Source organism: Chenopodium quinoa, unplaced genomic scaffold, assembly GCF_001683475.1.
Source record: "Chenopodium quinoa cultivar QQ74 unplaced genomic scaffold, ASM168347v1, whole genome shotgun sequence".
Classification (NCBI taxonomy): Eukaryota; Viridiplantae; Streptophyta; class Magnoliopsida; order Caryophyllales; family Amaranthaceae; genus Chenopodium; species Chenopodium quinoa.
In genome coordinates, this window is record NW_018745291.1 from 566938 (window position 1) to 618824 (window position 51887).

Below are 51887 nucleotides of genomic sequence, written 5' to 3' on the forward strand. Positions count from 1 at the left end.
CTTGATTGAAATCACTGAAAACCTAACAATCTAAAGGGACTAATATTTAGAATAGTCAAGTATGTCTAGCGTGAAGGAATTAACAACTAACTTCGTCAAACTCAAGAAATTTGATGGTGTTGAATTTAGGAGGTGGAAGAAGAAAATGTACTTTCTTCTTACATCTCTTAATGTTGCCTATGTTATAAGTACTCCAAGGCCGAATGAACATGAGAATGAAACCTTGGAATCCGTTCGGGAAAGATCGAAATGGGACAACGACGATTTCATTTGTCGTGGTCACATCTTGAATGGGATGGAGGATGACTTGTTTGATGTCTACCAAAATGTGGAATCGGCTAAGGAGCTTTGGGAGTCCTTATTAGAGAGAAAATACATGGCGGAAGACGCTTCAAGTAAGAAATTCTTGGTTAGTAATTTTAATAATTATAAGTTTGTTGATGGTCGATCCATAATGGATCAATTTCATGAGTTGCAACGTATCTATGGTAGCTTAGAACAACATGGTATTGCTATGAATGAGCTGTTTGTTGTTTCTAGCATAATTGATAAATTGCCCCCTAGTTGGAAGAATGTTAAGCATGATCTTAAGCATAAGAAAGAGGACATGACATTGTCCGGTTTGGCCACCCATCTTCAAATTGAAGAGGGGATACGTGCCATGGAAGGAGCTAAGGATGGAAATCCTAGCACATCTACCGTGAATATGGTAGATGAAGGGAGAGCTAGTGCATCTACTAGTGGAAAAAGGAAGAATAAAAATTCTTCCAAAGGAAAGTCCAAAAGGCAAGCAAACAATAACAAGTTTTCTTGTTGGGAATGTGGTAAAGTAGGACACCGCAGGAAAGACTGCTTTTCTTTCAAGAAAAGGATGGAGAAAGCCAAGGAGGGTCATGCTAGCACTAGCAAGGACCAACCCACCAAAGGTAATCCAATTCATGAGGTTGAATTTAATTCCGGTTTGGATTTAAATGCAATGGATCCTAACATTTTCATGGTGCAGGATGATGACTCATGGTGGATTGATTCGGGGGCTTCAAGGCACGTATGCTAGAGTAAGCATTGATTCAAAACCTTTCAAAAGGTTGTTGATGGAGAAGACCTCTACATGGGGAACAAATCTACCATCAAGGTCCTTGGAAGAGGGCAAGTTGAGCTTATGTTTAGTTCGAGGACTGCAATTGTTTTCTTAGGAATGTTTTGTATGCTCCGAAAATTAGTAGAAATCTTGTATCCGGGCCTACCCTGAATAGTCTTGGCTATAAGCTTGTATTTGAAGGTAATAGATGAATTATTACTAGGGGTGTAATATTTATAGGTCGTTGCTGCTTGGATAATGGTTTGTTTAAACTCTCTTTGAGAGATAAATATGTATTGGATGATTTATGTTTGAATGTTGATGTCAATGATAATCATGTTGATTTAAGTTTATTTGACTTGTGGCATTCTAGATTAGGACATGTGAATTACAATAAAATGCTTTTTATGTCCAAACAAGAACTGATACCTTCTTGTGATATTTCTCCTAATAAGTGTTCTACTTGCATGTTGAACAAGATTACTAGAACTCCATTTAAGAGAGTTAAGAGAAGTTCTAACATTTTAGAACTAATCCATAGTGACTTGTGTGATTTTCATAGTACGCCTTCTTTGGGGAACAAAAGATACATGGTCACTTTTATAGATGATTATTCTAGGTTTTGTTACGTGTATCTTTTGCATTCCAAATGAAGCTTTAACCAAGTTTGATATTTATTAAAGAGAAGTAGAATTGCAAGTAGATTCATTTATTAAGAGAATGAGAACTGATAAGGGAGGGAAATACTTTGATCCAGCTTATTTCCAATCTTTGGGTATAATTCATGAGACTACAGCTGGTTATGCACCACAATCAAATGGTATAGCTGAAAGGAAAAACAGAACCCTTGAAGAAATGGTTAATTCCATGTTATCTTACTCTGGTTTGAGTGAAGGGTTTTGGGGTGAAGCAATGTTGACAACATGTCACATTCTTAACCGAGTTCCCACAAAGGGAAAAGAATCTACTCCTTATGAACTTTGGTACAAAAGAAAGCCAAACTTAAAGTATCTCAAGGTTTGGGGTTGTAGGACAGTCGTAAGAGTGCCCGGCAACAAGAAGAGAAAGCTCGGTGAAAGGGGCTTGGAATGCATTTTTATAGGTTATGCTGAGTTTAGCAAAACTTATAGGTTCTATGTAATAGAACAAAATGACTATATTTCCGTTCATTCGGTTATAGTGTCAAGAGATGCTATTTTTGATGAAAATCGATTTTCATCAATGAGTAGACCGAAAGATCTACAAATAAGTGCCAATGATAGGGAGAGAGTTGAGTTGGATGTATAACTTGAACCTCCTCATGAAGATACATTCGATGAAGAGAATGTTGAGCCTCCTCAAGTTAGGAGGAGTACTAGGAATAGGAGACCTAAGAACTATGGTGATGATTTCATTATCTACCTAGTTGAAGGTTCTCGGGATACCCTTAGTTCTACTACTCCATATTGTTTCAATGTGGATAGTGACCCAAAGACTTATAGTGAAGCAATTTCTTCCCAAGATAGTGTATTTTGGAAAGAGGATATAAATGATGAGATGGATTCCATCATGGGAAATAACACTTGGGTCTTAGAGGATTTACCTCCCGGTTGCAAACCTCTTGGTTGCAAGTGGATTTTCACTAGGAAAAGGAGACCGGATGGCTCCATAGTGAAATTTAAAGCCAGATTGGTTATCCAAGGCTTTAGGCAAAAGCATGGTGTTGATTATTTTGACACCTATGCACCAGTTGCAAGAATCACCTCAATAAGGTTATTAATTGCAATGGCTTTGGTATACAATCTAGTGATTCATCAAGTGGATGTCAAAACGACATTCCTTTATGGAGATCTAGAGGAAGAAGTGTATATGAAACAGCCCGAAGGGTTTATTTTGGAAGGACAGGAAAGTAAGGTGTGTAAATTGGTTAAGTCCTTGTATGGACTTAAACAAGCACCAAAACAGTGGCATCGGAAATTTGATGACACAATTTTGTCCTTTGGATTCAAGGTGAATCAAGCTGATAAGTGTATTTATAGCAAATTTGATGACAAAGGTCATGGTGTCATCATTTGTCTATATGTTGATGATATGCTTATTTTTGCTACAAGTCTACAACAAGTAGAATTGACCAAGGAATTCTTATCCTCATCTTTTCAGATGAAGGATTTGAGGGAGGCGGATGTCATTTTGAGCATCAAGATAATTAGGGACAATGGAAGGCTTATATTAAGTCAATCTCATTACGTTGAGAAAATGATCAAACAGTTCAATATGTTTGATAAGTGTCCCGTGAACACCCCCATGGAACCCAATGTAAAATTGGTTAAGAATTCGGGGAAAACAGTTTCCCAATTAGAGTATTCAAGGATAATTGGATCCTTGATGTATGCCATGACTAGTACAAGACCAGATATTGCATTGGCTGTGGGAAAACTAAGTAGATTTACTAGTAACCTGGGTGCACATCATTGGTTTGTAATTAGAAGGGTCTTGAGGTACCTTAAGGGTACGTTAGACTATGGTCTATCTTATAGTGGTTTTCCTTCAGTTTTAGAAGGATTTTCGGATGCTATTTAGATCACTTACAAAGAGGATGACTCTTTTGTAAGCGGTTGGATATTCATGTTTGGGGGAGGTGCCATATCATGGTCTTCCAAGAAACAAACTTGCATCGCTGATTCCACTATGGCAGCAGAGTTCATTGCTCTTGCTTCAGCTAGTAAGGAAGCTGAGTGGTTGAGGAATCTCATGCTATAATTGCCTTTATTGTCAAAGCCAATGCCATCGTGGCGATCCATTGTGATTCCAATTCGGCGTTGATAAAGGCTTATAGTCAAGTGTACAATGGTAAGTCTCGGCATATTTCACTAAGGCATAGCCTAGTAAAAGAGTATATCCATGATGGGGTCATAAGTCTTGACTATGTTCCAACAAAGTTGAATTTGGCGTATTGCTTTACAAAGGCAATGCCAAGACATTCCATCATATTTGCTATGAATGGGTTTATATCCAAAAACACAAATTTGTGAAACCCAATCTAACGCTTGAAGAAACATCAAGTCTTAGATTCAATGTGGTTGAATTGCATTTTTGTTGTTTGTTAGCAATTATTAATGACCCATATTGCTATGGTACTTGTGATGTATTAGGTAGCGTCAATTAAAAGTTCTCAAAGGTTTAGAGTTGAGAAGCTCTAAACGTAAGTGTCTTGTCATAAGGGCACATTTACTTATATGAGAACCTACCTATATAAGTTCGAAGTTTAGCCGCTTCAAGAAGTCTAGATGGACATATAGACTTCGATGAAGTTATGAAAGATACGGACACATGGCTGTTTAAAAGTGTCAAGTGATGAATGATTCGATTTATCTTATGTGTAATCACCTTCGAATGGTGTGATATATCCGTGTGATTTGATCCATATGGAAATCATAGGATATGATCATCGTTAAGTGTGTTGTACTAGGTGTTAATTCAATCTGAAGGGACATTAACGTTGATGCATAAGATGTGGCTAAATAATAGATTTGGAGAATGTTATAGAAGACACTCTAAATGGGGGAGGATTGTTGATAATTTAGAGTGTCGGAGTGGAGCGTTCGCTCTACAGAATCGCGCTCGCGCCAGCTAGGCGCGACCCGCGACAAAACCGCGCATAAACCGCGATGAGTTTCTGGAAAATCTGAAAAGTTTGGAGGCGCGCCCGCGCCTCCGGATGGCGCGACCGCGTCATGGTATGGCGCGACCCGCGCCCAAACCGCACATAAATCGCGCTAACTTTATGGAAAAATCGAAGTTTTTAGGCAAAGAAGGAGGCGCGCCCGCGCTTCTTTCCGTTTTGCGGTTTTATGCGACGGTTGATTCTATTTTATATAGAATTGATTTTTTCGAAAGAAGAGAGATAGAACATTATTCTCTGATATTCTCCCCAAGAATTCTCCATATTTTCTCTAAATTTTCTTGCAAACTATTTTGAGAAAACCTCTTGATTTTAGCCTTCTTTGTGTTTCATCCATCAGTTTTCGATTCTTTGTGCTAAGAACGGAAAGGGCTGTCAATTGTATCTCAAAGGGAATTTTCGGATTAACCCTAGCACCGTGTGGGGGAAATTAATCCCTTTAGGAAAGTATTCGTACGCCTTTGACAGTGTATCAAGGTCGAAGTCTCAAGGGGCAATTTGATTCTCATGTTCATGTGTGGTTCTTCGGCTTGGAGTTTAGGCAAGTGTAATTAATCTTCTCATTAATGTTTTTCTTCAGAAATTTCTGTAATTTCTTAGATTATATTACTTGATTGGAACACCATTGTTGTGTTTGTTTAATTACATTACATTGTAATTGCATTTACATTTTAGGTTTTGTCCCACACATTTTATTAAGTATTTCTTGATTGAAATCACTGAAAACCTAACAAAAGATATTTTAAATACAGGGATGTAAGGGGAACCGTAACCCAAATTCGAAATGCTTGGCATACAACTTTGAGATCACTAGACAATTGTAGATGCTCTTGGTATCAGAGTCATCTACCTCTGAATTATAGCCCTTATCTAGCTTCTCTTCTACAAGTACCTACTCGACAACTACAACATCATTCTCTATTTCTTCATCGGTCTTTTCCTCATCCTCGCTTTAACCGTCTTCCCCTTGATCGTCATCCCCGTCACCGTCATTCCCTACGCTTGCATTCTCTTCTTCCTCTATATCTCGGTACTCCTCATAACTAAATCCACACCAACTTTGACATCAAACGGTGATGATTCTAGATCTGTTACATGCTCCTTGCCAAGGCGCTGAATGACCCTTGGCTCACCTTCTTCGGGCGCAGAACTAGTGCGCTTTGTTCTCGACATTTATGTGGTGTTTACAACAATTTTTCCAAAATTGGTACTGTACCGATCTAAATAAAAATCTGCGAAACTTTAATTTGCAAATGATACCGGTCGAACACCAATCACTTGGTCCTCCAAAAAGCAACGGTCCTTAGCTCTCTCTTCCGCAGAAGAGAATACAGGTCGGTTGCAACCACGACCACTGAGTTACTTTGGGTTCGTAATCTTCTCACTGAAATGGGTGTTATGCTGCCCTGCACTCCGGTTGTTTATTGTGATAACCTCAGTGCAACATATCTCACGACCAACCTTGTCTTTCAATCACGGATGAAGCATATCGTTGTTTCTTATCATTTCATACGGGATCAAGTCCAACATGGTGCTTTGCGTGTTGTTCATGTCACAACAGGAGATCAATTAGCGGATTTTCTGACAAAACCGTTATCCAGACCTCGACTTGATGTCTTATTAACCAAGATCGGTCTTTCGAACCCTCCGTCCGTCTTGTGGGGGCATGATAGAGATACAAGATAATTATCTCTTTGATATTATCTTTATCTCATATTTGTAAAGATAATTAGTTGTCCTTCTTAGCTATATACTTATCTCCTTAATTTGTGCATATTGTTGCTATCTTTTGTAATCTTTCTATAGCTCTTTATTGTATAAATTAGGTTGTACACACTGATTTTAATTAATCAATTCAACACAATTATCTTATAATCATTTCGTGTCCACTTCGTCGATCGAGCTTTTGTGCTATTCTTCGTCGTCCATTTCGTCGTTTGTTAATAATCGAATTTTGTTTATTCAGGTATAATTTCTGCAGAATTATGAGCTTCACTGTTTAGATTTCTTGTGATATTCATTTGTTAATGTCGTATTTCTGCTTATTTTGATTAATTTACGTGTTTTTTTTTTATATTTCAAGCTCTGTTTTCGTATTTAATTTGGAACTCTGTTTTTTTTTTTTTTAAAAGGTGGAACTCTGTTTTTATGATTATTGGTTTTCATGTAATTGATTCTACAATAATTTCTGCATTTTTTTCGATTTCTAGTATGAATTGAAGATGGCAATGTCGATGCGTTTTTTGAGTATTTGTGTACTGGTGGTGTTAGTTTTTGCGACTCTTTCTTTGGGAGTCGCTAATCCAAACGACGGTAATATTTCTCTAAGTTTATTTGCAAATTATTTCATACATTATTATACTTTCAGTGTAAATTTATTCACGTATTAGCAATATTAATTTTCCATTGTCCAAGTTCTTTTGCAATTGTGATTTTAGTTGCTTGTGTTTTTTTTCATGAATCACATTGCATGAAAGCAAGTAAAACTCCTAAATTGGAAACAAAACTTTAAGAAGCAACACAATTGAAAGAAGTAAACTCCTAAATTGAAAACAAACATGATTGATGATTAAAAAAGATAAACAAGCAACACAATCGAAAGCTAAGGTGTAATAGTAACCACCTCCAAAAGAAATAACAAACAACTTCCGTTGTATTAGGCTTATTGTAGTAGTGTTAATTTTGTTTATTTCAATAGAAATAGTGATTTAAAAAACAATTTCATCAAAACTAAAATTGAAAAATTTTGTTTTTTCTTGTTTAGTCGATATTGAGGCACTCACGCGACGACAAGAGACAGACTCTTTTCTCAGTCGTCTGATACGACTGGGTTTCACCTTTTTTAGACTTGGACGGTTGGCCCCGGCAGTGTTCTTGCATGCCCAGCCCCTTCTCGGTTGTCTGTTGCGACCTAGGTTCACTTTGTGGGACCTCGACGGTTAGCCCTATCGCAGTACAGGCAGACATAGGAGGAGACATGCCTGGCCCAACAGAGTCTGATTTAACCCCTACGATAGTTCTATCTTCGGCTCCGACGCCGTCCTGCAAAAATGTTCAGCTCGCATGAATCATTAATTATACACCAAAAATATTTTATATTACCTGAAACAAATTATACAAAATCATTTACGTAAGATAAATTAACAAATTACGTGAAATTATAATATTATAATTTCACGTAATTTGTTAATTTATCTTACATAAATGATTTTGTATAATTTGTTTCATGTAATATAAAATGTTTTTTGTGTATAATGATCCATTCGAGCGGAACATTTTTCAGGATGTAAATTGCGTTTTGGGTGAAAATTATGAAAAGTACAAAAATGTCAAAAAACTAAAATTTGTGAGCGTTATGTGGAGAAATGCGGGCGACGAATAACAACTATTATTATTGTTTGTTTCAGCACAGGAGAGGTAGAGAGGTTGTAGGTGCAGTTTTCACCGTGGTTGCATTCTTGATGTTTCTTCTTGCACGGAAGCTTCCAAACTGAGCATGGATGCCATTTGTTCATATTTGTAAATTTAAGCAAATTTTGTTTTGTTCATATTTTTTGGCTTAAATTGTGATTTGTTCATATTTGTTCAAATGCAAATTGCAATTGAAAAAAAAAAAAAGCAACAACATCAAATATATAAGTATTCAATCCAATCAAACCCAAGTCATAAAATCATTTATTGAAAATTAAGACTAATTAAACAACACTCATCATTCAAAAATCTATAATTTAGAGTATATATAGATTTATAATGGGAAATAAAAAATAAGAAATACCCATTTTTGATCTTGCTTCTTCATTGTTGTTAATCGGAGAGGATTTCCAATTGATAATATAATCCTTTTTCAAATTAAACCCAACCCCCAAATTCGTTGATTAATCACAAACAATTTGAAGAGATGTAAAATTCTGAAACCTTTAATCTTCTTTGATTACCTAAATTTGCATGTTTTTCTATTGTGCTGATCGAAATATAAAAATAAAAAAATAAAAAAAAAACACATTAAAATTGGTTACAATTAGAGCTGCTCAATTCGTCGATTTTCTGAAATTTGGTTTGGTAAAGAATTTGTAGGGAGATTAAGATGAAGGCGAAATAATGGAATGAAATAGAGGAGAGAGACAAAATAAAGTGGGAATTTGGAAATGGAAAATGGAAGTCAAAGAGATGAATGGCTTAAGGGAATTCGGGAAAGGTAGAAGAAAAGAAGCTGACTAATAGATCAAGACAGCACGGGCAATTTTGTAAGAAAAAAATAACAGAGGGATATTTTCGGAATCACACTGTAGATTTTAAGCGATTGTCATTTTGTTATTTTTATAACGCATATTGATGTCATTTTAAAATGTCTCTTAAAAAAACAACAAATATAGAGTAGTAAATTGTAAAAGAGAGACGTTAATGACATTTTAGATATATAAAAAAAAAAGTCAGTTTTTTGTTCTTGTGTGAAATTGCCGCACAATTGTTTCTTGATATGGCTATTATGTACAAATTAGTGGTCCATATACTCTATTTTCTATTTTTTGAATGTTCTTATGTATTACTTATATAGCAAACTTAGCTTCTAGCCATTGGACAATGAGAATTGAAGTTCTTTAGATAAAAACACAAGAAAGTGTAGTGTCGAGCATACCAAATTAACACAAGAAAGAATGATTATTTCAATTATAAAAGAAAGAATTAAAATTCATTGCTAAGTCAAATCCTTAAACAAAATTCATGTCTAGTATCAGCTAAGAGGTGAGGTCCTTGTAGATTATAAGAAAAATTAAATAAAATAAACCAGCTAGTTCTTTATTTGGTTAAAGACTAAAAGTTTATACCCTTTTAAAGTTTCAAGAGGACGTACAGAGGCATCATTGGGAAATTCAGAGCTTTGATAATGACTGAGCATATATATCATGCCTCAAAAAGTATCAAAAGAGATTAAAACAACAAACTATTAATGAGATTGAGCTACTCATTCTAATATATAACAATAGAATACAACATAGACTTTGTAGGATAAAATGGATGAATTAGGGTACTCTAGAGTTTCTAAAAGAGCAACATCCCCACTTTAATGAATCTCCATCCTTTAGTAAGGGCACATGTGAGTATAGGGGAAGAAGTTTGAGTTCAATAGTGGCAAACCAGAGTAAGTAATTCCTTAATAGTTTTCAATAATTTGAGGCCCAAACTAATAAAAATAAATCAATTAATAAATATTGTAGTACTCAAAATTGTAGAGCACCTATTATATACATGAAAATTTATCTAATATCACCGATCAACTAAACCCCACAACAATTCTTAATAGGAAACAAGTACAATAAGGATATATTATGAGTACAATTAAAGGACAAATACAAATTTTTGCTTTAAGTTCAGCAACAAAAGAACAAGATTCCACGCAAACAACAAAATATATATATACATATATATATATATATATAATTTTAAAAAAAAACATGATTGATGATTAAAAAAGATAAACCAGCAACACAATTGAAAGCTAAGGAGTAATAGTAACCACTTCCAAAAGAAATAAGAAGCAGCTTCCGTTGTATTAGGCTTATTATAGTAGTGTTAATTTTGTTTATTTTAATAAAAATAGTGATGTAAAAAACAATTTCATCAAAAATAAAATTGAAAACTTTCGTTTTTTCGTGTTTAGCCGATATTGAGGCTCTTACGCAACGACCAGGGTCTTTTTTTGGTTGTCTGACTTTTGGACCACGTCGGTTAGCCAAACCGAGGTCTAGACAGACACCAACGCAGACTTTTTACTTAGTTTCACCTTTTTAGACCTGGACGGTTGGCCAGGCGGCAGACACAGACACATACATGCCTGCCTGACCTAGCAGCGTTCTTGCATACCCAACCCCTTCTCGGTCGTCTGTTGCGACCTAGGTTCACTTTTTTGGGACCTCGGCGGTTAGCCTTATCGCAGTACAAACAAACACTAGCGGGGACATGCCTGGCCCCAGTAGAACCTAACTTGACCTCTGCGATAGTACCATCCGCGGCTCCGACGCCGTCCTCGGTTCAGACGTCGTCGTCCTCACCTCCGACGTTGTTGTCTCGGGACGTTGTTGTCCCCACCTCCGACGTCGTCGTCCCCGCCTTTGACATCGGCAGAGACATGCCTAGCCCCAGCACAGCCTGACTTGAAACCTGAAGTAGTACCGTCCCCGACTCTAGCGCCGTCCTCGGCTCTGACACTGTTGCCGTCCCCGGCTCCGACACCACAGCTTTCCACCTGTCGTAGGCTACGAGATTGCTTCAGGTAGACTTTTTAATTTTCAGATTTTTACGGCATTAAAAGTCGGCATATATTATATTTTAGTCCCGCGGCATACGAGGTCATCTTTACCGTGGGTTTTGCTACTGCGTTATTTGTCTCAGGGTTGTTTTATGTTCAACCTTTGCTAAGTTTAATAATTATATACCATGTTCTATATTCAACCTTTAAATAATAATAATAATAATAATAATTGTTTGTTTCAGAAGAAATAGAGAGGTTGTAGGTGGAGTTTTCGTTGCGGCTGCGTTCTTCATGTTTATTCTTGCACATATGCTTCCAAAGTGAGCAAGGATGCTACTTCATTTATCCATACATCAACCCATCTCCAATAACATCATCATATATCGAATTTAGCCTAGAAAATGAGCTCTTAGTTTTATTTTGGCTTTTGATCTTTCTCTAATAGTCCATATGACTATGTATAATCTAATTCATTCGGTATAATCTCTCTGATTTTATAATTGATTTCAATAGGAGTAGTATTTTTTTCAGTCCCAAATATCTCTTTTTCAAGCCAAGAAAACCAACCTAGTTCATCCTATACATATAACCCAATTAGTCTCACATTATAACCAAAATTACATGAAAATTAAAAAAAAACAAAAAAATTGTACCTTAATTGAGTGAACGAAGGCTATGATTCTCCATAGCTTTTCCAATCCACCCCTTCAATTTTAGTGCAGTCGACTACACCACCGTCAATGAGGTTGTCGTCAAGTTTCAGGCGATGGAGGAATTTGTTAGAGAGGGAAAAACCGAAAAAATGTATTTGTAATTAATGAAGTACCTGAAGACATATTGTAGGGATCGGAAGAGGTCACTACGACCCTCACAAAATCACCGGCGGCAATCAACCAATATCCAAACCAATCAACCCAAAATATCACACAACAAGAATATGAAATATGGACAGCAATATTTCACTCACAAAGCATCAATAATAAGCGAAATAAAATTCAAGCAAAACACACAAATTATACGTGGAAAACCCCTTCGATGTGAAGGATAAAAACCGTGAAACGCTAAACATCGCCCACAAATTACCATATAAAGCCCACAAATATGTTATGATTTGACCATTATGCCCTTTTGATAAAATTGAGATAATCTCGGTGTAAAAAATGTGGAGCCGTATTGGCTCGTCGGGGGAGACCGGATGGCAGGCCGGAGATGCGGGGGACGCCGGAGGTACGTCGTCGTCGACGGAAAACGAGGTAAGTGACCGCTAAAATTCACGGTTTACCGTCGTAGTGGCTACGGCGCCTAGGGTGGACGCCCAAACCGTAGCCTGGACGTCCAAGCCGGACGCCAGAACCACCAGAGTGGCGTCCAGGCTAGACGCCCAGACCACCAGAGTGGCGTCCAGCCCAGACGCCCAGACCACCAGACTGGCGTCCTGGGCAGACGCCACTCCACTGGGTGAGGCGGCCCTGCCAGGCGCCAGTCCAGTGGGTGTGGCAGCCCTGGCAGACGCCACCTTTAATAATTAAATTTTATTTTTTCCTTTTTGATTTTGTTGTTGTTTTTTATTTAATTTTTTTGTGAAAATAAAAAATCGAAAATGATTTTTTAAAAAAATTCGAAATGGGTTTTTTGTAAATTAAATTTGAAAATTCGAAATAGGTTTTTTTAAAATTAAATTTGAAAATTCGAAATGGTATATTTTTAAATTTAGTTTGAAAATTCGAATTGGGTTTTTATAAAAATTAAGTTTGATTATATATAATTATGTTTTTTTTTTGTGTTAATTATGTGGAAATATAGAAATTAAATGTATTATCCGTTAAATGTATTTATTGTAATATATAATTGATGCAGGAATATGGTGGAGACGGAAATGATTACAGTGAGATATTTGGACATGATGGTCCATTCGAAGAAGCTCAACAGGCGATTGATTGGGCAAAACAGGTTGCAATTGCAGCTGGATTTTGCTTGGTAGTAGCAACTCATAAATCTCAACGGGATGGTAGAATGGATCGCATTTTGAGATGTGACCGTTATCGCAAAAGAGAAGAAAGAGATTTTCGTACAGCCACTCGGTTTGACACAAAGCGGAAAGGTTGTGGGTGTGAGTTCAGAGTAAAGGTTCGACAACTACGGAGTCGTGACGGTTGGGAAGTGATAGGTTACTCTAAATGGGGGTATCACAACCATGAGATGATAGTATATGAAGAGGGTCATCGACAACTGAGCGGCTTAAGTCCTGCTGCAAAACTAGTTGTGAAAGAAATGAGTGATGCTCAAGTGAAGCCTGCTAAAATATTAGCATCTGTGTTAGAGAAATTTCCAGAAGACCATCCAAACCGAAGACACATCTACAACGTCAGACGACAACTCAGGTTTGAACGGTCAGAGGGAAGGAACCCTATACAGCAGCTGCTACACCAGGCACAATCACGTGGTTACCTGTTCTGGTTTGATTCTGATGAAGATACAGCGGAGGTGACTCATCTTTTCCTTGTGCATCCTGATTGTGCTGATATGATCAAGTCTTGGCCATTTGTGATTTTGATCGACTCAACGTACAAGACAAACAAGTACAAGTTCCCTCTGGTTGAGATGGTTGGGATGGCTCCAACGAACCAGAACTTTCTGATTGGTCATGCAATCATCAGGGATGAGACGGCTCCAAGTTATTATTGGGTTTTGGAGAAGCTGAGAAACTACATCGGGCCTAATATTCATCCGGCAGCCATCGTCAGCGACTGTGAGGGAGGTCTCTTTGCCCCCATAGCAGAGCTGTTTCCCGAATCGAACCACTTACTGTGCACATGGCACATCAACAACTGCGTGAAAGTGAAAGCCTACAACCTTTTCAAGAAGAATTTGGAAATGGCAGAGAGATTGGTGAATGGTAAGTGGCGGAAGATCCTACAGGCTACCACAGAGGAAGCGTATGAGCGAGCATTGGCTAACTTCAGGGATTCGTACCAGTGGTGTCCGGCACTGGTGGACTATGTGATGCATCAATGGGTCCCTCATAGGGAAAAGTTTGTCAAATATTGGACAAACCAGGTACTTCATTTTGGGAACACTACAACATGTAGAGTTGAGAGCGCTCATAGAGCTACCAAGGACTGGATTGATTCATCGACCGCTGCTTTGGATACACTGTTCGCTAGACTGAACAAGTCAATTGAAACTCAGAAGAACGACATCAGGAACTCTCTAGAGGACTCCAGACGACGACATGGTACGATGTATAGCCATTTTATATTTAAGATTCTCCATGGTCGTGTGTCGCACTACTGCTTGGGGTTGATTCTCACTGAGCTGAACAGGGTGAGGGACTTGGCTGACGAAGTGTATACTCGGTGTGGGTGTACTATTTCAGTAACTCATGGATTACCTTGCGCATGCACCATTCATCGCGTTATTACAGAAGAAAGGGCGTCGTTACATGTTGATCAGGTCCATTCATTCTGGAGGACGCTTGTTATTGGTGAGCATGCAGACAATCAAACGGCCGACCGTGAACAGGAAGAGTTGGAGCAGTTCCGTTCGATGTACGACCGAGTGTCCTCCAGCCATCCTTCTATTATTCGTGACGCTACTCATGTGCTTCATGACATGTTCCACCCGTCTAACTTAGATTATGAGGAACCCGAAGGAGTTGACCGTCCTCGAGGTCGACAGCGGCGGAACAGGAGTGCGTTTGAGTATATCCGTGGTCTTGGTCGTGGTCGTTCTCGTGGTCGGACATCGTCATCTAGTCGTAGTCAATCTTCATCGTCTGTGAATATGCCCCTGAGAACTGGTACGTTTTGGTTGTTTTTATTGCACATAGTTTTAAAGTGTTACTCCTGTCTTCTTAACTGTCTATAATTAATTATTTGGTGAATAGGAAGAAACGATGTTGATCAGTTTCCGTACAAGGAAAGGATACCTGCGATCATCATGTCGTACGTGGAAGGGTGGAATGATGTAATCGGAGATGGTAACTGCGGATTCCGGGTCGTGGCTGATGTTTTTCAAATGGGCGCTCTCCGGCGTATCCGGTGGGGAGGTGGACCTTGCGGCGAAAATCATTATTTTGACGCGCCCCTAGATCTGTTTGCCGTTGCAAACATTTACAAATGCGCAGTCATGCATTTCGGCCTGGGAGTGCATAGTCAAGCTTATTATCCTTGTACCACGGTTCTCCCTTGGCGGTCGCGTGAGACTGTCACCACACCGGTCAGAGAGCTAGCTATTGCGTTTCTTGGGTCGTCATACAGACATTTCATCCGACTAGACATGTCAACCGATTTTCCGGTGCCACCGATTATACCTCGGTGGTACAACATTCGCACAGCGAGCGTAGAGGGTTGGGATGCGCTATATAATGACCGGATCCACGAATGGAACACCCTAGCTGCATTTTAGTTTTTCTTGTTTACATTCTTTATTTGTAATCTTATTTGTACGTTGCTCTTTTAATGAGAACATTAATATTTTATATTGTATTGCTTACTGCATTCTATATGTTGCATGGGTAAGTTGCGCGGATCCACGAACGGTTATATCAAAATTTAAAAACAGCACTGATAATATGTTTAAGTTGGAAGCTAAAAGAACAATCTAAAATGTTACAATTTTACAACATAATGTCCAACATAATGCTCTATAAATAAAATACAATAACCATCAGTAATCCCTCCTCGACGACGACTCCCACTGCGCAAGGGTCTGTTCCAGACTATCAACAACAGCTCTCCCTGTTGCACTCATGCTGTCCTTCTCAAGAGAGAGTTTCTGAACGTCTTGCATTATCTTTCCCATCCACTGCATACAACAAAAAACAGAAGATAAAATACAATAACAACAAATAAAACTTAATTAAAAGACAACGATAAATATAATAAAAGACATACCGCTTCCGTGGCAGTAGGCGGTGGCACACAATCATCATCGCTGTGGTCGAGATCAGCGATCAACCTCGGGTGCGAATACCGGTTGAACCATTCCATGTAGTAATGGTCACACATGGGAGTAACCCCAGAGGCGGCCGCTGCAACTCCGCTGTCCATAATCGAGCCACCATCGGAAACTGGTCCCACGTCCCGGTCATGATATCCGGCCATTCCACGACGTACTCCCTCGACGATGCAGGTCGGACCGCCTTCATCGGGCACGCCGGGGGAGGAGGGACAACTTGGACAAATCCAAGTTGGCGAAGACAACGCTGGGGCATGTACGCTTCGACGATGTCACGATACTGAATGAGTCCCGTGTACAGGGTCCTGGGTACCCTAACACTAGGGTTCGGGCCGAAAGGCATCCAGTTCACCTGTACAATTACAACATATAAAATATAATAACATGAATATAATATGTGCAAATAATAAAATGTAGACTCTATAAATAAACGTTACCTCTAAGGGGGACAGCCTGTCCAGCAATAACCGTATCGATCGGAGGCGGTCAACGGACTTCTTCTCCGAGCGGGGACTCCACGCACAAGCACGCGGCATCCCCTCATCAATAGGAACTGGGTCACGATGTGGTCGCAATGCAGGAAAATACTCGTATATCCAAGTCTGCAATAGAGTCAGACACCCAGTGATACCTGCCGCGTCAGCCCGACTCGCAAATCCTAGTTGGCGATACAAATACGCCAACGTAGCCGATCCCCAGGAAAACTGGCCTACACTGTCGGGGTCACACGCCTCTACGATGTCGCGTGGCCTGAGCTTGTTTCCGCCGCTCTTATCCGGAAACAAGGTACATCCGAGGAGTAGAAAAACATAAGCACTCAGCTGTGCGTCGGGCGTCCTACGTGCACTCGGGTACAAACACCGCTGCAACACAGATGCGATCTTCACACCTCCGTGTTCCCAAACACCTAGCGCCTCGGTGTACAGTGCAGCCCTGTCCACCGCCAACAACTCCGCCAGCGAATCTGCCTGATCCGCATCAGCCACGGCACAAAGTCGTTTACCCTCAACACGAATCCCCAGAATGGCCTCGACGTCATGTAACATGATCGTCATCTCACCGAACGGAAGGTGAAAAGAGTTTGTATCCGGCTGCCATCGCTCAATGAAAGCCGTGATCAGCGTACTGTCAATCTTATCGTGCATGGTGGCAGGAACGTGCTTCACCCCAGTGCCCTCCAGTCGCTCGAACATCTCGCTCTCCGCCGGCCAGGCCTCAGCCCATGTACGCAAAAAACTACAAGTCTTTTCCCGGGTATGACATTTCAACAACCCCGTAACTGAAGGCCTCTCCTGGTCCTCCCAAATACGGGCAGCTATGTGTCCTAGAAAGCTAGGAATCACACTCCCGTCAACAGGCCCACCGGGCACCTCACTCCTAACAACCCAAGAATCATTACCCGCCCTCGACCGTTTCCTGCTTGCCCCAGAGACAGTGGACGCAGATGATGTGCCAGATCTACTAACAAACCTACCACCCCTACCCTTACGCACCTCCACCATATGCGTCTCGTACATGTCATCAACCCTCTGACTGAATGGACCGTAATCATCATACGGTCCACTGCCATCGTCCACATCCTCATCCTCATCTGCGCCCTCCTCCTGCTCCTCCTCCTGGTCACCCTCCTCAGCATCATCATCGTCATCGTCATCCCGACGGTGGATCCGTTCTCTACGAACTGAGGCCGAAATACCACGGGATCTAACATGTCTATGCCCCGACCTCTCCACTGAATAACTTCTACTAAGAAGCTCTATATTCTTCCCCCCACCATGACGACCCTACACAAAATTTTAAAATATATAAACATACAAAAATTTATACGATAAATAATCATCATCGCAAATCAAATACACTAAAAACAAACAAATAATAGTAAACAAAATATGAACGTAGAAAAAATACAACGAAATTGAAAAAAATTATAAAAAAAAACAACAAAATATAAAAACAATTCAAAATTATATTACAAAAAAAAAAAAAAATTTAAAAACAATTTTTTAAAAAAATTAAAAAAAAAATAAAATAAAAAAAATGGGGGGGGGGGCGCCCTGGCTGGACGCCCAGCCGGCGGTGGTGGCGCCAGATGCAGACGCCGCCACCAGTTGGCTGGCGTTTGGGCTGGACGCCACTGCCACGGCTGCGGCGCTTAGACTAAACGCCACAACCGTGGCGGTGGCGTCCAGCCCAGGCGCCAGCCAACTGGTGGCGGCGTCTGCATCTGGCGCCACCACCGCCGGCTGGGCGTCCAGCCAGGGCGCCCCACCGCGTTCACGGCGGTTTTCCCCTTTTTTTTTTTTTTTTTTTTTAAACAAAATATATCTTTCCACCTTGGGACATCCTTCCCTCCGCCGCCGCCGCCACTTCCTTGCCTTGCTGCCTCGACATTGCCGTTATTTTGAATTTTTTTTTTTAGAGAGGTTGAAAGAAGATGAGCAATGAGAGTGTGAGTGATGAGAGTGTGAGTGTTTTTTTTTTTTAAGGTCAAGGGCAATTTTGGGAAACCAAGTGAATTTTGTGGGCTTTATGTAGTAATTTGTGGGCGATGTTTAACAAATCCCTAAAAACCACAGGACCTCTTGAGGAGTCCACCCTTAATATTCTCTTATTGATAATAAAATTGAGGGTAAAATGAACCCAATATAGTTCACTACAATTCACAACCCACCAACAACAACAAACAATAAGAGATTGAAGATTAGAGAGCAAAAGAGTAGAATTCAGCCAAAAACAGAAGTTCTGTCCAGAGACGACTGAGACCAAACCAGAGCTCAAAACAACGATCCAACCGTCCAAAACAAAGCCCTTGATGTCAGGAACAAGATGCCAAAATTTGAGCACGATCCAACAGTGAAAACTCCGGCAACAACCAATTTTATGAAGGCTGCCCAGAAAACTCCGAAATTGGAAGCTCTTGTAAAGAACTCTAACTCTCTCTCTATTTTGGTGTGTGTATGCTTAGCTACTAACTGCCTCACTTAGTCACTTGTTTACCACAAGATTTTCCATCTAAAACTTCTAAGAGAAGCCACAAAAGGCATCTCAAAAACTTTTAGAAGAGGCCACAACTTAAGTTCCTAAATTAGACTTAATTCATTTTAGTAAAAGGTAATAAGAATGGACCAACTAAATAATTGACCAAAACACGATACATTTTACTTCAATTGGGCCGGACCCATAACAAATATAATATTCCGGGATTAAAAAGATAATTTGATTCCATTAATAAACTCTATCGGTTTATCCTCCCTTGGCGCGGGAGAGGAGAGAGAAAGAAGCTTCAACAATGGCGAATGTCTTTCATTCTTCAACTCCAACAATCTTTAATTCTCCCTCTCAATTACCCTCTCATCTTTTACTCTTCAGGTACTCCTTTTTTCTCTCTCCTAAACCAATACTTTGTTTTAATTCCATATTGGATATTATTTTTTATGTAATTAATATTGTTATTTGGGGTTCAGAAATCAGATAAATTCCTCTGTTTTCCTGAAAAAATGCAAATCAAAAGGTAAAATTATTTCTTGTTCTTGCGATTCATCAATACCCACTTCAGAATTTGTGTTTTGCAAGAGGGATTTGTTGCTCTTTGGCTTATCTTCTTCTATGGCCTTGATTTTCCCTACTAATGGTGAGTTCATTTTACTCTAAATTTGTGTTTTTTATGCTATTTTTGCTTATTATTGATGTGGGTTTATTTATATTGTAGTATATTTTTTGGAAAATGATGTGTAGAATCCTAATATTTAACTACTATGGAGTAGACAATTAAGACAATAATAACACCAATCGACGTGTGATTTTGTTGTAATTTCCCTGTCTAATGGAGTGGCGATTCATGTACAAAACCAATTTTTTTATTAATAAAAATAGTCAGAGTTTGGAATTATATCGCTAATTAAGTAGCTAATGCTGCAGGAATTGATGCTGAAGAGGAAATGAAAATGCTTGAATTTGTTGATGATTTAAATGCCTATTCTTACTCATATCCAATGAAACTTCCCTCCAGAAAGCTTGCCTTTAAATGGTATATTTTCTATTTTCTAATACTACTGTTAAATCTATGATTACAATTGTGTAACTTGAACTTTAGTGCGATGCTGCTTGGGATTGGGGGAGAAGAATTTGTTATACGTGGGACTGTGGAGTGTGGACTATTATGAAGTTAATCCTTGTGTTTTCGTTTAATCTTGATCCACTCATCTAAGTGTTCAATTATATCATGGCCCTTTGATTGCAATTAGTGATCAGAGTATTACAGTTTATAGTTTCATAATAGTCAAGTATACTCACTCAAACCGAAAAGTTGTTGATTACTACCTATGACTAAACCGTTAAAAAAAACACCTATGAATGTACTTACTAAGATAAATCTAGTAAAATTGTAAATCACTTTATAATGTTTGAGAAATTAGTGGTTGAATATCTTAATGAACCATATAATATTGGGACGGCAAGAGTGACAAAACCAACTTTTAGTTCCTCAATGAGCTTTCTCTTACTTTCTTGTTATTCATGGATTATTTTTCTAAAGTTCTTGCACTTGCTTCACAATCTTGAATTCAATTATAGTTGTTGGCAACCTAGTTTTAAGTCAGTTTGGAGTTTTCTTCAGCTTTATGGGTTATTTGTTAGACGTGTCCCTTATAATTTGGGTGGTTGTCATCCTCATTCAATTACTTCCACCCTTATTTTTTTTCGGTCTTCTGTTTATCAGTTTATCCTCCTTATGTCTCCTATCTTGAATTAGTATCACTCCCAAACAAGTCACTTTAAGTCTTACATTGATGGTATTGACAGCTTACCATATGTTGTTATCTTCTACTCCTAGAAGGGATATCAAGCTATGCTATCTGTGCTATCATCAAATGCAGTTTGAAAGCTTACATTAATCAAATTTGGCGAATTATCTTATGTCAAAAGGGCTATATTTGATCATATGTTTAATGACCAAAATTAGTTAATTCTTTTTTCCACTTGGAACTGCTATTGTTCTTGCTTATTTTTGTGTGGCGCTAAAACAACTGTAACCACCATTCACTTTGATTTTTCTGAAGCATCCCCCGCTCCCCCTCTCAAGCTGCAAGCGTGAAGTTATGTAAATTAAGTCTAAATGCCAACAGATATAGCAACATGTTTTACTAAAAAATTGTTCTGTTAGTATTGAAAAGAGTACAGCAATAGAAGGTAGCTTTTCCTGATTTTCTAAATATCAATTTATATGTTTGCGTATTTGAAAGTGAGATGTTGTATCTTATGTTTCCTATGACATTTCATTCTTGTAGTTTGCTTTCAAAAATTTAATGCACTACTTCTATTGCGAGTCACTTCTTTTTGTCCTGAAATGTAGGGACCTGACTCTTTTCATCTATTTTAAGGGTGGAATCCAGAAAGCCAGAAAGATATTCTTCAGCTGCTCCTCTGGCCCGTAAGTTAAATTTCACCTTGCTCCCCCCCCCCCCCCCCACGCACGCGCGCAAGATTGGTTCATTTACTCATTCCTGAATATGATTAATGTAGACATGTAGTCATGAATTTCTATTTTATCAACCATAGTACCTCATCTTAGTTGAGCTGATCAGACATTGATGTGAATTGATGCAGCTAATGCGCGGCTGCGTATAGTGTCCGAGCGTGTTGACTTTATCGACAATGTCATCATATCTGTTACGGTGATTACCATTAACATGTATCTGCTAAATTGTTTTGGGGATATCTTGTTAAATTAGCTGACTTGGTATATTGATTCAGATAGGCCCCCCAATCCAGAGTTCTTGAAATCCAAGGATAAGAGTACATGGAATCCGAAAGACGTTGCCGATTCAGTATTGTCTGACAAATCTGCTTTGGTATATTGATTGGTTCAGCGTTGTCTTACATTTTTGCTTTGTTGCCATAAATGCCATCCCTAAAGTCATAAATTGTTCTTGAGGAATTATACTACATACTAACACTATGTTGGGATAACAATAGTGAAGGGAAAGGAAGGAAAAGGAAAAGGAGGGAAGGAAAAGGGAGGGGAGGAGAGAGAAAAGGTGAACTTCGATTTTCCTTCCAAATCTCTCCAGGGCTTTGATAGATTAAAAGGGGAAGGAAAATGGAAATTCCCTCCCCTTCCTTCCTTGCATCAGATATCCAAACAAAGGAAGATGCATCCCTCCTTTTCTCTTCCTTTTCCTTCATTTCTCACTATCCAAACATAATGTAGGTTTTAGGAACTCCTAGTCTTCGTTTGGAGTTTATAAAACTCCGCACTTATTATTGTGGCAATCTTGTTATGATTCGAAGATTGATCTGTAGCTAATGCATTCATCATGATTGTCAGGACCAAGTCTACCACCTGTATGTCAAAGCCATGATCACTGTTATAATTGGTATTAATAAGAATTCAAATATTGCTTGTAAGCAAATATCAATTAAGTAGATTAAAGAGAAACACTGCATGCTGAAATATGGAGAAGCTTTTCATTTGAAGGAATCACAAGCATCTTAATAACAATCATTTTTCTATGTACTGCAAATCCATTTAAATTGCCTTCACATAGTCCTAGCTCTAAACTTGCTGAGTTATGGAAGTATGGAGTATGTAATGAAAATAAGTTTGATTTAAAAAGCATACACCATAGTACTTCTCAAATTCCATATATTGAAGATCAGTTTGCTGCTTGAAATATGACTCAGTTGTTGAACTGATGCATCCGTCATTAATTTCAAATTCGTTACAGGTTTAATTAATATGGTATTGGTTTTCTGCAGCGAGTTACATCAACTCAAAAATTGGCTGAGAGCTCCATACTTGATGCACAATCAAATGAAGTAAGCCCTCAGAATTTTGGTTGTTTGGTGTTTTAGCTGACAATTAACATCTATAGCGATTACTTAAATAAAAATCGCATTTTCATTCCGAAGTGATGTTTATGTTGTACCTTTTCTTCTCAGGTTGATGGCGAAAGATACTGGTTTTATGAATACTTAGTCCGCAAATCACCAACCAAATCTGTATGTTTTTTTTTTTTTAATCAAATTGGATTTTTGGGGATCTTTTACATTTGTTTTGCAAATTTAATCCAACTTCCTTTATCTGTAGGCACAGGAGTCAAACAATTATAGACAATATGTTGCTTCTACAGCTGAGCGTGATGGTATGTTTCTGGCATATTCTTTTATCTATATGTCACATCTTAAGATATTGAACACATGGTCTCTGCAAGGGTTGCTGTCTCCAAGAGGCTTTCCGCTCTTTGGATAATTACAAAGTAGAAAACTAGATTTTAAAAAAAAATAAAAAAAATTGAAGCTTTATTTCTGCAAAGAGAAGAAAAAGTAATGAGAAAGAGAGGATATGACATTATGACATGAAATTACTAAGAGACTTTTTATTGGAGTTTTTTTTTTTTCTTCTATTCTATCCCCATTACTTAATTTAAGTTCTGTTTGCATTAGGATTTCCTCTTGTGAGAAAAGTTTTCTGATGTCTTACCTTTAAAAAAATGAATATTTAAGTTCTGGCATACTAGGTATAAAATAGTATGTTTGACTATTAAGCTTTAATCTAAAAAGTGTCTTTGATACACTAACATATTAAAAAGTGTCTTTGATACACTAACATTTTTTTTCCATAGACTCATTTAATTCGTGCAATATTTGCAGGTTTTTTATACACTCTGAACGCTTCAACTTTGAGCAAGCAGTGGGAAACTGTAAGCTCTCTTATCTTGGCATTGCAGCATTTGACCCTCCTCACTTAGATATTGAGGAGGCATTGTTAGTCATCCAAAGACTGGCATGTGGTTCTTGTGGTTATATCTGATCTTTTGACTGCTGTTTTCTATTTGGTGCAGATGGGACCTATCTTGAAGAGAACGGCCAGCTCCTTTCGGCTTCTCCCCCCAACCGATAATTATGTCCCTCCATACAAGGATCCATGGAGGTTTTGGTGATCTATTTGACTTTTTCCTATCAACCATCAGTTGTTCTTGTCCCCTTCTCAGAGCAATGTAAATGTTTTTTCATGCACAGCAGCCAGTGAGTCTGCATGGCTTTTCTCTGAGAGAGAGCTGAAATATTACAATGTAGGGCTTATATGTTTCTATATGTAGCTTGGAGATAACTGATTTTGTTGTTATATTGAAAGAATTTTCAAATAAGCACTTGTACAGTTTTATTCATAGCACTTTCAGAGCAAGGTTCCTACTCGACAGAAAGACTTTAGATTTTAGGTTGATTGTCTCGAGGCATAATGTATGAATAATACTTCAAAGCTGAGTTCGGGTTTAGATCTTAACTCAACTCTCTCCGTAATCAATGAGCATGACCAACACTTATTCTATGAGTTGGTCTTGGTAGTATTGGCTTACTATAGTGTGTCAACTGATCAATGCATTTGCTCTTATCTAGTACGATTAGTTAATTTTACCAACTTGTATTATATTTCATGTCAATTTTCAGATTCTAGCCATAAATGGCACACTGATACGTAGATCCTAAAGAGTTCTTGGCTTTAGGATCTGCATTTTCTTTGTAACAACCAATCAATTGAATGATATTCATATATACAAAATCCAATTAGTAACATACAAATAATATGCTACGCACTTGTCCTAATCCATTTGAACCCATGCCTTCTCCAACCCTAATCTACATGTTTCTTAAATTCCCCCCCATCCCCAAAAAAAAAAAAAAAATTAAATAAATAAATACAATGCATCACTTGTGAGCAAAGATCTCATAGTAGAGAACACAAATGATTGCTTTCTATGTACATATTCAAATCCTAACCAATGAGCTAGTCCGAATTCCTGCCTTCAATCTTGCATTTCTGACTGGATTCATAAGGTACTTCCCAGTAGACTAGTGAGCTAACCGCAGCTGAAGAAGCAGGCAAGTCAATCCTGTGATGTTGTAGAATATTCAAAGAGAAGACGTTTGGAGGGTGCAGATTGTAGCAGCACCCTTAAGCGGCTAGTAAGCTGGTATATTAATGTCCACTGCATTGCCATTTCTGAGTCCTTCATTTGTCTGACAATAGAAGCCTGAAAAGGAAAAGGATTTCATCACATGCAGGAGGAAAACAAGAAATAAAGTCTGTCTGTCTATCCCAGCCCCAAAAGAAAGTATAAAGGATGCCACAATAACCTGTAGTCGTTTTCCAAGCTGAACTTCTACTTCAGTGCCAAATGATATATTGCTAGCCAGAGACTTGAGAGGATCGACAGTGGGGTCAACAGACAGCAGAGTAGGGATTTGCGGTGCATAAACAAGCCTCCATCTAGCATGCCCAATCTCACCCATCCCCTCTATTCTTGGCATCAAAGTCTCAAGTGTAGCAGTCGCAAGTTTCTTGAGTGCAAGCTGTCCATCACCTTCCAATATCGACTCTGCAAGTTGACTTTCAAAAACTCTAGCAGCCTGCAGGAAAAGAGATATAAGCATTAATTTCTGAGAAAAAGAGCCTGCTTTTGTGCTACCTATTTGATTTTGAATATGACAAGTAATCCATATTCCATATTATTCACATCATTAAGGAAAGAAAGAAAAATGTTGGAAGAAAGGGTTTTCCTCACAACACAAGCCTCTACAAAGCAGGATATTCATCACCAAAAGAAATATTTGGTAATAAAGACTTGCAGAGAAATTTCTCTTCCAGAACTACTATTTACAGGCAGCAAGAAAAGCTTACTGAGAAATTCCAAATTGGTAACTTCTTATAGTTCTCTGAATTACCGACAAAGCTATTGAAAGGGAAGAAAAGGAAGCAAAAAAAAAAAAAAAACTTGCAAAGACATGCATAGAAATTGCTCTTGGATCATAATCTGAACAGCTGAACCTGGAGCACTAATGGATCAACAGAACAACATCAACATTAACTCCTTGCCTATAAACAGGCTGCATTCTATATTTCTATTGCAGGTATAGGACACAATAAGAATCAGAAAGGACATCATTTCGAAGATCCAAGCAAAATGTTATCTAATTTAGGGTATGTTTGGCCAAGCTTTTGTAAAACAGTTTCTGATTCCTAGAAGTAGTTTTTTAAAAACTGTTTCTAGAGACACTTGTGAGAAACATAATTGTTTGGCCCATTGAATGAAAAAATACACAGTATCTTTCTCACATTTCTCCACCTTTCCCCTGCAAAGCTGCAAGTGCTGCAAACTTATATAGTCAATCAATCAATCGAAGCCTTAATCCCTTTATGCCATTATTTCACTTTTTTTTTAATCAAACCACCCACCACTAATGGAGTGATGGATCTTTAATGTCGTTCTTAGTTTGTCACTTGTCCAAGTTCAACCTAGTGACCCATAAAAACCCACCCTAAAAACCCAAAATTTCATCCGATCCAAACATCAATCCTCCCATCGTCTCCTTATAAGTGACCGATTTCGCCACCACAATCTCCACTAGGCTGAACAATACATCTTCGGGGTTTTTAGCAGATACAGTGCATATTTTATTGGAATAGTGGTCAAATCTATGGAGATGAAGATAAACGAAAGAGAGTGGCCTTATTTTAGGAGGGGCTATATTGGACGGAAAAAATTTCATTTAATAGCCTAAACTCCTCCCCGAGAAGCTAAACCAAGAAGCTAAAATTACTTTTGCAAATCACACCGTTTGGCCAAGTTTCTCCTTTTACCACTTAAAAACTCTTCAAGAAGCCGGGCCAACAGGCACTTAAGTGTTCCTAGAATATGCGCAGAACTAAGTATACAAAGAATAACATCTAGAGAATACATCTATAGAAGATCTACTTCGACAGTGGTCGGTGTAAAAGAAGCAAGAGCTAATCATGCTACAAGGATTTAAGCACATTCACAATTCAGTATACTTCAGCCAGAATTTAACCTTCTTCAATTATAAATTTAAGTGGACAATTGAATAAGATTTTATGCATCGTCATCAACTCAATAGGTCTACAACTGGATAGAAACATGTAAATGTACAGATCATCACATCCATTGAAAAAAACCCAATCAAATGTACAATACTTTACCTCAGTAGGAGAAAGAACATCCTGCTCGACAGAGCGTGTAGAGGTTACAACCAATTTTTCGTGCCAATTACTAGCTAGACCCTGAATCCTGAATTGCCACTCTGAACCAACCAAAGCTAGGTCCAATGTCGGATCCAATCCATTATCAGGCTCAAATTTTGCAACATTTAAATGCTCTCTTTTGAGTCTGACCTGAAAATTGAAATGAATACATGAGCATACACAGCAGCCTGTAGCCAGATAGACATCAAAAAAGGACTGAACTTTACCTGTGTTGCAACAAGATTCACATCACCATTTTCAAATGTAAGAACTCCTTTAGGTTTAATTAGCTTAGGATGTGCAACACCATTCAGTTCTACCTCCCCACTCACAGCAAAATTCAGTATCAGTGGATAGACTATTCTCAATTCAGGTCCAAGAACAAGCTTCAAGTTGATCAATTGTAGATCCACTTGTGGTTTTCTATTTACTTGTTCAGTTTGCTTCCCAACTTCAGTCTGTTTTCCTGCCAATGCTTGAGGTAAATGAGAAAATGAGTATAACATGTTCAAAAAAAAAAAACAAAAATTTATGCCAAGGACAAGTCACGAGGCCTAGGTTTGGCTAATCTTCAGACTGTAGTCTTGGTTGAAGAGAAAAATAAAACAAGAACAAAAATGTGACAACAACAAATCTAATCAAGGTAATAGCTACCTGAGGGTTGCAATTCTTGTAAGAAACTGGAGGTTGAGGTAGCAGGTTCTGAGCCAAAAAACCGTGAAACATATCTTGCAGCAACCATCCGGTTATAAGTGTCCTTTGGGAGCCTTGTTTGATTAGATGGCAATCTATTGAATGGAGCAGCTCCACTGCCCTTATCATGAGGTAAATATGCTTCACCATGACTCAATTTTATCTTCCCGGAAATACTAGGTTGCAATATCGATCCAGTTATTTGCAACTGAGTGTCAACCTGACCACTATAAGTTGAACCAAAAAGTCAGCCATGCGAGTAGAATCCAAAAGTAGAGAGAAACTAATGTTTATGTAATTGCAGAAGTCAATAAAGACTTTCTTCATTGTAGGAAATGTATTAAATAGCTGAGTATCTATTCAAAAAAAAAAAAAAAAAGCTGAGTAGGCACACAGTGTTTATTAAACCAGGTGATCTTTTATCTATATACCTTGGATAATTAAAGACAACTAAGGAGGTAACATGTACCTACCTTAATATATTTTTTGCCCTGACTTCCAGATCTTCACATTTCAAGTCAATTTTATCATCAGGGGAAGCTTCAGCTGCGGTAAGGGGAAGGTTCCCTTTGAGCAGTAGCTTTCCTCGTCTGCTTACTCTACTTTCCAAAGAGTTTATGCATAATCTATTAGATTTTACGAGAACTCTACCACCTAAGTTTGTAATAGGTTTGCGAAGTACTGGTGAAGATACGGAAGCCCTGTGGAAAGTTGCAGATCCATCAAGCTCTGGTCGTTCAACAGTACCTCTCACCTAGTTATTGAAACACATACATTAGAGATGCAAATTACTAATAGGTTGCACATTGGTATATCTTTGATCACATCAAGTGCAGAAAGAGAAAAGATTCGAGAGAAACCTGAAGCATGATTTCTGCATTTCCATGAAGCCAGTCAGCATAAGGAGACAAAGCAGTCAATAACATCATGCCCCCATCTTTTATATCAGCATCAACTCTAACTTCTCCAGCATCTAATAAGTTCCAGTTCAGTCCCCTCAAACTTTCAGCAAGCTGAATATCCCAAACATCTTCATTTCTGTCTCTTGAAGCTTTTTTTTCTGCATCACCATCACCAGACTCTTTGCCTCTGTTCTTAACCCAACCAGGGCTCCAGATTGATTTGCCACCATTAGTAGTTGCATCTTCTTCTTTTGAAACACCATTGTTCACAAAAGTTACTGGAACGCTTCCTTGAACATGAACATGACCATTTTGAACAATAGGTTCAAATTTGGCATTGAACAGGAAACGACTTCCTGAGGTCAAGGAAGCGACTACTTCTGCTCGACCAAGATCTATACCCCCAATAGCACCATCCAGGAGCCTTATTTGTACATCACACTCTGGTTTCAAGAGGTTGCCTCGTAGATCCCCCTCCATATGAAGAATTCCTTTCACTGGTGCTAAAAATTGCCTTAATGACATAATTGCAGCAGTGGTTGAAGATTCAATGACCTGCACAAGCATAGGTACTAGACTAACGGGGAAATTCAGAACTGCAAAATGAAGATTTGTCTTGGGTCCCAACAATGTGCCATCAGCATGAATGGTGGCATTGTCCTTTTGGATAAAAATCTTCTCAAGGCGTAAACCACCATCATTGCTGTATGCACCAATTGCTTGAACATGCTGTGTTTTGTAAGCTCCCCATTCCCATTCATCCCCACGGAAATCAAATTCTGCCTGAAAAGTAATTTAAATTAGTCACTCGTCAACTGAAAGTCTGAAATACCTCTGAATGCAGGTATATGTTGAGGAAGATAAAGTGCCACAAAATTATACATCAAAATAAACTAAAAACCACCCAGAACCAAACTCCAATTAAGCCATAAACTCAAAAGATAAGAGTTAAAGTGCACAGCCTCCAGGTAGAAGAACAATCATACTGCTCTCAACTTGAGAAGTCCAAAGAAAAGGAATTAAAAAATTACAGTCTAGAAACCTCACCACCCCACCACCCCCCCCCCCCCCGAATAAAAAAAAAATTAAAAAAAAAAAATTAAAAAAAAAACCCTCCCCTTTTTAGTTAGGAAAAATTGCTTTAAATAATACCACCTTTCACCCGTCCGCTAAAAACAAGTCGACCTTTTGATTATTTCTAAATAATACCACCTTTGAGGGGTGTCCGCTTTAAACAAGTTGTAACCTGATTAATAGGTTATATGGACACGTGTCATCATTTTATTGGTCAGAAAATATAACTTTTTTAAAAAAATTTATTTAATGTTTTTAATTTTTAAAAGATTATTTTGTTTATTTTATATTTAGAAAAAAAATAAAAAAAAATCCCCCACCATCTTCCCCACCCGCCACCAGCTGCCACCCCTATCCCCTTCCCCGGTGTCTGCTAGCACCCCCTCCCTGCCCTCCGACGCCGGCCACGCCCAGATCTCCCTCCTCTGGCGCCGGCATCGACCCCCCTCCCCCAATCAGCCCCTCCCTCGCTGCCCCTTATTCCCAGCCACCACCCCCTACTTCTTCCCTCTTACTTTCCCCTCTCCCATGGGCAGCCAGTCCACTCCCTGCCCCCGATTTTTCCTCACCTATAGCAGTAACAACCAAGCTCAACACAAACCACCTCATAGCCACCATCAATAACACAACTACGAGGCAAATCGGGGACATCGCTAGGTCGCACCCTCGGGAGTTGAATCCGTTGTTGCGGAAGGTGTCGCAGTGTTTGAGGAGTTGGAATTGGGATACGGGAGTTGCTGCGACGAAGGCTGGCTGGGTGGTGGTGGTGGGGAAAAGGGAGGAGGTAAGATTTCGGGGGTTAGGGTTTGGCCTGGTTGGGTACTTGGATGGCGCACGGGGGAAGGGGAGGTCAGGGTAAGGGAGAAAGGGTTGGTCGGCCGGCAGTGGAAAAGCTAGGCGTCGACCGTACCGTCGCTGGGAGTCGCTGCGCGTGGGGGAGGAGGGAGAGGAGGTGGTCGTATGTTTGGGGGAGGGGAGAGGAGGTGGTTGGGTGGTGGTGGATGGGTGCAGGGAAGAGGGAAGGATGGTGGCTGGGAAGAGGGTGGTAGGGCTGGTGGTTTAGTGCAAAAAGGAGGGGTTTGGGCTGCTGGTGGCTAGTGAGGGAGATGGTGGTTTTTTTTTTCTTTTTTTTAAAGTTTATTTTAATTGTTAATCGTAATTAAATGTTTATTTAAGAGATAATTAAATTGTTAAACGAATTTATAAAAAATAAAATAAAATTGTTAACCGGTCATTCAGGTTGTAGGTAAAATAACTTGTTTAAAGCGGACACCCCCCAAAGGTGATATTATTCAGAGATAATCAAAAGGTCGACTTCTTTTTAGCGGACGGGTGAAAGGTGGTATTATTTAAAGCAATGTTTCCTTTTAGTTATTCAACCTTCAAAAGTAACATATGCGTAAGATAGGATGTACAGAGGTTAGCAGTTTTGTTTAACCCTTTACCATCCACAATATGGGACTGTAGATGTTAATAGGCAGGAGGAATAATGTAGCTATTACCAACAAGCAATATGGATTATATCACCTATTGTGGGTTTAGGCAGGAGCACCAGTATCCACTTTTTCCTCTTAATAGTCTAGAAGAGAGGGTGATTCCAGACCCATAAGAAATATTCTTTTTCAAAAAGAGAAAAGTTATGGATCAAGAACATTTTCAGGACAAATATGCAATGTATTGTTCTCTTCTATAACCCCCTCTTCAAATGACAAACTTTTCACCCATCATAAAAGAAAAGCATCATATCCTTCCAAAGAATATAGCTTATACTATTCTAGCAGCAATGCAAGCCAGAAATAGTAAGTTTAATAGGTTTCAAATAATAACAATTCAATATGACAGAGTCACAGTTGGCGACAAAAAGAAAGACCTCTCATCTACAATAGAAAACTAGAAAATTCACCCTACGAAATCTATAACAATACTGACGACACCAAACTTCACTGTCAAGTAGCACAAGACAAAACTTGTAAATAAATTTCGGGTATTACAAAAATGAATCAGATGTAACCTACCACTGTGTCACCATTGCCGCCGCCACTTGCATCAAGAGATCCATGCCAGTAGCCTTTAAGTTCAGATAAACCTGGTAAACTTATATCTTCAGGGACAACTTCATCAGATGAAGTATATTCCCTTCTGATGACCTGAAAAATCAAATTGGTACTGCATTAGAGTCTGATAATGAAAGAAAATAAACACAGAAGGAAATTGTGAAACAGAATTTGAGCACAGTATCAAAGAAATTGAAGAGAAACATAATTTCATCTACAAACAGTTGCACTATTTTACATTTGTATAAAACTCAGATTCACCCCAAGCATGTTCAAAAATTAGTAATAAAAAAACATGCAACAGTCTGATTTTTACTAATGACTAGTTTTTTTTAGAAAATTACAAGTTTACCTAGTTGTTTATCAAATGACAAACTTGTAATTAAATGGCGTAACTTTGTACTATTTATAGGCAAAACTGCTAACACCAGTATTGGTTTTACAGTGTTAGCAGTTTAAGGGTAAAACTGCTGATGCTATTAGGCCTATTACCGGTTTCTTGCCAAAATATTACAATTTTGCTACTTGTTAAACAAAATATATTTATTTCGGAAATAAACTGGGGCTGCCACGTTATTTTTTTTAAGAAAACTGGTGCAAAATTTGAAGAGCCGACTTACCTCAAGCAGTTCTTGGAGACTTCCTGCACTTAAACCCACTGATTGCAAACTTTTCATGAAGAGATCCTGCAAATACATTTTGAAAGGGAAGATATTACTTCGGCCATATTAGTGCTTGTTACAGAATTAAGCTTCTACTAGTGAAGCACAAATCATAAACAACTTGTGATCATAAAACACACAAGTTACACATAATAAGTGTAATAAATTACGAAATAGATTAAAGGGAAAAAAACCTAAATGTGATACTTATGGTTAGAAAGGTGAAACTTAATGAGATAATGTAACAGATAGAGATGCAAACAGATACTATAGGGGAAAGCATTCAAAGCAACTAGAAAGATGGATCCTGTAATATCAATATGGTTGCTGAAATCACACACTTAATATAAAATGACCAGCAACAACTTACACAATGACAGTACAATACATTAGTTTGATATAGGCATATAGCATTTAATTAAGTCAGTCTTGAACAAAGCCAAAGAGCAATCAATCTTTAGGCTCTATAAAAAAGAACAACAACAAAAAAAAAAAATCATTGAATGGTTTACCAAAAGATTGAATGTAAGAAAAAAATAAACCATGGAAATGTAGTACAGAGCACAATTATGGACAAAACAATGTTTTGAATTTGCCATGGGTTAGAGTTATAAGATATAACCTTAGATCTAGAGCGAACAGCAGGGTCAGTACTCCGGGAAAGGAGCCTTGCAAGTGGAAGCATTTCTGCAGCTTCAGCTTGAGGAACTTCAAGCCTCACTCTCCATCGACCCATTGATGACATAACACTACCCAAATGCCCAGACATGGCCCTGCTGAAAAAGCCGCCACTTAGCTCAGGACTAGACTTTCGATCTCGTGTCCCAGGCAACACATATTCACCTTGAAGCTCATATCGGCTGTAGCTTTGTTCCAAAACAGTTTTCTCAACAGTAATCTAGAATTGACCAGCAAGGCAACAAAACATATAATTAGATAGATTTTATGGTAGTATAAACAGAGAATTAAGACTGAGGCCCCATATGAACTATATTCACTTGCATAGTAAAAGACTAAAATTCCACATAATAATTACACTATGTCCTTAAAACCTTCTGCTTCCCTTGTCCCAAAACAGTTTTCTCAACAATAATCTAGAATTGACCAGCCAGGCAGTAATTAAGACTAAAGGCCCGTATGATCATTGTTCACTTCCTTGCACAGTAAAATTCCACATTATAAATATACTATGACCTTAGAAACTTCTGCTTCCCTTTGAGCATTTGAAGTTTACATATTTCATTCAGCCCCTTGTACTGATAACGTCATGGAATAGTAGTGGTACAGCATTTTTAATTGGCCGTATATTTTTGAATAATTATCGTAGCAAAATAGGCAACATTATCTTGAATTCTTAATCTCCTTTTCAAAGAAGGTTTTTTTGGGGGAGGGGTGGGGTGGGGAGAGTGTTTGAGTCCCAAGAGTAGGTCAGAAGGAGAAAAGGAATGACCAAGTGCTGGAAATCAAGTATATCCTTATAGGTGCATAAGTGAATGATTACTCCATGACGTATATGCAGAAACAGCAATGGCTAACACATGATAAGAGGGGGGTAAACAGGTGCAATACAGGAATCAACACATATAAGAGGGCTTTGAAGCCTTGACGAAGCACAGTCTTATGTCATTAAAATCCTATCTATCAATGAAATTATTGTTTCAAAGGCCCCATTTTAGCGAAAATTAGCCCGTTTATAATGAATTGATGATAAAGGTGATGACAATATTACATAGTTCTCCAACCAGTAATTAATGGAAACTTATTTCTTCACAATTGGAAATGTCATTGGATGAAAAACGTAACTTTAAAACCACAAGGATATTATTTTCCAAGTTCCTTTCTCCACGGAAAGTCATTTAATCGCTTGTACAAACATTGCTTGTGTTACCTTTGATACTTTAGAACTAACCTTCGTTATTTATATAAGAATCACCAAAAAAAACCTAAAGGAGGAAATAGAAATAAAACATCAACAAAACAATTATTTCATATTGTGGAGTTAGCAGGCTTGTTATTCTAGAGTAAAAAGATATCAGTTTAAGAACTCACAACATCTCCACTCCATCTGACAGCAATGTCCAAGGCTTCACCCAACACTCCACTGAATTTTGGACGTAACATTGAAAGCACACCTAATCCCCTCCTCTTATGAAAATTCAGTTGAACTTCCGCCTGAAGGAAACAAAGGTAAACAATGTACTTCGATAATTAGTATCAGAAGACAAACATAGTCATGAAATAACAAAACAAAAATAATAAAATAATATAAAAAATAAGACCAAAGCTCCTTCTCGTAAAAAGGATCTAGTTTATTCCTTTTGAGAATATTGTATAGCAGCCAAGTATTTCATACGGTCATACTGACCATCAAATGCTTCTCTTGATTCTGTGTATAATTTAGAGCATGATAGGATTAAGGTAATGGTGACAGATTATACGTTCACGTTCCTCATAAATCAAATTCTTCAAATGAAACATCCCTTTGGGATCCGAAATTCATTTATCACTCAGAAAACAAAGAGAAAAACAGAGAGAACATCTGAAATATGTCATTAATGTCAAGGTAGCTGATGGTCCAATAGCAACTTTGATTCTTCTTTTTTCTAATTGAAGTAATGGGAATAGCATTACTAGAGGAATATTCTCAAATTGACAGTAGAAGAGAAATATACAAAGTGACCAAATAAACCAGTAGCCAGTACCAAAGTTCATAAAGCCAAATCTGAAGACAAAATGCAAGGGGGTTTTTCCTCAAAAAATAAATGCCAGGGTACAGGGGTTCTTAATAATCTAATTTAAAGGAAGTGACAGTATCAAGCTAATCAGATTAGTGCATGCCAATGATAAATATCAATAAAACAAGGCACAACCATGCCACGTCCAAGTAACATTTTGAGACCCAAATTTTTAATCATGTAGATTCATACGATCCTATGATTCGATTTTACCAATTTTATTCTACCCCACTCACCGATCCTAGGTAAATCCCCAATTATAATAACCAGACAGGGTTAATGAATAGAATATGTCAGACTTAGTAAGACCATTCTTTCATTGATGGCTAATCAGTAAGACCATTCTTTCAAGATGCAAAAATGAAATTATGCAAAAAAGAAACAGGGAATAACATAACCTAAATGGATGATGAGTTAGGATAAAGGTTCAACCAATGCAAAAAAAATTGCAAGCTCTTTTTCCCATTAATTCTGAACACAGATTGTGTTAAAAAAAATGAATAAGTGCAATGCAGGACACAAAGAATGTGAAAGAAAATAGAAAGCGAGCAAAAGACTGCTATGTTCCTATTCTATGGCTTGTTTAACTTATGAAATGTACTATCGTAAAAGTCAGCTGTAAAAAGGGAGACAATAACTTACCCTCTGCATGGTTCCTCTGAGTGAAGCAAGCTCTAATTCATCAAGAGGCAAGTGACGAATCTACACAATCACATATATACAATTGCTTTAATATGTTTAAAAAGTTTGAAAAGAAAGTGCCCAAAAGGATAAAAAGAACAGAAGCAAAAGAGATGAAGGATGTGCCTCTAAATTAGCTGAAAGTTCTGGTTGATAGAAAATATTTGCTTTCAGTTGTCCTTTTTGAAGAGAAAATGAAAACAGTTTTCCTTGTGCTTCTTCAGCTGTGTGATTTAATAGACCTATGATCTCCAGAGAAAGACTTTCATCTGGTCTTCCTGTAGCATCCAGCTGAAATGAAAGAATTTCAAATTGTCAGAAGAGATCTATTGGTCATCAATTATGAGCCCAATTACCTTAATGCAACATTAATTTGAATCCCCAAAAAACAAAGTGCAACCATTATAATGATAAATCATTGTGGCCCATATGTCAAGAGAAAATATGTAAGTGCAACCATTAATTTGAGCATCCAAAAAAGGAAAGCTCAACCACTATAATGAAACAGAGGTAGTATATAGGAATCATATGCTCAAAACAATTTTCATATTAGGTTCTCGCAAAAGTTGAATAGATGTGCAGCATATGCCAGTATTTGTGAAAGGATACAATAAAGAGGCCCAAGGATAGCAGATTCATCCTGTGCAAGGAAATATAAATGCAAACATCATCACATGAATCCCCCATTTATCCCACCATCCCCTCCCCCACCCCCCCCCCCCCCCCCCCCCCCCCCCACCCCCAAAAAAAAAAAAAAAAAAAAGAATAAATCATACTTCCGAAGCTTACCTTGATACGATCACGTGAAAAGCTCATATGTCCAGCCAATTGAGGAGCCAGTATCAACTGGTTGAGTTTCAAGCCAGACACTGAAACATCACCTACAAGACAATCCATTTTCTTATCGCTACCGTTATCATCAGCAGCAGATTGGTCAGATGTATTTGAAGCACTTGTTACTTTTCCTTGGAACTTGATTCTTCCAGTTGCTTTAAGATTTACAGGTCTTGGAGCATCAAATGGATAGGACGAAATCATACTGAAAAACTCAAAGCTACGCATGCGTAAATCTAATTCCAGTCCTTCCATAATAAAAGCTTTTGCAGTCTTCACAGCATAGTCTTCTTCATTTAACCAGTTTTCTTCTGGATAATGCATCAGCACTTTTGTATATAAATCAAAAGCAATTGATGAAGAATTAACAGCAATGTAGTCATGGCATATTATGACATCTCCTCGTGCATCAACAAATGAACCCTCAGCTTTAGGTGCGTTCCATTTCACATCAAATCTCCTACAATTACACCGATTGGCACATAAGTACAAATGCAATATGACAGAATATAAACAACAATACCATAATCTTTTGCAGAGCCACACCAATTATATCTATTGTCTATGATATAAGTGAACTCCCAATAACTTGGTGTCCAAATTTTGATTTTTTTTTATTACACCCTTGCTAGCCTCAGTGTCAATTTGTATAAAAGCACCAAAAATAAATAAATGTGGAAAAATTTATCTCAAAAATACATATACACAAGTTATCTTCTTTTAAACAAAAATAAAATAAAAAAATAAATAAAATTAAAATACTCATTAGCAAATATTATATGGTTAGTAAGTTTTAGGAGTATTGGTTTTAAGAAATTAGTTCACTTTCATAGTTGCCAAGACAAAACTTTGAACATGAAGTTATTATAAATTATGAAAATTTGATACGAATAAAAAAAAAATAGATAGAAACTAATCCAACAACATTTTTTAATTTTAATGTTATGCGTCTAAAGAAAACATTGCATATGAATATTGCAAAAGTCAAATTTGTATTTCACAAGAAACACAGAATATATTAGATAAAGAAGATTAAAAAAAAAAAAAAAAAAAAAACTAAAGGAAAATATTTTCAAATTTAAAGTAATAGTGCATATACTTATTTTTTCAAACTACCAGAATTGACTCATCAATATGCAAAGAAAATATCTAAACACCTTACAATTATCATCTACATAGTAGAAGAAGTTATCAATAAATTAAAAATATTAATTTCTTTTTATTTTTACATTTACAATTGCATACCCTACATTTAAAGACAAGAGTTAATTGTAATATTAACCTTAAGTATTTTATAGAGATATAACAATAGTGATATAGATAAGCAGTATTTTAAAGACAATCTGACTTTTCTATAAATTTATGAATAGGCATACAAAATTTTGCATAATTGCATATATGCTAATAAAATAAATTCAAGAGATTAGAGTTTTACGGTTTTAGAAGGGATCCAGAAACTTTAGTCTCGCCCTTCAGTTCCCCCAATTTCATAGGTAGTAGATCCAGAAAACCAGGTAAATATCTGTGCAGAATCTTGTTGAAGGATAAACTTCCAGAAAAATTCACATCCAATGCTGTCTCATCTACCTCGGCCTGTTTTTATGTTTTAATAAGGAAAATTAAAAGAGAGGAAATTCGTGATAAAGCAAACAGCTCAAGTATCAAAGGAACAAAAGTTCGATAGTTCTTGATTTCATCTTAACCACAATAGTAATACAACTAAAACAGGATAATACTGAATCATCCAATCATTAGTTACTTATAGGATGTCAATAAAGCTTGATCACATGAATGGCAAGTTCAACCAACCACCCAATCAACATAATCACTAACTAGCTCTAAAGATTCTAAACAAGTGAGTAAAATATAGATGCAAGCCTCTAATTGAACTACAAATTGCAAAATATTGCTATTTTCAGCAATGATAGAAAGTAAAAGTTTCCACAAGAGAATGTTCAAATATTAGTGAGATGAATTGTGTGAAGAACTAATGCAATTCCACAGACTATTACACATTGGAGCAAACTAAGGATCCTTCTGCCCTCGTTTTCAATATTTTCAATCAAAGGCTATCTTTATCTCTGTTTTCAATGTTACTTGTGTGTGTGGAAGTCCAACAAGCTTGAATCTATTCCAACTCAACCAGTTCCTCTCCCTCCATGTACACACACATAGCGAGAGAAAAGTAACTTCCAAGTACTTACAATTTCTTTATCCTTCAAACTCCTCTTTTAAACCTTAAGAACATCATTTACTTCACTGAGTTAAGCCCTTAAGCCAACTAATTCCAAACAAAGATAAACTCACATGCCAAAGATACGGAAAGGAATATAAGACAAGCTCTTACTTCAGAAGGATGTACACAAAAAGACAACTCAAGTTAAACCTAATTTTTGTTAAAAGTCACTTCATAGTTCACACCTAAAAGTAGTTGTAAATTACTCATCGTGTTATAGGTCATCCAAAGAGTCACACAATATCACATAAAAAGTCACGTCATCTATTTATCTCTAGAAGCCTTTCGCTTAAAATAATTGATTAATAATGGATCACATAACCAAAGACTGGTTAGAAGGTATCAAATATAGCACCTATCATACACAACCATCACCCTAATGCTCTATTGAGTCTATTAAGGCTCCCGCCTATAGCAAGTAAAAGAATGAGCTCAAAAATGGGCCGATAACAGCAATACCCCAGCAAAAGCAGATTTTACATTAAAGTCTTGATCAATAAGGCAATTGGATTACCCACTACCTTAAAAATCAAAAGGCAAAAGGTAGATAAGTGTTATATTGGATTAATCCATTGCATTTTAAAGCCGATAAAGTGTCCAATGGTAAATTTAAATTTGTTGAAATTATCTGAAAACTGCAGCTAGTTTGTTTGGTAACTGTATATAATCACTAAACAATACATTACCTCAGGGCAAATCCAGGCATTCCCTGCCCCTCGAATTTCACCGCCATCCACAAGGCTTGCCCGAATTCCATATAAATCTGCGATCTGTACATAAAAGTTTGCAGTCATTTGACTCAGTTTATTCTTATTGATGGATAAAGGAAACGATTACACAAGAGAAACACACTTACCTACACATTTGAAAATAGTCAATGAATCAATTGTATTCAAGTGATTATCTACTCTGGCTAGTGGGAATTTTATTCCCGTAGAGGATGAATCTTATTAAACTCATGTTTGCCTATGAAAAAATAGTTATGACATATGATAAACCTAGCCTTGATCATCTTAGCAAATCAAACAACGCCAAGATATTATACCCTTTTTGAAACCAGGTAATATATACAAGAATCTATTATATGTTAAAGGCTTACACATATTTAAAAGCCTAAAAGATGGACAAAATTAACCAAAAAGAAAAATAATTCTGACACCACTATTTCTCATCTTATGCGCTAACATACACTACCTGATATTTCAACAAGAGCATACATGATTAAAAAAAAATTGTTAAATTTTCAGACTACAGGTGAAGCAATCACATATAAGAACATCCCAGCATAGTGAAGCATTAACCTAACTCAACGAATTTAACAAATGTGCTGAAATTTCTGACAGATATACCAGAGAGTCTAACATAGAAACATAAAACTATCATACTGAGCACTATTATAATCTAGCAGTTCAAAATATGTCAGTGTTGAAGGTGATATTATCAGTGTTGAAGCAAACATAAACTAACAAATGTGCTGTTTTTAAGATTCACTTACACAATTATCAGTGTTGAAGGTGAAATTAGCTGATAAATAAGAGAAGGGAATATGATCAATTGCAGCCACAGCACCCGCATCTTTACTTTTTGCTACTGCTTCAGATGCAGATGATGCATGTATATCAAACACTGAGGGACCCATCTTTCTTGTGGCCATTCCACTGCCCACAAATATAGGAGCATCCAATGGTCCTTGACAATTGAAGATGGCAGTCACAAATCCAGCTAACTGTAACCAAACAAATTAATTACTATATCTAAAAGCTAGAAGATCCATGCAAAACAAAAGATGGCAAGAAATATGAGCCAGCAGAAACTAGCAACTGATCACAGATATGCTTAATAATGCAGCTAACTATTAGTCAATTCATACATTACCACCATTAAAAAATTAGACTTCTAGGATATAACCTGATCCCTCACATTTATTAAATCAATTGTACTATTATACATATTCTTTTAAACAGGTTATAAGGGTATCAGAACATAACCAATGAACTTCCCTTGCTAGAAAAACCAGTACTGACCATCCCATAATACAAAAGTGCATGTTTGTGCTCACAAAACAATGAAAACATTGAGCCTATAAATAAACTCAACGTCTCATGAAAACAGGTGACTATCAAGGCATCAATTACTAAAATAAATCTCCTATGATACGTCTACAAAAATCATAATCAGATACTAGGGTTGAAAATCTGAGTTCCTTTTATAAATTAAAAAAAACAAATAACAGGATGAGTACTTTCTTGGAAAAGCAGGTACTTGCTTCCAAGATCAAACTGAAACCAAAACCTTTTTTTCTTGTTATTATAAAGTGGAATTTTCTGCTCCTAAATTCATCTTCTCAAGAGATCTATGATTCAGTTTTCTGCAGCCCTAGTGCCCGCTACACTCCAGAAACAGAAAACCCTAAATCTTAAAGCCAACAATATTTCAACGCAAAAATAACTACTCCATCCATTAAAAAATTTCCACATTAACAACTATCAAGGATGCTATTTGTATAGGTGTCACAGTAAATAGAGAGAAGAAAAATAAGAGAAAGAATTATGAAAAAGAGAGGAAATAGGGTTGATAGGCAAGAAAACGGAAAAAAAAAAGGTTTTCTTGAATTTAAATCTTAATTAAAAATATAGAAGCGTAAAAACTATTGAGGGTTGAAAAAAGCATAACATTGCACACTTGCACCTATGAAAATTTTCAGCAGAAGTAAGATTAAGCCACCTAAGCTCAGTCTGGTCTGGTTTCTGTATGACCATACATGCCAATTCCAATAGAAACCAGCCACCAAAAGCTTATGGACCTTGTCATAGAGCAAGGTCGGATTTGACACCATCATATCACTCACTTCATATGAGGAAGTAGCTGATTAAAACAAACAGATTTTAACCTTCCATAAGAGACAATCTACTTACTGGAAATAATAAAGGCTTCATCTTGAAAGTTTTCATAAGAGCATTGACTTCAACACACGGAACCTGCAAAACAAAAGACAACTATCAGAATGCTGGCTGAAAATTAATCGTAACTTACGGCAATAGAGACAGGATGACATGGTGTAAACAAAAGCTCAAGCACAACTGCAATTCCATGACATACTATTCCAACATAAAGCAAGTTACAATGTTACATACACATTCTTAATGGCTACACAGAGGTAATACTATATCTTATCACTTAGTACCACTTACATTAATAACAATAAATAATGCACATTCAAAATATCTGTGAGCACTCTGAGCAAGTGAGCAGCATTCCAGGATTACTAGAACAATACCTGGCACATTAGATGGAACTCTCCTTCCTCGGGATTAATGCCAAAATCTCCAGAAGCTTCCAAAGGAACACCCCCAAACCAACCATTTGCATTGTGCAAAAATACACGTTGACCACGAAAGCATAAACTTGCTGACATATCCTGGAAATAACATTGGCAAAATGCAATAATGAATTACACTGCAATAGTGAAATGCATTGGTTTTTTATTATCATTCTAAATAATAAAAAAAAAAAATAAGGTATACGATTCAATTTGAGAATGAAGTTATCCTATCATAGGATAGTGCATAAATTCAAGCAACCACCCTCTAAAGCAATCATAAAATAAGCAACTCGTAAAACTGTTTAAATGGTATTTAAGTCAGCTTCCCTTCTCTAGTTCTAAATTCCAACTCTCCTTAGTAGTGCATAGCAAGTTTCCTAAATTAGGAAAAGGATTAAGTATCGTGCTTAAATAAAATAACAGAGTCTTGATCCTACTACCACGCTATAGGTAATTTCTTTATATTGTTTCCGCATTAAGCATTTAAATTTACAAGTACTTGAAAGGTTTCTCATTAAATATATTGGAAAACTTGTGAGCCTGAGCCACTTCGGATAGGGGTGCTAGGTGGTTTGTGTCTGTCTGCCTACCAATGTACCTTCTTAACCCAGTCCTTGACCCAAATTCTGTGATAAGCTTCGGGAACTATGGGGTAGTGTGTGCTCCTATGGACTTTTGTGTCTTTCAATATAGTTGTGAGAAGACTTGAGATTTTTATGATAGTGACCTTGTTGATTTTCCCTCAAAGGATGTTCACTTTACATTGCGAATTTGTGTGTGGATGGTGGCCAAAGTTTCTCTAGGTCGATGTATAAAAAAGCTTAAGGCGCGCTAAAGCGAGAGGGGTTCTGCTGCGCATAAGTGTGCTTCTTTGAAGTGAAGCGCACTATAGGAACCTTTAAAAAAAATTGGCTAAAGTTTGCTTCAGATGCGCCTCGAGTGCGCCTTGGTTGCATCTCATGTGCCTAACCACAAATGCCTCGCCCAGACCAAGTTAAGTGCTTACCCCCTAGCGCCTTACACCTCAGCGCCTAGGCACACGTTTTCAAAAACTACTCTAGGTTGCATCAGAATTTTCACTCATAAATGGAGTAAGTAGTTTCTAATTTGGTGCAAGCCTTGGTCGAAAACTCTAAAAATGTGGTTTCTGATCACTTCCTTATTATTTTATTTAGGAGTCTTGTCCGCTTTAATTTAAGCCCTATTCCTTACTTTATCAAGACTAAGTGGATCACTCCTTCAGAGTTTTAAAAAGCAAGTTTTGGAGTTGTGTCAAGAAGCCAAGAATCTCACGATTGAGCCTCAAATTGATTTAGTGTCAGACAACGTGACTAATTATAAGGAACTGTCAACAAAATATTAAACAAGAAAAATAAAGAGATAAGTTAAAAGAAACCAAACAAAGAAAAGTGAGAAAGTGGAAGTGGAAAACAACAGCAGTGTAAAATGAAAACCCAAAAAAAAAGGAGGGTATAAAAATAAAATATTAAGAAGTTTTATAAGAGGGTAAAGAGGAGAGGTAAATAATAAATGAATAAATAAATAAAATAAAGCACCGAGTATTCTGGAGCATAGGAAAATATAATTGGCGAAAAGACACCCCTACTGAAGAATTCAAATTCTTAGCATTCTATATATATATATATATATATATATATTTATATTTATATATATATATATATATATATATATATATAGAGAGAGAGAGAGAGAGAGTTTAAAAGAACATACTGAAAACCATGAGGGGGCATCCAATATCTGGAAGGACAATCCAGTGACATCTAGCTGACCATGTAGGTTAGGAAAAGATTCCCCACTCGACATGCAAATGTGTACCTGCAAAGAGAAGATTAATTAATACGAAGGGATTCCACGCTTCCAACCCCAAACCTAACATGATTGTCTGAAAAGGGATCATATACACTATTGTAGTAGTTGGATACTCGCATGTTTCAAGGAGAACTTTTTAAAAAGATGATAAACGTCATTTGACAAAAATAAAGAGACGATACATTAGAAAGGAACTCCCAATCTTGCAAAACAACAGAAAGGAACATGTTAGGAAATGCCCCTAACTCCATAAGCAAGAGCCTCAAGAGTAAGCATAGAGTAACTAAAGAAGACTCCTGAGTCCTGACCGTTTGTTTCCTCCCTTTTTATAGTTTCTATGAATTTCTTTAAATAATTAGTGTCTCCCATATGTCTCATCTATTCTTTCTTTGTCTCTTTAATTCATCATGAATCTCTAGACAAATAAACATTTACATGAACATAGCAAAGATACCTTAATATTTAAGATTAGTAGGCCTCACAATAGAGTTAATAGACAATTAGACAGTAACCCTATGGAGTTTTCAATCCATAAGGCCCAGGGGAAAAAAATCATGGATACATATAGCATTTACTCAAACAAATGTTATCGTCAAATAAGCCCATGAAATATTTTTTTCATTACAAGTCTATCATACAGGCATATACCGTTAATTACCACCAACGTAATAAAAAGGCAGATAAGCACCTCACCACTTGCTCTTCCTTTTGACCATGCAATTGGAATTTCTAGGATCCTTTCAAAAAGCTGTAAAGCAAATAAAAAAAAAAATAATAATAATAATAATAAAATTAAAAAAAAAGTACATAACATCATAAACATTCATAGCTATTGAGAATATAATGCTGGACAAATTCCACAACTTCATATAAAAATCAGCATATACCTTACCGGAACAAAAAGATTTGTAACTTTCAGATTGGCATGCCACTTTTGCTCAATAATATCAACAAAAACATCCGTTGATAACCAGCCGCCATCATCGATTTCCCTCTCTGATCTCCACATCATACAATTTCCACTAAGTTGCACGTGTACTCGGCTATAGTGGTTTTGAAACTTTACATGTCCATCAACATTCTCCATCACCCTACAGAGAAGGAAAATAAAGGGTAAGATAACAAATTAAGCAGAAACAATTTTACGAGTACCAAAGAGAAAGAAAAAAGGAAAAAGTCTCTCAGCAGATGGATGGCTAGGTACACCTGAAGTATAAACCTCTAAAAAAATCTGACACTAAGTGTTGCAGATCATGCTTTAATGAAGATATTTAAATTAAGAGTAAAAGGACATGTACATTGGTCTTTAAGTATGATACCCTACAACCCACCAAGATGAAGTGTTCAGACAATTAATGAAAAATTGGAAACAAAATTTGAAAGTATAAAAGCAATCAAATAGAAGTCATAGCAGACATCATCCTTTTGTACGTCAAGAAACTGGAAAGAACTGATATTAGGGGGAGAGACACTTTAGGTAATACATAATAGTTTTGTTATTAGTAACTTAGAAAAGAAGTTAGAGTATTTGTTGGAGGAAGTTTTCTATATATAGAGCACAGTAGCACACTATAGAGAAAGGTGTGATTATCATAGATAAGAATTCTGTTTCGTTTTTGTTTTGTATTTTTTTTTGTTTTGTATTTTAGGAGATTGCAAGCCTTTTGAATGCTTGATGTTACTAGCTGACACATTTAGCATCACCAATAACAAAGCAAAGAAATCCCTAGATCCAAGTCAAAAATTTGGCTTACATCAGAGATGTAGACCATGCCAGATCTCCAACTCTAGACCTCTAGTAGCGCCAAAAGATGTAAAAAGAATACATCCTAAAGCCCACATACTTAGTAAAAATGTTAGGCAGCACTAAACAACACTCCTATGACACAGCAGCCTTTAAGGCAACCAACAAAAATAAATTAAGCCAACAAATGCACAGAAGTAACAACGGAACTTCCAGTAAAAGCATATGCTGCAAAGTCAGAAAGAAGTAAAGCAAAACTTTGAATTAAAAACAGAACAGATTTGACATTATTTAAGGACTCTGGCCATATTTCTAAAGCAGTAGGCAACAAATGATTTCATGGCTTGCATATGTCTAAATGACTAAACCAAATTAGCTTTACATGAGAAGACTTGGCCAAATTAGCCAAATGATTTCATGGTCTTGGTCATCAAAATTTAAGTAGTGGGTAAATAGAATTCCACATCCATAATTCCATATCCCCTCCCCCTATTGTATCAGTATGGTATATCTTTGCACTGCTCTTTGACCTTGCACCACCTACAAAACAAAAGAGGGAGGTGAAGTCTGTAAACCCAATATATCCAAATTAGTTCTTTCTTCCATTGAATTTCTTTTCAAAAAGGCTCGTACGAAGCAACAGAAGGGGTGGGGGATGTTTTATGACGCTTCCAAGGACATGATGCCGGAGCCTAAAAGAAGACAATAAAATAAATCTTGACAGAACAACTATTTAGAAAAGGTGTTTCGAAGTTTAAGGAAAAGCTAATAAATCAGGAAACTGATGGCAATCGTATCCTGCAAAGACATTCTTGTTCTCCTCTATTGCCCTTTGGTTAATGTGTGTTGGTGCACATTTTATATATCTTATGTCCAACTTTTCTGCACCAGCAGACTAATCTCCCTTTTCTAACTGGAAGGATTGTATTAGGTATCAAATGGTAATGAAAACCTAAAAACCAATGCCAATCGCATCCTGCATAAGCATTCTTGTTCTCTTCTATTGCCCTTTGGTTGGTGTGTGTTGGTACACATGTTCTCTATCTTACCTCTGAATTCTCTGCTCCAGCAGACCTATCTCCATTTTCTAACAGGAAGGATTGTATTAGGTATCAAATAGCAATGTAAATCTTAGTTGAATTTTCCTTTGACAGATAGTTACTTCATTATCGCATAGAATCTACCCTATTGAACCCAGAACTGGATCAAGGACATGCTAGTTTCAAACAACAATTTCCCAAAAAAGCCAACTATTTATCTTTGACACACTTCAGGGCAAGGCGGCGGCAAGCATACAAGTTCAAAAGAAATGTCAAGAGTATCGCTCAACAAACACAATTTTTAACATATTGCCAACGGTAAGCTTGACACCAGAGATAAGGAGCACAGAAATGGAAGTGCAATAAAAACACTCAAGAGTAAAATCCTACCAAATTATTCAGAAATTAGTCATCAATATTTTACCCGATGATTAATCTTCAAAAAAGTGAATAAGTCGCACCTGGGTTCTGCATCCCCGTATCCAAGCAGCATCAAAGTTCCTCCTTTGAAATAAACAGAATCGAGAGTAACTGGTAGTGTCTTATCAATCCTTTCAGTCTCAATATCATCCACTTCTTCAACTAATTCTGTGACAACATCCTCAAATTTATGACCCATGCCATTTTTCAACTCTTGGAATGGACCAGACACAAGATAAGAGAATTTCTCTCCAATGCTTCCTGGAGGTGAGGAGGAGGTTGATTTCAAATTTGGAGGCCAAGCAGGTTGGAAATCATTACCCATAGGTGAAGGTTCTTGACGCACAGTGGCTTGATCAAACGATCCACGATATCCTTGATCAGAAGACGTGCCTCTGACGGTTTCAAAACTTTGGTGTTGCGTCGTGTCTGATCCATCTGATAGGCTTTCATCAACACTTTCTGGACTTCTGCTACTCAGATCAGTAGCATCTTTCTTTCCTGTAACATCACCATCAGCAATACATGGTAATTTGTCACTGGTTAATTCAGCCTTGCCCACTACAAAACTAGATGAATCGGATCCAGCTGTATTTTCAATCTCTTTGTCCAACAGAATTGATGAATGTGGACCCTCAGCATGAGCTCCTAAATATGAGTTTCTATCACTGTGAGTTGACAGTTCAGGCGTCCCATAATCAGCATCTTCCTCTCTTTTGGCATCAAGATTATCACTGCGGTTGGTGGCTAGCTTTGTGAATTCATGTGTATTTGTAAGGGAAGTGAATGCCACACCTGAACTGGAAGACTGAGTATAGTCTTCAAGTCCAAGCCTTTGGAAGTACAAAAAAGCAGCAGCAGCACTTCGCTCAAGAATCCTTCTTTTAGCAGCATCACCAGGCGCAGAGAGATCTTTCCCGTTGGTTTTTCTTTTATATTTAGGCATTGTTGGACCAAGCATGATTTGGAAAAGGGACTTTAGCCTTGATCTAGGAGCCTTTATGCCAAACGACTTCTCCAAATCATCATGCTTCACATCATATGGAACACCCATATCCATGGAATAATGATCCCTCCGATGCATCCCTTCATCCCCACAGAAGTGTGACTTTTCATTCATCGATTCTGTTGTACCATTTTTATTTTCCTCAGCATAAACCTCAGAAGAACTAGAGCCATGGTTAGGCACAATGTATCCTGTCTCTGCAGCTCGCCTCGCTTCATCAACTCTTTCTCTATCCCACTGAGCACCTGCCTGTTCTCTAGCGGCCCTCCTAGTCCTCGTACGAGAATCAATTCCTTCTTCCGTTGAAGTATGTTTCTGAAAGCTACCTTCAGTATAGGGAATCCCCAACCAAGTAAAATCCTTCTTTTGTGCAACCAACAATGTGGGGTGAGACAAAACAGCATCAACCACAACTTTTCCCCTCCTTAAACTAGAAAAAGGATGAATCCTGACCTTTATTGTGGGAACCTCACCACATGAGAATTCCTGAGAATGAGGCCCAAAAGAAGACGACTCCAACGTAATGCTCAAAGGTGAGATCCGTCGAACCTTACCAAAATCAATGTCACGTTGAATGTATTCACTCAATGCCGAAGAAACAGAAGGCAGCAGCTTCAATTCAACGTATTCCTTAGCCTTAGCTCGGCCATACCACAGCAACAAGCACACCCCAGATATCACCGCGGCAAAAATTGAGCACCGGAAAAGAAGTAGCCCTTCTTGCCATAACGGAGAAAGAGACTTCACCAGCCCTTTCCCTTGCGAAAAACGCTTTTTCACATAATTTATCCTCAGTTCATTTCTTGATTCAACGTCCTCATTCAAAAATTTAGCAATTTTTCCATATATTTGGGGAAACCAAACACCATTTGGTGACCAATGATTTTTCTTCCAACATCTACATTTTGAAGGGCTTGAGCTCCTTCTTTCGGGCAGCAATCGCCGCCTCAAATACACAAGATTACCACCCTTTCTTCCATCTATAGAGCTACAAATGGGTGTCCCAATAAAAGGGGAATGAAGCTTAATGCTCATTCTCTCTCCCTCTCAAAAACATACTCCAATTCATTGATTTTACCACTAACAAACCTCACTAATTATCCCCTTTAAACCCAATTATTGCATAAAATTCAAAACAAACCCCAAAAATAGAAATTACCCAAGTTTGCTAACATCAAATTTTGCCCAAACAAATGTCCAATTTCAACTTTCTACACTCCGAAGCAAAAACCCATCTCAAGCAAAACAAGATTCTTTTAGTAAAACAAAACTTGCCCAGAAAAACAATACAGAAATTCTGGAAAATTCTGAATTTGGCGGGTAGAAATAAGTCCTTTAACCTGCAAAAAAAATAAAAAAAATTGTATTAATACAAATATATAACGAAAAATTAGTAGAAAAAGTATGTAGTGATGAGAGAGAGAATCCACTTACCTGGAATTCTTTGCCCCGCTTTTAATTTCTTGCTAGAAAAGAGAGAATTAAAGGGTTTTTGTGTTAGAAATTAAAGCATTTGCCTTAAATTTTACTTCTGGGAGATGAATTTGTTTGGTCGTTCTTCTGATATTTCTTTCTTCACGTAAGTAAGCGACGAATTATTGTTTTGTTTTGTTCACGAAAATACCATAAAACATTTTTTACCCAGCATAAAATATCATCGAAATATTTGAGGGTCTGATAACGATATGCAGGGTAAATTGGTATTTTCCTCTTTTCGGTGATATGAGCTATTGGTCTAAATATTCTATTTTGAGAATGAAAAAAATGCTACCTTTCAAATACAAAGTTGACATTTAATAAGAGTAATTACTCTGTTTAATAACAATAACTTATATGAAGATTTACGACAATATTTACTGTAAAAACTAACCTTTGGCCCCTTTTAAAAAAAAAAAAACAAAAACAAAAAAACTAACCTTTGGCCGAATTCCGGTAGTTGACTAAATTTCATAGCGTTGATTGGTGCACAAAAATATCGCGTGACCTATGACCCCCTTTTTCCTATTATTTCTCACATTTATTATTCACTCCCTTCGTTTTTCTTCTTCGTGTTCTCTTATTGCTCCTTCATTTGTGAAGCGCAAAGGAAAAATTAGTTCAAACCTCATCAATAAGCAACAAAAATCAAAATTGTTTGCTTTGAAGTTCAATTACAGTATCACAAATCAAGGTAATTCTAAAACCCTCTCTTCATCTTTCACAATATTCCGGTTTTAAAAATTAAGAAAAATAGGGTTTGATTATTGAAACATGTTTAATTGGTGATGTAGCCGTCAAATTGGTCAAATTTCTATCAGCCAACATGTCTTCATGACAAGGTGTGATTCTTAGGTTCAAGTTTGGATTTCCAATTTCGAATAGGAGAAATTTAATGTGCCTAATTTAATTCGCCTTCAAATTAATGCATCAATGATCAATTTGGATGATTAATAAACCAAAAATCATCGTGAAAGGGGCAAAAGATGGGTCATTAGGTTACATCACACTCATATGGCAACCAACGCCATCGTGGAATTCAACCAACTACCGGAATCCGGCTAAAGGTATGTTTTTACATTAAAATTTGCTTTATAAGGTATTTAATTCATTCATTTATTAGGTAATAACTCACAAAAAGTAATATGAGAAATATTAGGTAATTTCTCGCATATTTCCAAAGAACAAAATGATTATTTATATAAATTAGATTTTTTTTTTTGTATGACCATGTGTCCTCATTTTCTTATGTACTCCATAGCATATTACAAGAAAGATAAACTGTTAATAATTGGAATGAGCTATTTTTACATAGCAAGTCACAATAAGTAAACTCATTGAAAAATAACTCACTCTTACCCGATCCTATATCCTCTAAACCATTTAGCGAATACTACAAATCTACTTTAACCGTTCTTTTCTTTATCAATTGTTTTTTTTTTTTTTTTTTTTGGAAGGGTTATCAATTGTATATTTATTGTTTGATTTTGTTTTCTTAGTTCTTTAATTAGATCATGTTTTCTTAACCCAAATTCTGCTTAGTTTAAATTATTTTTACCGACTAATTTTAATTTTTATTTATTGTTTCGCTAATAGATTTGAACTTTAATGTTTACTGGTTATTAGTATTTATCATAAAACTGAACTTATTCTCAACGAGTTAAAATTATTTTTACTTAACATAAATTGTATATGATGAATATGAGTAATTCTAAGTATAAAATTCGAAGAAGTTTAAAGGTTGAATATGAAAGTTCTTATCTAGAACTCATATCAGTAATCAAACGACCAAGCCATTGATGCCCTCTATAATTTGCTCTTTGTATATAACACCATTAATTATGGATTACTCATCAAACATGGAAGGTAGAATATCCACCTTCTTCTTCTTCTTCTTCTTTTTTTTTAATTGACAAAAGCAACTAAATAGGCACCTTCTTTGAAGCTAGAGAAATCCATCACAAGTCACAACCATGCCGAAATTGCTCTTATATAAACTATTTCTAATGTTTCATTTACTTCACTTTCCTAAAATAAAAGTTTCAAATCAATTGCATCACTTATTAGTTACTAAACTCTCTTTATTTCTCATATTACATGAGTCCATTTTTTTTATATTCACTCCATCTCTCTCATCTCCTACAATCGCCAAAAATTGATTAAGAGTCCACAATATGCAAAGTGATGCAACT

At 37.1% G+C, this 51887-nt stretch overlaps 2 protein-coding genes across 3 annotated transcripts; one reads left to right on the forward strand and one right to left on the reverse strand.

Moving 5' to 3' along the window:
* The first annotated feature begins 19167 nt into the window (after nt 1-19167).
* Nucleotides 19168-24096, forward strand: LOC110712240 (psbP domain-containing protein 5, chloroplastic-like). The gene is made up of 11 exons (XM_021890701.1): nt 19168-19317; nt 19413-19579; nt 19867-19975; nt 21327-21376; nt 21553-21637; nt 21704-21797; nt 22705-22764; nt 22888-22947; nt 23036-23090; nt 23599-23648; nt 23790-24096. Exons 1-11 carry the CDS (start codon nt 19238-19240, stop codon nt 23886-23888), a joined length of 909 nt encoding a protein of 302 aa, XP_021746393.1. The 5' UTR covers nt 19168-19237; the 3' UTR covers nt 23889-24096.
* Nucleotides 24097-24394: 298 nt separating this feature from the next.
* LOC110712238 lies at nt 24395-50270 on the reverse strand. Of its 2 annotated transcripts, none has more exons than XM_021890699.1 (24): nt 49654-50270; nt 47255-49559; nt 44902-45100; nt 44698-44757; nt 43911-44015; nt 42135-42275; nt 41773-41835; nt 40353-40583; nt 39544-39627; nt 38057-38214; nt 36577-37081; nt 35914-36078; nt 35749-35808; nt 34421-34543; nt 32994-33269; nt 32330-32395; nt 31671-31802; nt 28540-29364; nt 28153-28433; nt 27641-27906; nt 27214-27461; nt 26945-27136; nt 25084-25356; nt 24395-24980 (listed from the first exon to the last, which is right to left on the reverse strand). In XM_021890699.1, the coding sequence occupies exons 2-24, from the start codon at nt 49252-49254 to the stop codon at nt 24834-24836; spliced, it is 6600 nt and encodes a 2199-aa protein (XP_021746391.1). In that variant the 5' UTR covers nt 49255-49559; nt 49654-50270; the 3' UTR covers nt 24395-24833. The 2 variants fall into 2 exon arrangements, with proteins under 2 accessions (XP_021746391.1, XP_021746392.1); XM_021890700.1 differs by having other exon boundaries at nt 24834-24980; nt 27214-27452.
* Nucleotides 50271-51887: the final 1617 nt, after the last annotated feature.

Excerpts from the sequence above, each read along its gene's own strand:
- LOC110712240 (XM_021890701.1), top strand. The coding sequence starts at position 19,238 with ATGGCGAATGTCTTTCATTCTTCAACTCCAACAATCTTTAATTCTCCC. Across the intron at positions 19,318-19,412 it reads TCTCATCTTTTACTCTTCAG|AAATCAGATAAATTCCTCTG; the intron begins GTACTCCTTTTT and ends TTTGGGGTTCAG. Across the intron at positions 22,765-22,887 it reads TTGATGCACAATCAAATGAA|GTTGATGGCGAAAGATACTG; the intron begins GTAAGCCCTCAG and ends TTTTCTTCTCAG.
- LOC110712238 (XM_021890699.1), bottom strand. The coding sequence starts at position 49,254 with ATGAGCATTAAGCTTCATTCCCCTTTTATTGGGACACCCATTTGTAGC. Across the intron at positions 42,276-43,910 it reads ATGCCCCCTCATGGTTTTCA|GATATGTCAGCAAGTTTATG; the intron begins GTATGTTCTTTT and ends TGTTATTTCCAG. Across the intron at positions 39,628-40,352 it reads CCTTCAACACTGATAATTGT|ATCGCAGATTTATATGGAAT; the intron begins GTAAGTGAATCT and ends TTTTATGTACAG.